The following is a 72,089-nucleotide window of genomic DNA, read 5'->3' as shown; positions in this document are numbered from 1 at the left end:
TTAATTTCCATATTTTATCGCAATAATGGAGTAATCCCTCGTAAGGTTACATTTTTTAATGTGTAGCTTGAGACCTACATTTTGGGGTGGAATGATTGTTATGGTGAAAAAACACAAAGAATAAACTACTTAAAATGTTTTAATTTCGAGACAACAACATAAAACAGAAATGTGTTATCAACATTACAATGAGTTATTTTATAAAATAATTAAAACACAGCCATCTCTTACAAAGTATTACAAAAATTCAGAATTAAACATTTTTGTCATATTACTTATTATGGAAATTGAGAAAGCAGTTATATCCCGAAGTCAAGCACAGATTTACTTTGCATTTTGGAGCGAACTGCCTTTAGGGCAAATTTTTGCATCTGCCTTTGGCGAGTCCTGATAACCATCATATCGGACATTGTTAACTGGATGGATCACAAATTTTCTTCGTTTCGGAGAGATCCCTTGACGTTCATTAGAACGACGCCTTTTGTTCTTTCCTTTCTCAGCTGAGATGTGTGCTTGGAACTTTGCAAGAGAATATTCACATTTCTGATTTCGCGGTTTCTGATGTCTACGATACATCCGGCCATTCACAACAGCAACATTAATGCTCCAATATATTATTCTAGTGTGCCATCTTGTCGGTGTTAAATCAGTTCTCTACAATTCCAAAGGCATATCCGCCAAATCTACTCCTTCCATAAAGTGGTTATGTTTTGAATCAACTTTGGGACATTTTAAGTCTACGGATTTCTTTTCGTTTACGCTCCATCTCTTACATTTTACTTCAGGATGAATAGCTGCGTAAGTTGACACGAAATTCACTATTTTTCTGTCACCACCACCTTACCAGTGCCACACGGTTCTCCCTTTCCACACGCCAGTCGTAACTAGCTTTTCCACACCGTTTGAGTAGAATCCTAATAGAACACATTTCCCAAGCACAAGAAACCAATAACGACGCTGTGAATACAAAACAAGACATGGTACTGTCGAAATATTTTGCTTACAGCACTGTGCTCAGTATAGAAAATACGAGAAAATGTGGCTTGTTTGAATCTAATCTTACAAAATCACAATTTTTACACAAACATTTTGTCAAGTAACTTCAGTGATGTTGAACGATAATTTTCAGCATTCAAAAATCTCCTTGTGGGCAACAAAGTATGACAACAGATAAGCTTCAAACGCTGTTAGGTGTGTTTTGTAACCAGATAAAGTAAGGTAAGCAAGGAAATGAAGTGCACATTTTGAATCTTGTGCGAAATGCCCGACATATTATTCTCATTATTTTAGAATAGTAGCAAACTCTAGTCAAAATCCGGTTGGGAAAGCCAGATATAACAGCTGGGGGGTCATCATGCTAACCACATGATGTCTCCATTCTGGTTGGATAATCGTCCGCCTCTGCTCCGGCACGGAACGTAAGGCCAGCAGCGGGCTGTGCGGTCTGGGCCCTTCAACAGCTGTGACGTCACGGATTATTATAATTATTATTAGTATATTATTATTATTATTATTATTACTATTATTATTATTATTATTATTATTATTATTATTATTATTATTATTAAAACATAAAATGAACAATTTTGGACTCATCACGTTTTCCCTTCTGCTGTCCATATCATATCATATATAATATATCATGTCGTAATATCATATCATCATTACATCATACCATTTCGTATCATATATCATGTCATGTCATATATCATATCATATGAACAGTACAGGGAAAAATTCTGATAAGTCACGTTTTACTGTTTTCACAGCACAGCAAGTTAAAAGTTTCAAGATACATTATATTGCATTATCTTGAGTTGTTGAAATTTAGTAAGGAAAATAAACTAGAGGTGGCTACTTTGCAGTTCTCAAAGCTTGTGAACTACACTAACAATTCCTACCACTACTTCCTCTCTATTCGCAAGAGGGTAAAGACCAGACATTTGTGAGAAACTCTATACGCCAAGAGCGAATGTCACAGTCAGCAGTTTTAAAATTGGAAAACCTTTTATTAAGAAACTGTCACAACAATTTCGATTTTATGATGTCGTCATAGGCGAGTTTCACAAACAATATGGGACAGTCATTCTCCAGTTTAAATTATAGATGAGTAGGTAATTGTAAATATTCACACTATTTAGTTACTGCTACCCTACTTTGAAATATTACTACGCGTCACTGATGTAAACAATAACTGTACCTTCAGAAGAAATAGACTCTAATTTCTCTGTCTGCATCCATGCGTCCTTCTTCTCGATGACTTCGGGTACCTGCGTTGCTGCGTCCGTCTTCTTCTTCCTCACTGTTGCTTCTATTAGAAAAAAGGTAATGAGCCGTTGAATATTCTAATTTCCAGATAAAAGAAACTGCGCATGCTCAGAGAATAGAACATAGATACACAAACTATCGTTAAGGGAGTTATGGAAATTCGTTCTGTTTCGAGTGCTGTCGTATACAGTTCTGAAACTCACTTTAGAAAATACAAAGAAAATGGATTTGTTATATAATTGATATCAACGACCCAGTTGAATAATTATTGCCCAAATCCTATCAGTTATTATTACGTTTGACCTGGTCAAAAAATATATAAAAAACGAACCATTACATGGGAGGTAGTTTGTCTTCTTCAAACAAAATAAAAAATCAAACAAAACGGTTATGAAAAAAATGTCCTCTAAAACATAATCTTAACGTTATTCAGCTCGTAAACTAATCTGACCAGCGTAAGTTAGTTTGCGTCTACTCATACTTGCTAATAACCAGGCTTCGAGACTTCGGACCCGATAGAGCAGTTCAGAGGGAAATCTGCATAACGGCGTACTGAGTATAGTGGTAAAGCGTACAGTGGGTGGGGGTACTGTAGAATGAATGCCAACAAATACGCAACGGAAAACGCTCTGGATTTGAAGGTTCTGACGAATAATATGATTTTCATACAAATCTATTTTCAAACTGTCTGAAACTATTACACGGTTAGAAAAGTCAGAGCAAAAGATGCCAGAAGCCCTGAAATTAGTTAAGGAAATGACACAGAAAATTAATGAGGCACCAAGTACACCGGTTACTGACCGTGTAAAATAGAAGTGGAAATCAATTTTATGTAAAAATAACCAATATGGATCATTGTGTAATATAAACAGCAAATTAGTGGACATAGAGTCACCCGAGAATAAAGGACTGTCTCTTAGAGTCTGCAATGATGTTAGGTTTTCTTCGTTTTGCACCTATCACGCCATGCGACGTAGAGTGCAGCTTTTCACAGTACAAACTGTGGTTGGCAGATAACCGAAAAAGATTTACGTTTGAGACACTGAGAATGTATCTTGTAGTACATTGCAATTCGGTACTGTAAATGCACTTACTAAAGACCTATAGGATAAATGAAGAAATTAAAATTGCTATATGTTTATTTCCACCATTAACACTGTGTATAATTAAACACAAATGCTTATAAAAGGTAGGAGAATAAATATTTCTCACATTCTCTTGACATTGTCATTGTGTAATGTATATTTACTTTCAGAATGTACTTACGTGTGTATTTCCCCATACTACCATACTCTAATCTAAATAGCAACGTTGTTACCTCAACACATCCCTACCTTTCACTACCTGCAGCGAGTCAACAACCTACAGTACATGCACAGTAAACTTATTGTATCGGGTCCCAAGTCTCGAAGCCTGCTAATAACATTTCCTAAAAAATGACCAGTAAACAATGAAAGACAAAAAAAATGCAAATAAATGAAAAATAAAAGTAAGCATAGAATATATTGGTTCGTGTTAAAATGAAACGAGTTTATATTGTATCATGCATTGTCTGTGACATCTCAGAAAAAATATGATATTTCATCAACTTCCAGCCCTATTCAACACTCATCAACTCCCCACTATTTTCCTACCTCCCTTCTGATATTCCAATCACATTCACTCCTCTATTTCTTCACATTGCTTCCTTCAACTTTTCCATCTTACCTTGCGACGAAAGGGTTCCAATAGGTGATCTTTCTTCTGCTGTGCTCATCTGCGTCATGGTGTGCCCTTCCCTGGTATCCCCCTCCCGGACATCCGAATGGGGGGATAGTTTACGTCCGGAATCTTTTACCAGGGCCGAGCTCATCATGTACTTTTCAGTTAGATTCCGGAGACAGATAAATGCGGAAGTTCCCCATTGCTTCCGCATACCACTCTCTCTTTCGCATCTTAAAAGATCCCAGGGGGCCCCAGCGTGGAGGTGAGGAGAGTGGATTTGACTAATTAGGCCCTCCGGACTTCACCGAAATTCAACGCAAGGTTAAATATCAGTTCCATCAGGGTTTTTGACCCGATCAAAGACCGGGAAATCCCAATTAGCCTTTGCCCCCCTCATTGAGTCTAAAACATTACAAAGATCATCACTGTAAATAGATCAACTAAGATCCTTATTGAACAGAACGAAGAAAGTTAGTCTTCAAGGATGATTTAACGGGAGAATGTAGGTATGTTTGGTGACAAATCTCAATATTTCTAACATTATAATCTGAAAAATCCAAGGATGATTAAAAACATTCTTGTCTACTAGTGTGCAAAATTGCATGATTCTACCTTAACTACATTCAGAGAAAAGGGTACATAAAGTGCACCAATTTAACATGGCGGAAATAGGGACCTACCGATGCCTACATTCTCCCCTTAAGATTAAAGTTATGTCATTGAAATACTAGATATGTAGAATTAACACTATTACCAAGAAATAAACATGAAGTTCTGTCTACATTAATGATAAGATTATTAGAACAACACCATTTTTAAATTCACAAATACCATTAATTAATTTTCAGTTTGCGCAATACCTAGATGTTGAACAAGAACAAAATGAAGTTAAACTTCTATCAAGTTTAAGTAAACAACACTTTCATATTATTAATTTATGCAGTGATAAGAGAAGTTGTCAAACAAATTCTAAGGAAAAATCGCGAACTGAATATAATTCATTAAGAGGTTAGGTATAACTTACAGCAGCAATACTTTTGGAAATATTCAACATTTTTTTCCTCCATTACTATATCTTGTACAACAATAAAAATTGGTATGTGTAAAACACTGTCCTTCTGCTATGTAAAAAAAAATATTTCTTACTATTTAAAAAAAAATTCAAAATCCAAAATGGTGGCAGTTCACTGTGCAGTGATGAAGTGTTTCCCTCATAACTCATAAAATTTCTCTCTTTTATAATAATGGTGAAACTCATATTTACAATATAATGCACTTTCAACTATATACATTAATATATATATATATATATATATATATATATATATATATATATATATATATATATCTTTTTTTTCATTTTGTGTTAGACGACAATAGTGATATCTCAGCATTTTTAAAGGAATTTATTTTTTACCACACAATCTATCAAAGGTATAGAAGTGATTTTATTTCATATTGTAGATATAACATGCATAAAGACACACAAAACAATTCATTACAAAAGGTTGATAGTTTTTTATTTACGAGAGGAACGCTTCAGAAACTGCACAGTGAACTCCCTCCATTTTGAATTTTAAAAAATTTACAAATAATTTTTTTAATCGTAAATTTTTTTTCATATAGCAGAAGGACAGTCTTTTACACAAAATAATTTTCATTATTGTACAAGATACAACAAAGGAGGAAAAAAATGTTGAATATTTCCAAAATTTTACTGCTGTAAGTTATACCTAACCCCTTAAAGTAATAATTGAGGCTATCAAGTGCAAAACTCGCCTTATCCAAAATTAAAAAAAAAAAAAATAATAATAAGTTACATATGGGATGTTGTACTTCTTGCAGCTCTCAATCTACTGATATAGTCGGTTTGTGCAAAACTTGTTTATTTTAAAGTGTACATTCGCTATAATCTGTAGACCTACTATCAACTTCCATAAGATCGTTAAAAGCATAAAAAATCGAAATTATCCTTAAGATATAAATGTTAATATATTTAATAGTATTAAATAATTAACACACGTAATTATATACAATCCAGTACTTAATTATTCTGTTCGGTGGGATGAGTATGTTTCTTTTTAAAGGCAAGAAATTCTTTGTATAGTTGCCTAGTTTTAGGGCGGAAAGCTGTAGTCTCGTTTCTATTTCTGCATTTAGCCTATTTTTGTAATTTGTTTTCAAGATAAAAACGCAAAAAATCCAGATATGAAACTGATCAATGTTATATTTCTTTTTAGATCTCTAATAGTATTAATAATATAATTAAATATAATAATTATTCATATTTATTTTGTAGCCTAATATTACTATTATATTATAATTATTATTAATATTGGTGATGTTCCATGTTTTTATTGATTCATATTTTCATGACTTTGTATACGGTACATTTAGCAGTAGGCCTAATCTCCAAGTTTAAAATACTATTTAAATACAATTTTCGATTCACAGAATTCCACAGGTTCAGAAGCACTGCATTATACGATTTATTTTGGTTGTGGTTATTGATAAGGAAGGATGGCCATAAAACAATGTAGTGTATTTGAAACCACAAAACCTCATTGTCCTCAGTAATATTTTAATTACGTCGCGCGTTCCGTAATGTTTTTTATATGTGCCTGTCCAATCGAGGCTTAATTATCAGCCCATAATATACACATTTATTCCTAGAATAGGCATTGAAGCTACAAAACGTAAATGTTTTTATTCCCTACATATTGTTGCAGTTTTCAAGAAGAAATCGTAATATAACTTAGAAAACTTACCTCAGTGGGAAGAGGTTCATCCTGGTTGTCCCATGAGAATCGAACCAAGCTCCTCAATTCACGTACTCTTCATAAAGCGCTATCTTTGCTTGCGTTAAATGAAATCAAAACTCATAATGGCGGTCCAATATGTCATTTACATTGTTGAAGGGCATTGTTACGCGTTGAGCGATGAATGCGAATTCCATAGAGAACGAAAAAATGGAACTAGCGTCAGTGAGTAAACGTTGTAGATAAAAAAATTGTTAATATTTGGGTTGAGAACTTTCGGCCTGATTATTATTATTATTATTATTATTATTATTATTATTATTATTATTATTATTATCAAACACTTTCCCTAAAGAGAAATTGACTAGAAAACAATATATATATATATATATATATATATATATATATAAATTTAGCTTCACTTATGAAAAGGTTGCCAAATTTGACAAAGCATATTACATATAATTTGGAAACACATCTAAAAGGTAAAATGGTATACATTTGAAACGGTTAGGGAATCGAATATACAAAATGTCAGAAAAAGTTATACCTAAGTAGCGTTTGTGTTCATTTACAGTTAAGAAAAGGGGTGGGGAAATCATCAGATAGGTTAGAATGATTTTAATGCCATATACCGCGAGAAAAATAATAATAATAAGGATGTATTGGCATTGATATCTAAACCAATCGACAGCCATCGGTTAAGATAACTTGAAATTTCTATTATCACTCCCATACAAGTGATTTCTCAATATCTGAACCGATCCTTCGAGGGAACTAATGGCTATTTCCTTCACAAAACAAAATTTTAAATAGTACATATTACATGGAACCGACCACAAGGGAATTTAAATATTGTCGTTTTTATACTTTATGCTTAAACCACTGCCGTTTGGATACCTTCGCCTAGCGTCTCGTTGTTAACTGCCTGCTCTATGCTATAGTTTAACATGGAACCCGCCGTACACATGTATTGACATAATTCTCCGCTATTGGCGCCACCCAACGCACACGTATCAGTACAATGGTGTGGTGTATAGCAGTGTGTATGTATACATGTCGGTGTTTGAGCAGAGATTTACATAGTCGCAAACGTAGTAATAATTGAAAATGATTAATTGTTGTGTGCCTTTTTGTAACTCCAAACAGGGAAAATCTAATAATAATATAGGGAAAATCTAGTTCGGTAGGAATAAGATTTCATGAAATTCCTTCGGCCGAAGAACTTCGAGAAAGATGGCTAGCTATTATAAGAAGATAAGGCGATACCAAAGGAAGTAAGTGGATTCCATCCGATAATGCACGTGTTTGTAGTCTTCATTTCCAAGAAGAAGACTATAGGGAAAATTGTAAAAGAAAGATTTTAAGGCCTGGTGTTGTACCAACTATATTTCTTGATTATCCAAGCTATGTTCAGAAAAGCAAGAAAACTCCTCGGAAAATACGAGAAAGGATACATCGAGAAGAACGACAAATAATCAACAATGAAGTGGGTCCATCAATAGGAAATAGTGGAAATGAAAGGCACATAGAGAGTGGCATCGGAATTCAAGTTGATTTTCCGACAAGAAATAATGTTTACCAGAAGATAATAAATAGCAGGCTTCGATCCAGAATACAGAGACTGCAAAAACAATTGGCAGACGTAAAATCTGAACTTGAAAGTGCGCAGAAGAAGCTCGACGAGTGTCCAGAAATAAAGAAAATCAATATGATAAAAGAGGCTACAAACGAAAAGAATCAGAAAGCTGTGTACCTATTGGACCAAATTAACAATTTCGAAAGGAAAAAACCGGAGTGGTCAGAACAATCTATTCGATACTGTGTTGCGTGGAGAATAGCATCCCCTAAAGTTATGAGCATGGTAGAACTTCAGGATTTATTTCAGCTCCTTCACGAAATACTCTACACAAGTGCATGGGTCATATTGACTGTGATGTGGGAATTTCACAGTTGGTAAAGGACAGGCTTAAAGCTGAGTGTGAGAACCTGCAACCAATAGAGAAGATTGTCTCAGTTATCGTTGATGAAATGGCAATAAAGGAACGCCTTATCTATGACAGAACAATTGATAAATTCATTGGAGCAGTCAATGCTGGCGGGATGTATGACGCAAGCATAGGGAAATATCCTGTGTTAGCAAACAAGCTACTCTGTTTTGTGGTAAACGGTTTGTCTACAAAGTACACTATTCCCGCGCCTTATTTCCTAGTTAGAGGTCTGCAGGGCTCCGACCTTCACCTTTTAGTTAAGCAAGTGATCAATGCTGTAGAAGACTATGGTTTCACTTAGGATAGTGACAGATAATCACAGGACTAATGTTTCTATGTTTAAGCAATATGGAGGCGGAGAACTCAAGACGTGTGTTCCTCATCCATGCGATCATAATCGTAAACTTTACTTCAGTTTTGATTATTGCCATGTACTTTAGAATATCAGGTCTCAGTTCCAGGATAGAGAACTCACAGACGGCAATGGTGTAATTAGTTCTAAATATCTAAAGGAAATTTATCGATTACAGAGAGATCTGACTGTGAAGCCAGTTCGCTATTTAACAAAAAAACATGTTGAACCCACCAACTTGGAAAAGATGAATGTCCTGTCCGCTGTTCAGATATTCTCTCCTGATGTAACGGCCACAATAGAATTCATAAAGAACAATCAGTCCCAGTTAAACTGTAAGATCGAGTTTTCAGAAGCAGATTCAACAATCCAATTTATGAAGTCAATTTACAGATTTTTTACGTTTCATGATATCAGCGACAGAACTCAGCATCTTAGACAAAATAATGAAGGCTGCATGCATTTCTATTCCATAGCTGTTGAAAGGCTACAATGGCTAAACGAAGATTTCAGTGAATATATTATGAAAATTCAAACTGAATCAAAGCGTGCGAAAATGAAGGGCTTAACCAATGAGACCGTAGAAGCGCTCTTGTTTACAGTGAAATCTACAGTAGAGTGTGTGACTTTCCTGCTGCAAAACGGGTTATTTTATGTCCTTATTAGGAGATTTTCCGGAGATCCCGTGGAGGCTGTATTTAGCGCAGTCAGAATGGGAGGTGGATCTAATGACATTACAGATGCACGTACAGCAGCATGTGCCACAAAAAGAACGCTAAAATCTGGCATCATGATTTCTTCTAAAAGTGCCAACGTTGCTAGCAGAAATCAAAATTACTGTGGCGAAAGCTTGCCAAGCACGAGCTCCAGTGCTGAATCTGTTGATGAAAATATTCTTCCAGATTACGTAACTGTCCTTCTCGATAGAATTCGAGAGCCTGAAATTACGGTTTTCATAAACCTGCAAACAGCCACTCAAGCATTGGTTTGTGGATATTTGATTCGTGTGGTGGATGAAAGATTAAGTTGTGACATATGTGTTAGCAACATTTCAATGTCAAATTCATCAACACCACTCATGGAAGTAATCCATAATCAAGATAGAGGAGGCCTTCGCTATCCTAAACAGTCCTTTGTAGCGCTAATAAAACATGTGCAAGAATTTGTTGAAGCTGCTGTGCCATACTGTAAGAAATCGAGCCACATACTGAAAACAATGCATAAATACTTGATTTCACCCCTTTCTCAGTGTGATTTACTGAAGTGTAGTGTCTCAGGTCATCAAAAGATGGTTAGCGAAATACTCATTGTGAAATTTGTTAGACCATTGTTATCAAATATCGGAAAAAAAGAAACAGAAAATGTGTTCCGATATATGTGCTACAGTAAACCGCTGTCTAGGAAGGTCCTGAAACTGTGAATTATGCCAACAGGATGTGTGTTAGTTAAAATGTAATTTTCTTGCATGCTCATAAAAATAATATTCAAAACAAAAAAGTTGAAATTTTTATGTGTTACCGGATAATTCATACAACTCTTGTACTGTACGTAATTGCGTGAAGGGTGCGTTAGCTGCTGCCATCTATGACACGCAAAATCATCAGCATAGAGCAGGCAGTTAACAACGAGACGCTAGGCGAAGGTATCCAGACGGCGGTGGCTTAAACAGAACCATCTATATGGCTTTGGTTTAAACCGTATTTTTAAGTTTTGTGAAGAAATTTATATAACGTACATTTTATGATGCAGTTATGTATTGCATTCATGTTACTTGAGTTTTATCACTATAAAAACTCATTCTCTGACTCGCGATTACGTTCTGTAATCACAACCTTCGAATGTAGAGCGTGCTGTTCCTCGTTCGAAGCTCGACGGATGGCTGCGGAAGGCAGTTCAAGTACTCAGTAACGTACGAATAGTGCGGGACAATGACAAACGATCATTCCGTACAGTTTGGGATCATGGTGGAAGAATACTGGTGTGGCGGATCGTTGACACAAATGCGTCGAGTCTGTGCATGTGACGTCACACTGGGAGGTCAGAGCTGGGAATCAAGCACAGCAGTCGCTTTAAACTAGTTATGGTGACAAAGATTGCGCGAATTTTTTTAATCTATGCGAAAAAAAATATGCAATAGAATGCCAGGCTGTATCATGTATGGCTACAACAGCCACTCGAAGAAAACGAAATGAACCAACATAAGATACTACGGATTTCCGAAGGATAAAGACGTAGCGACTAGCGAGCTCGTGAATCACTGTCGAAGGGCGGACAAGTTCAATTTAACTTATAAGACGCTAAATTACGATTTTTAAAACAAGAATATTTGTTCTGACATTACAATAACTTCATAAAAGTAAAATACTTGCTAAAGTCTTTCTCATGACAGTAGACAGTAGTAGAATGTACGCATTTACAAATATATTAAATATTATTGATGTGGAAATAATAATGATAATTATTATTACCATTACAATTGTTATTAATGTTATTATTACTACTACCATTGCCATTATTATTATTACTTTTGGGGAGGCCGAGACTTAGATGGGAGGATAATATCAAAATGGATTTGATAGTACACACTGGATTAATATTGCTCAGGATAGGGACCAATGGCGGACTTATGTGAAGGCGGCAATGAACCTCCGTGTTCCTTAAAAGCCATGGAGTGTGTCGCTAAATTTTGGAATTGAAAAATAAATTTTATGCCATCCAGAAAGTCTCTTTACAAAGCATTTTTTATTTATAACGAAGTCTCTGATATGGTACATTTTATTTGAGACAGACTTTACCAATGAAACGTGAACACCTGCAACATTGCTCAGTTTAATGGCGATAATTCGAATGGAAGTGAATGCCTTAGTAATTCGTTTACTCTTCCCACTAATAAAAATAAGAGTTTATAATCGTCAGAATATATTGGTCACTTTTAATATAGCTATACGGTACGTGTGAGCGGGTGATAGTGCGACTATTTTATCAAAAGCGTTTTATTTAGATTTTATCATGGGCAAATTTTTAATGCGAAAAAGACAATCTGAATCAAGTTCTGGGTTAGATGACAGCAGTGCTAATTCAAATAATGTGAGCGAAATTTCCCTCCAAGGTTTATAAAAACGTACTGCGTTTCGTAACTAGAGTGATTAATACTTGCAATATGGGTTTTACATACCGTGAAGATGAATATAAACAAAATCCCAAGTGCCTTATATGCGGAAATGTTTTGTCGACGGTGCTGAATAAACTAAAAATACACATAGAACTGCTGTTTTCAACGTCATAATTGTGTGAATCAACATTTTCTACCATGAAAATAGTGAAATATAAACAAAGGAACAGACTTACGTGATGATTATTTACGTGTTGTCCTGTCAACCGTAAGGCCACGTAACATAGAGAAACACTTTGCAACCTACCAAGCGCAGACTTCACATTAATTTAAATAGGTGAGTTTTCAAAAACGATCATAGAAATCTTTTATCGGACATCCAGCATAGATAGGTTGAAATTTTTGACACATATCTTTGTTTTTTTCTAATGCCACCCAAGTTGCTGCTTGTTTTTTTTATTATTTTTTATTGAGTATTAACATCGACCTATGTACAACATTGGATATCCGACACTACATAGGAGTTTTTTTTTCAGTGCTTTTCTCTGGAGGAACGCGCTGGAACGGCTTTCGGGCACATTTTTGTTACATTTTTCATCATGGAACCGAAATATGTGTGAATAACTATGTTTTCAATATAATTTTTCTTTGAATTTCGCTTAGACCTTGACAGTCTTAGTTGGGCGTAAAGGAAGTTAAAAACGACAAAATTCCTCTGCAGTGAACAGTAATCATTTCCCTGTCCGCTATAAAATATTCTACACAGAGTTCCATCACCTTTTTCTCCAGAAGAAAAGCACTGGTTGTTATTATTATATTGTTATTAATAAAAACAAATGTGTGTCGCGATATCGTAGGCGTTCAGTAAAGTGTGTCGTCAGTCAAAAAAGGTTGGGGACCACTGCTCTATATTAACACAAAACTGAAATCACTGTCGATTATTAATTGAACTTAATTCAGTATACCGATACGAAATCAGTTCAGATCACCGTCATCGCCATGGCCGACTCCCTAGAAATTAACTTATTAAACAATAATCAGACAACGTTTTATATTTCTTTAATCTGTGACGTTCTGTAATTATAGTTCTGCATTACGTGTATTAGAATCATGACAATCTAATATTTTATTATATATTCAGTTTCATTACGCTTAAAGAGCATAGGCTATATATATAAGTACACAACATTCTAATATTTTGTATTCCTTAAAAAAAAGGAGAAGATTGACAAGATTCAGTACTTTTAATAATAAAATCGTTCCAATAACTTGTTTCTAAGCAATAAAGGCTCTAGTAATATTAATAGCATTTCCCCATAAAAGATGAAATAAATATGAACATAGGCCTAACATTTTAAAGTGCTGTCGACAAAAATTCCAAGAAACGTGGTACTATTCACAGCTGTAATATAATAATTATCAAAATTAAAAGAGAGTTCAATACTTGTTCGTAATTCAATGCTTTGTTTTTGCGGTTGACCATTAATTCATTTTTCACCTTCAGTGCACAGAGTTATTGCTGTATCGTCAGCATATTATCATTGCTCATAATTATAATGTCCCGTAACAAATATTTATTTTCATTAACGATGCCTTCGAGTAACATAATTATGATCAGAATCGCCTCAATGTAATGCTTTACCGAAGGCAAGGCTGGATTTTGGTCCCAGCGTGACGTCATCTGTGCAAGTGAGAGGAGACGATACCTGCGCACCGCCTCACCAGTATTCTTCCACCATGTTTGGGAGGAAGACTATTTTTGTTGTGAAAACGTAAAGTGTTTATTATGTTGTAAGGCTCTGTCAGGAATACTACTGAGCAACATAAAACGACATTATACGCTCTGTCATCCAGAACATGCCGAAGTGACAGGGAAGCTGTTTTCTGTAATATGCATTCCTATAGCAAAGTTGTTATTATTAATATTATTGTTATTATTAGTCTATTATTATCATTATTATTATTATTATTATTATTATTATTATTATTATTATTATTATTACTTACTTACTTACAAATGGCTTTTAAGGAACACGAAGGTTCATTGCCGCCCTCACATAAGCCCGCCATCGGTCTCTATCCTGTGCAAGATTAATCCAGTCTCTATCATCATATCCCACCTCCCTCAAATCCATTTTTAATATTATCTTCCCATCTACGTCTCGGCCTCCCCAAAGGTCTTTTTCCCTCCGGTCTCCCAACTAACACTCTATATGCATTTCTGGATTCGCCCATACGTGCTACATGCCCTGCCCATCGCAAACGTCTGGATTTAATGTTCCTAATTATGTCAGGTGAAGAAAACAATGCGTGCAGTTGTGTTGTGTAACTTTCTCCATTCTCCTGTAACTTCATCCCTCTTAGCCCCAAATATTTTCCTAAGCACCTTATTCTCAAACACCCATAACCTATGTTCCTCTCTCAGAGTGAGAGTCCAAGTTTCACATTATTATTATTATTATTATTATTATTATTATTATTATTATTATTACTGTTATTGTTATTTTGGTGATTTTATTCCAACAGATATGATGAAATAATTTTTCAGGGGTGCAACGTGCACTACAGCTTCAAGAATTGAAAGCACTTCATGAAAGGCCAAGCATTGAAGAGAGTCGAACAATTCAGAGTCTATGTTTAGAAGCAAGTTACGTAGTATGTTGAGTGAACTTGTAAAGAGATCTATGGTGCCTGAACAAAATATAGTTAATTATATCTCTGTACTGGAACAGCTCAAATGTGAATTCACAGAACATAGATTTAGTGATTTTAGATGTATGGAGAGTGATATTAATCTTTTTGTTAATCCTTTCATAGTAAATTTAGTACAGTCCGTGAGTGAAGTTCCAGGACGAGTTAATTGATGTACGAAGTCACGTAGAATTCAGAATTAAATGCAGAGAATATGACTTGACAAGCATAGAAACTTATTAAAAAAATGAACCAAACGAAATATCTCAAGATGAGCTGATTCGCTGCCTCGACATATGTGTGCGAACAATTATTTTCGAGAATGAAGGTTGCTAAATCCAAAAATCCAAACATAGGTCCCGATTAACAGATGAACATCTTTTGCACATTGCAGTAAATTCGTTGGAAATAGATTTCCGATTACTTGCAGAAAAGAATCCACATGTTGCATAGGCCGCAATGTATGGTGGTATATGAAAATAACGTTACATATGATATAATAGTATCATAACTATATAAAATATAATATAATAAATAATGTAATAACTGAATATTACAATGTATACTCTTTCCTTTTTCAATTTCAGTTTATTATACGTATTTGTAAGAGGGTGTGAGCGATGGCATGGGCGGTGCTGCTATGTAGTTGCGGAGCCCAGTCCGTAGACTATGTGTGTTATGCAGTGCAGCATCATCCGTGTAATCGGTACTTTTACAATTTTGAGCATACCTGGTATATTTGGTTTAAAAAAAATTATATTTCTTTGCATCTGCCTCCATTTTCTCCAGAACAAGTGAAAGTAGACAGTTCAAATTTCGATGTCTTTTTTATCTTACTACATTATGTCAGTCAAGTGGTAATTAACGTTGGCCTATTGATAGAAAATATAGATTAGAAATCTCTGTAGGACTCAAAAATTTTTCAAACAATAATACAATGGAAATAAGTTAATTCGACATTCGATGATTGGAATAAATGTATATTTCCCTAGTAATTACTTTTAAAACTAATGTTGATAATTAACATTGCATTCCAAATTATTTTTTAAGCTTACATTTTTGGTAAATTCAGTAATTTCAACGAAAATAGTGACGATTCTGGAATCTTAGAGAGTGTTCATGAAATGACATTACTTTTTCTGTTTGCTATAAAACGTTGTCCTTTAGTACAGTAATTAATTTCATTTTATAACAAAACAAAATATTATAATTTTTATGTTTTTATGTTGTACTAGTTGAAAGCATCTTTTTGCTTCTGTCTTTTATTAAATTCATAACACTTTTCAGAAATCTCGGAAGCTCAACAGTAGACAAACAAAATTAATTGCCTTTACTAAGCTTTTCTCGTCAATAAAGATGAATCTTTACATAGCATCACTTACATGGAGCATGTCTTCTGGAATGTTCTCAATAACCTCTATGATGCGCTCCCTAAGATCACGAAGGTCTCTGACTAGTGTGGCGTACACTCTATCTTTGACGTAGCCCAGAGAAAGAAATCGAGCGGTGTTAAATCCGGACGATCTAGCATCGTATTGGCGAATTCCACTCGTTTTGGTTTGTCATCCGACTCCAGATGTTACATTAACTGCACTTTGTATGCGTACAGTTTGAGACGTTTGTGAACAATTCGCAACGAGTTAGAAAGAGAAGACTATAGAGTGGCCATGTTGTCCTGTACAGCGCTCTTTGCGGTGCCACCGCGAAACACGGCAGATCTGAGCTAAGCGCCCACCTTTGTAAAAATTCGTCTGCTTACAATGTTGTATAACGGAGGTAAGAAGTACAAGAAAAACGAAGAAAAAACATGCCTGTTGTGTGTGCTGCATATAACTGCAATGTCAAAAGGAAAAAGACAACTGATATATCATATTTCATGTAAATTTTATGAAGTTAAGTTCATAGTTTTGTTAATTAGCAGCATTTTTTTTTCATGCATAAATGTGTAACAACGCCCGGCATAAACAAAATAAATGGTTCACTGGTAATGTACTTAAACTAAATACGGATAAAACCAATACAATTCCGTTTCAGACCCAGTGAAAAACAAATAGCAATACAATATTAAAACTGTATTTCGACACCGGCATCCTTTATTTCTGCTCCTTCTGTCCTTACTGCTTATACAAGAAGACGATGAGCTGTAGGTTATAAGAAGTAGGCCTATTTCGAAGACAAACGATTAATCAAATAAATGGTTCACTAGTAATAAAGTTAAACTAAATACGGATAAAACCGCTACAATTTCGTTTCAAACCTAGTAATAGCAATCAAATATTAAAATTGTATTTCGACACTCGCATCCAAAATAACGCAAAACTCTGGGGTAGGTCGTATTGTTGTTAATATTTTGACTGGAAGGACATGAAATAACATAATTGAGCACCAACGTGCAATAATGGGGTAAGTATGAATATATTTCGTAACTACTTACCCCATTATTGTACGTGGGTGCTCAATTATACACTAATAATTATCTGTGGTGCCACAGCCCTTGAAAGGCTCAGACAGACCAGCCGGCTGTTGGCCTCACGTTCACATTTCGATAATAATTATACTTTACTGTAACAAAAAAACTGAAAGCGTGTTTTGTCATGTTTCACCCACGTTACAAGCTTGGAGGTACAGGTTGTTTACTACAGATAGGGCCTACTTTCATTCTATATCTTATGGTATAGTAAATAGTTTTGCAACGTGTAGAGACTGGGAAAACAATTTAATAAAATCATCCGAATCATACTCGTTCATTTTATAGGCAATCTTGCAGGTCGCATTTAAAAGAACCTAGGAATATTAACATTTTCTTCAGTATATGTATTTGTTAGGACTTCTTGTCATACTACATGACAATTTTGCTTAGGTTATTCTTTTAAGCATTCCTTCTAGGAATAGCTCAAGTGTTTTAAATTTAGCGTACATAAGTTTAGATTAAGTTCCTAGCACGTATTTGACGAAATACTAGGTTTTTCCACTTCAGTTTAACTGATTTATGCAAACGAAATTAAGACAGCTGACGATTCTAATGTCAGTTATCACCACGCATACTTTGTTTTGGGCGCATAAGTTCATTACCGACGGTCGTTCAATTTTCTTCAAACATGGCGGCGCAATGACCACTCTATATGTTTCTCTTTCTAACTCGTTGACAATTCGTTGCAATATTGATTTTGGTACTTGAAGTTCCCGCGAAGCTCTTCTTAATGACTTCCGCGGGCTTCGCTCATACGAGACTTGAACATTTACAACCATTTCGTCAGAGTTCTACGACCACCACCATGCTTCTTCAACACCAATCCTGTGCCACTTCTTAATGCTTCTAGCAGTTGGAGCATCATAGTTAAACACTCGCTGATACTCCCTTGAACTATAACAATTGATTTAAACTCCACATACCACAACACAGTTTGCGCCTTCATCTGCGGTGTCGCCATTTTGACAATCGATCAATCTACGAAAAGAAACCGTATCTGCGCAACATCTACCGACAGGATTCGAAACTTGTTGAGTTTTTCTTTCATATAAACGCTACCGTAAGGTTCTCTCTTCAATCGTTCACCAGTCACATACACTTGAAATTTGGTACATTCGAGCGGTCCACCCTGTATAACCAGCAAGAAATTTCCCCTACTATCATAATAGCTTTATAATAATAAATTAATATTATCCATACCCAAATCCACCGTTGTGGCTGAAGAGTTAGGGAGTCTAACTCCGAACCCAGCGATCCCGGGTTCGATACCCGGTCAGGACGAGTTGCCTGAATGAGGTTTTTTCGGGATTTTTCCCTCACTCCTATGAATATCAGGTAACTTTGTCAGGCGATTGGAACTCCACTCATCTTCGCCATTTCCTTTCCTCCCCCATCATCCTTTCCTCTTCTTCCCGTTTCTGGTTTTTCAGATCACTCTACAGGCTGACTCTCTCGACCGGCCGCCGTGGAATGTAGTTCAGCGATGTTGGATGGCTTCTGCAATGGCACCCGAGGCGTATCTACTTGGGGGAGGAGTTTCGTCTTGGACCAATAGGGGGAAGGGGCCCTTGGGGAAATTTGCCGAAGCAGAAATGGTATATGAATTCTGTCGGCTGCAGGGACCGGTCGTTAAGGGAGTCATGTGGTTAGGGCGGTGAGCGAAGAGGATCTGTGGCATGTAACTCATTCCATATCGAGGGTTAGCGCAATAGATCTCATTAGGTCGCAGTGCTGGACCATCCGTGCCCCCTCAGTTAAATTCCATTTCATTCCATCCTTACCCAAACGGACCAAACTGTATCTATGGTCTAATGTAAAATATTATATACAGGGCGGGGAGAAAGTAAATGGGAACCGTCCACACCTGTAGAGTAACGGTCAGCGCGTCTGGCCGCGAAACCAGGTGGCCCGGGTTCGAATCCCGGTCGGGGAAAGTTAACTGGTTGAGGTTTTTCCGGGGTTTTCCCTCAACCCACTACGAGCAAATGCTGGGTAACTTTCGGTGCTGGACCCCGGACTCATTTCACCGGCATTATCACCTTCATTTCATTCAGACGCTAAATAATCTAGATGTTGATACAGCGTCGTAAAATTACCTACTAAAAAAATGGAAACCATAGCAGTAATGATGTAAAATTGACTGAACAAGAACTGAAATAAAAGTGAAGTTCCAAAGAACCAGCAGAGAGAATTTCAGCTCGCTGTACAACTCGAAAATTGAGCTGCCAAAAGGCGGCGCGTCGCGTCTATTAGCCTTCCGTCAGGCAGAGACTCGTTAAATTTAAATACGAAATGAAGCACGACATTTAATGAATATTTTCGACATCATATTAACGTCATCACCACATGACAGATGTGGAATTCGATTGAATTCGTTCGCAGGCAGACTGCAGCAGCATTGCAGACGGGCAAAACACAGTCGAGACGCGCGTTGTCTCGGGTTTCCAGCGAATAGGGGTTACATAGAATGGACACCGGGCAAATTTCCCTGTTTTGTTTCTCTGTGCGCCGGCGTTTTGTTCCAATTTCAAGCGCTAGAGGTTAGTGTAATCGAGCACACGCTAAGATAATAATTGAGTATAAGAGTTGAGACACAGAATCCAAACATCGCCTACCTTATTGCATAATCCAGTAACGCTTTGCTTCAAATAAATTCAAGTTAACAGCTTTTCCTTATTTCTCAGTCACAAACTGTTGTAATAATATTTTTTTTATGTTTTATATATAATAAATTATATTATAAAATAATATAATACATCATAAAATAATGAATCAAATTGTTTAATATTTACGTGATACAGTCATTAACTTCTAATACTGAGCGCATAGTGGCGTTGTGGTGCACTATAGCGCATAGGTGGCGCCATGGTATGATACGTTGTCAGTTAGTCTCTCGACCCAACACGAGACAGTTGAGTGCATGCACTGTAAGCAGAACTACGGTCTTTGCTGTGACGGTGAATTGAATGAGCACGTCGGAACCCGAGATATCACAGTTTGAGCAACGGGCAAACATTAAGTTCTGCCAGAAATTAGGCAAAACTGCTGCCGAAACGTTTCAAATGATGCAGCAAGTTTACGGCGAGGACGCAGTGAGTCGCAGTGTTGTGTTTAGGTGGCACCGACGTTTTTTGCAAGGAAGAGACAGTTTGGAAGATGATGTGCGTACTGGTCGGCCACAAACAATTCGAACTGAACGCAAGATCCAAGAAGTTGCAACGTTGGTGCGTACTAACCGCTCACAATCGGTAGACGATATCGCAGCAACAGTAGGGGTCAGCCATGGTACTTGTTACAAAATTCTGTCTGATGACCTGAACATGTCTCGTGTTACCCAGCACAGTGTGCCACGAATCCTGTCGCAAGACCAACGTGATGATCGCATGACGATTTGTGGTGACCTCATCAGTAGTGCTGACGATGATCCGACGTCTCTCAACCGGATAATAACTGGAGACGAAACTTGGTGTTTCCTTTACGATCCGCAACTGAAACGACAATCCGCCACCTGGAAAACGCCGTTATCACCACGACAGAAAAATCCGCGACAAGACAGGTCAAAAGGCAAGGTGATGCTTGAACTGTTTTTTTTTTATTCAAATGGAATTGTTCACATGGAATTCAGAAGGTGCAACTGTGAACAAAATCCGCTACAAAGAGATCCTTGGCCATTTACGAGATTCAATTCGCCGTAAACGACCTGAGCTATGGCGTACAAAGAATTGGCTGTTGCTACATGACAACGCCCCTGCACATCGCTCTGTCCTTGTCCAAGAGGAATTTGCAAGACAACAGGTGACAGTTCTTCCACACCCTCCGTACTCACCTGATCTCGCACCATGCGATTTTTTTCTCTTTCCTCGCATGAAAGCAACCCTACGTGGGCGTAGATTTCATTCTTCCGAAGAGGTCATGACTGCCACAAGAGAAGCCATACGGGACCTTCCTGCTAACATCTTTCAACGGTGCTTCCAGCAGCTATACCAACGTTGGCAAACGTGTATAACGGCCAACGGAGACTATTTTGAGGGAGGATGTGGTTGTTTAAATGTACGCCGTGTTATGCTGCATCTTGTTATACATCCAGATTCTTGTGGGAGCCTACCCTCCAGGCGTCAAGTCTTAGAACTTAATGACTGTATCATGTATATAGAATATAAAGGATTTAGTTGCATGAATCTTGTAAAAACTGTAACTAGAAACAGTCTTTCAGTGAAAAGAGTTAACACTTTGCTAACAATAAATCTTGAAGGACCTACTAGTAAAGTATTCGATCTTTAGAGTGCCCATAAAATAACGTACTTTAATGTGATGTAAATCCAGCAGTAATTAATTCTAAACGTACCTAAGTCTAATAATTTACTTACATAAGTACAGGGTTGTTTCCGATATCTGATAACGAATTTAAATGACGTCATGTGCGTCAGGAATCATACCGACAGCTGAATTGCGGCGAGAGGTGACAGACCAGTAGTGAGTGATATCATAATCAGAGTGCACGGTGTATCACAGTAGCAATGCCCAAGAAAATCGAGTTTTTTTGGGATGGGTATATAACAACTCTCTCCGATGCCAAGTACAATTACGTGAAAACCATAGGAGCCTGCAAAAAACGTGGTTTCGTTATTTCCAAGAAAGGCATCTTGTGTGTACCTAATAAGACTTCCGTCACAAGTCGCCGCACCCCACGAGATGACATAAATTAATTCCATTCGAGCTTTACCAATCTTATTAAGTACACAGAAGATCAATCAATCTTCTTAATGTATCCAGCTGTTTGCTGACAACATAAAGTCCATTATAGTCCACTGTAGTCTATTCAGTTGCTGTTTTTCACGAGAAATGAGGTGTATTTTGAATCTACGTAAAGATTAATTTTTGGTCTTACAAAATATCAGTTATGGTAAAATGATTATTAGAGAAGAAAAATTCGCTCCGGCGCAGGGGATCGAGCCCGGGCCCTTGGTTCTACGTACCAATTGCTCTAATCATTGAGCTACGCCGAAGTTCAATCCACAGCACCGGATCGAAACCCTCTCCTCTAATGTGTTTTTCTTTGTGACTTGACTCCAAGTTCGACATAGCCTATATGTTGACATAATATTAAGTCAACTGTCATTATACAAGGAGCACTGGTGGCCGAGATTCCACAGGAATATGCACTGTTGGGCCAAGAATCTACGTAAAGATTAATTTTTGGTCCTACAGAATATATCTGTTATGGTAAAATTATTATTGGAGGAGAAAAATTCGCTCCGACGCAAGGGATCGAACCCGGGTCCTTAGTTTTACGTACCAAGTGCTCTAACCACTGAGCTACGCTGAAGTCAGGCCACGAAGGGAAAAACACTAGAGGATGGAGATTCGATCCGGTGCTGTGGATTGAACTTCGACGTAGTCCCGCGGCCAGAGCGAATTTTTTTCCTCTAATATCAAATTTTCAAGGCCAATTATTGCAACGAAGTGAGATGGGAATATTTTTCTTTTCAGACTCAGTAGCTAGCTTTTACAAAACCCTACAAAAGAGCTATCTCAGTTTATTTTCCATAATTTTTAAACATTATCCTTTTTCCACTCACCCGTTCATTTATGTTTTTCGTTTCTGTTTAACCTCCTGATGTTGCAGACCTTACAAAATTCCTGTAGGAAATGGGACCACATTCACTAGACACCGACACATACGTGGGCCTCTCCTAGCCTGAGGTCAGCAGAACGTAGGAGCCTCCACAGAGACACACACAGAACAGAATATTAATGAAGGACATCCATCCTGCTCGACACTGTATTCGAACCCATAAACCTTCACCGGGCTTTAGTCCGCGTAGCCACCCAGCCGGCCTTATCTTATTGTAATTCTAATTAATTACTTATTGTTTTTTGAGATGGCTATTCGGAGATCAAGTGACAGGAATTAAGATTTTAACTTACTTCATTTTAAAATTCAGAGACTATTTAAAGTTGGTCAGATGATAATTCTAACAGTCAGTCTTTTCTTAAGATTTTTTTTAAATTACAGACTATAGACTCTAGTCAGAGACCATAAGATAACAGTAATGGAGAACATTACGCATACGATTTCATTTTAAATAGAGTCTGATAATAATAATAATAATAATAATAATAATAATAATAATACAGTGAAACCTGTCTAAAGCGGCCATCTGAAGTTACCTTGTAAAATGGCCGTTTTATCAGATGGCCGCTTGATTAAGTTTGCGGTTTTTTATGAATCAGCATGAAAATATTGAATTTCAATGACTTTTTAGTACTGTGCGCGTACAACAATCATGCATATTAATGTCAGCCTCTTCCATTCTTGCAACTAGCCATTTCAAAACTCGTTTGCGGTACCTCAGTTTAAATGACTGGATAATACCTTGATCAAGGGGCTGGAGGTGTGATGTGGTATTTGGGGGAAGAAACACCAATTTCACGGATCACATTGCGATTTTGTCGTTTAATCTAGGAATTGAAATCGTATAGCTAATTCTCAAACAATGGTGATGTCATCCAAGCTTTATTGTTGGGAGTCCACTTCACCCCCAGTAAGCCCATGTCAACATTTTTCAAACATCTCGGTTTCAATGATTTCCCTATCATTAAGAGTATTTCTTTTTCTCCTGCAGAATTACAACAAAAGAGCAGGGTTATTATGTATTTTGCCAACTTCCCACTCCCTTTACACTCTTTTTCTTAAAACTTAAAGTTTTGTTAGGGAGGGCAATTGAAGGCAGTCTATTTTTTCCATTCTTCAATAACATTGGTTGCAATGTCACCTCCTTCACCAGACACAGAACGAAATGCAATGTTATGCCGTTTTCTAAAGCACTCTAACCACCCATTACTAGCAACAAAATTTCTTACATTGAGTTCTTTAGCAATTTCAAGAGCTTTCTCTTGAATCATAGGCCCACTTACTGCAATTTCTTCGCCCTCGCACACTTGAACCATTCGTAAACGAAATCATTCACATTACTAAACACAGATTCTCTCTTATTTTTTGGCCACCATGAATATTTTCCTCCCATTCTTTTAATATTTCATCTTAATTATACCGTTTATTTGTGTCCTTCCACATTTGAATATTTCTGCAGTTTTTCTCGCAGATGTTCCCTTCTCACTTTCTTCAAATCATTTTCCGTCTCACTGGCGTATACTGGTTAAAGGGTTTGGGCTACCGCTGACCCTATTATTACACAAAATATATCTAACAATTACTTTAATTTTAATTACTATGGTAAAACTAATAATACAAAATTATTACATTATGTTATATTATAAACTTTTTCTTTTGTAATTTCCTTGGGCTACCGCCGGTAGCTCGCAAAATACGCCCCTGCGAACCACCACTCTAGATTTATTGTTAGACATGATTTTTCTCTCAAACTAACTTCACAGTTCCTCTGAATCAACTGAATGAAAAGAAGAAAAATTCGTAAAAGCTGATCCAAATAGAAAAAAGATCGAAAGAGGAAAAAACAATAAAAAAAATTCGAATGGTTAACTAGTGACCTAAAACATACTGTGACATTTTCGATAGAAAACGTCCGTGTTTCAATCCTTTAAAAACGAGTAAGAATTTATAGCTGTGCAGGATCGGAGTGGAAAGTGACAAAAGAGTCATAAAACAGTAACCAACTAACCCCAAGATATGGAGGGTGTACCGTTGTACACTTAGCTATTGTAATCGTGATATTGTTCTCTATCCTCTAACCATCGAAAAAATAGGTCAGACAGTATCCGTGAAAAAAAATTTTGTTGGACAGTGATTGTTATAGTCAGGTTCCAATCCAAACAGACTCCGGCCGCTGGCCGAAGCATGAGGTGGCCACTAAATAAAGAGAGAATTTGTATTGATCTTATGGCAAATCCAATTGGTTCCAGAGAAAATTGGCCTTTTGGCCAGGTGGCCGTTTAAATGAAGTGACCGCAAAGGCAGGTTTCACTGTAATAATAATAATAATAATAATAATAATAATAATAATCATCATCATCATCATCATCATAATCCTAATAATAATAATTGAGGGGTTTAGCGAGAGAGGGAGCTATGCCACAAATCATGAAAAATTGAGTTTTGGCCATTTCCAGAATTCTCTTGCTATCTTGCATCTATCCTCTGAACTAGAACCACGTGGCATAGCTCCCGCTCTTTCTGCAGCAGTTGTTCTAATGCGCCCTCATCAGCATTTTAAGTGAGAGGAAGAGCAATGCCACTTACTGATGTCTGCTATGTGAGTTGCAGATGTACCAACATATAAATATTACAGATTAGATTATCAGTTATAAGAGAAAGTTGATTTTTTATTCACATTCTTGCACTGGACAAAAGAAAAAACAATACAGCGTTTAATGTGTTTCATTCTCTCATTGTCAAAGGACTCCATAAAACATTATTTCATTCTATCCTGGACATACCTAATTACCCAGTGACCAAGACTTTTGCACAATAGAAAAGAAAATCCGAAAAACGGATCATATTTACACACCTGAGCAGTGATATGAAGTTGTGAAAAATATCAAAGTCAAAACCCCGTTTAAGGTCATTCCAATGACGACAGAATATTGTAGAGATTTTCACCAGAACATTAAAATAGTAAAGAGTGGTGTTGCAGTGTTAGCTTTAATATTAGGAAAATAAGTGCTGTGAAATTTGATAAACAACCAGAGATACTCTTCTTCAAACACACCTATTCTGACATGGAAGAGTGGCATGGATTGGGACTCTTCAAGAAGGTGCCAGATCGTCACTTCAAAACTAGGAGAGACTCCATGGTTGATCGTCCTTATAAATAAAATATAACTATATAACTAAAATTTAATCTTTACGTAGATTCTTCGCCCAACAGTGCATATTACTGTGGAATCTCGGCCACCAAGTGCTCCTTGTAAAATGACAGTTGACTTAATATATATCAACATATAGGCTATGTCGAACTTGGATTCAAGTCACAAAGAAAAAACATTAGTAGAGGGAGATTCGATCCGGTGCTGTGGATTGAACTTCTGCGTAGTTCAATGATCAGAGCACTTGGTACGTAGAATCTCGGCACCAAGTCACTCAATTGAGTGCGCTCCTTGTATAATGACAGTTGACTTAATATATGTCAACATATATATCGAACTAAACTTCTTGAGAAAATACCATTACTCTATCCACACAGAAGACCCATATCAGTCCTGAAGTTAAAAGCTCTCATGCCAATAAAGCCATATGTTCCTCCAATTTTTCATGGTGTTTACCAAAAACTAAAATTCACAGAAACATTGGACAGTGAAGATATTCCAAAAGAGATATGAAGTTGTTTGTCTGTATTTATTATGTAAGCCTTTTAGCGTGATTTACACTCAGGCAACAGTATTTAAACCAGGATGAAACTATTTGATATGCGAGTATACAATTTGTGCTTTCCTTAATTTTTGTATTAATTACACCATACAAGGTCATGATCAATGCTATTCACATTGATATTTTTTTATATTTTTCCTTCTGCATAATTTGCCTATTAATAAGTTAAGAAGAAGAAAGTTACCCCTTTCTTGTACAAATAATGCCTCAATACAATGCTTTAGAAAACCCAATTTATTTCCATTCCTTGTCAAAGTGGCATAGCTCCCTCTCTCACTAGACCCCTCAATTTATTTATTTATACTGACAGAGTTAAGGCCATAGGGCCTTCTCTTACACTCTACCAGGTGACAAAGTATACAAGGAGTGAAAATTTAACAAAAAGTTAAAGAACAGAATACTAACATGATCATTAATAAGGACTGAAAGGCACTGTACGAGGCTTTAACAAAATATGTCTTTACATATGGTATTATAGGATGGAGTAGTGATTATAGTAACTCCCTCATACCAATAACAGTGCTACGGAAAAGGGTAATAAAAATATGTCCTAATAAACCTCTAGATCAGGGATGCAGAACTGGCGAGAGAGGGGTGGAAAGCATGGGGAAAGCGTTGGTTCCCCGTCCACAGTCCACCGGCGTTGAATGACGTACGAGTATCTGTGGCCCGTACGCAATCACATAAGACAGACACTGAATACAAATCCCCTCCCCTACAAAGTCAATGACGCGGGGATGAAAGGAAGAGGTGAGTGAAGTATCCGATGAGTGACGCAACGCCACAATTGTCGCCCAGTTTTCCAAGCTTGCTCTAGATTATCCCTCAGAACTGATGTATTCAGAATTTAAAATATTTCATATTCATCAAATTGAAAACAATGTCTTATTGAATTTTGTACATAAAAACCGAAGTATATTTAATTTGTATTCACATAAACATAAAACCAAAAGCTCAGACAACATATGCTTGACAGAACCTAAATATACCACAACTGTATCTTATAATCACAGTGGCAATTTCGGTCAAAAGCTAAATTCCCAAACATACTCGTACAATTTGCTAAGCTCCTTATTTTAAAAAATCAATTAAAAATTACTGTTTAGAGAGAAAATTTAAAGTTCAGCTTATTGTAATATCTGTATTTATTTTCTTTTTTATTTTTTATTCTGTTATTTAATAAAATGTCTTAAAATTATGTGGAATGCCCCTTGAGCAAGAATTTGTAACTTATTCTTTCTGGGGATGCTAGAGTGATTATTATATAAAAAAAGCAATATGTACGAATATCTTTGTTCTAGCAATAAAGCATTACTGCTGCTTGATAGAGATTGAAAATCACCATAAAATGTCTATACACAAAGTCCCACATTACTGACACTATTCATGACCTTCAAAAAGCTAACACAGCTGTATTAATAAGTCAAATGAAGATGAAGTACATTACGTGAACCACGGCACTCTGCACAACACTACGAAATGAACTGCAAGTAGTCCTACGGTGTATGTTTTTACTGCGATGGACGCACATATTTTTTAAATTTTTACATCGTAATACGTAATACTGTCTTCATACATAATTTCACTTCTTAAAACGTTGTTACAAACATCATTTTCTACATAGTCGTTTATGAGTTCTTAATGCACTACATTTCTAAACATTCTACCACATTTTCTTGGTTGACCAGCTATATTCATAGAAATGAACTAATAAAGAAGAACTGAATTCACAACGTAACAACACTATCACTTTTTAAGTAATGACAGATAAAAAACACACGTACCATATTGAAGCACGAAAAAATACGTGACAGTTGAAAGATGAACAAACCATTGTTACGGTATCGAGATCTCGAAAAGCATGATATTGTGACGTCAACACCTCGCATTTACAGAAGGCTTCGATAACTACATTTGTAAACGTTTTAAGGAAACACGATGTTTGAAATTTCATTATTTGAAACGTAGCCTTTTCTATACACAAAGTCCCACATTACTGACACTATTCATGACCTTCAAGAAACCTCAAAAAGCTGTATTAATAACTCAAATGAAGATAAAGTACATTACGTGAACCACGGCCCTCTGCACAACACTACGAAACGAACTGCAAGATGTCCTACGGTATACGCTTTACAGCGACGGTCGTACATATTTTTTAAATGTAAAGCTTTTTATGAACTTCGCTACAAACCATTTAGATTTTCCCGCAATATTAATATTATTAGCATTCGTTAGAGACATCACACAACCTCACAGGATGTATAGTTTTCATAAAATTTTCTGCCACAATTCAAATTAAATATATAGATTATTATTATTATTATTATTATTATTATTATTATTACTATTATTTAGTTCGATTAATTAAAATATATCTCGGTGAGACGTACAGCACAGTCCGTATAGATCAGTTTCTGTCAGATGCGTTTCCAATTCACTGTGGACTCAAGCAAGGAGATGCACTATCACCTTTACTTTTTAACTTTGCTCTAGAGCAGCGGTTCCCAAACTTTTTCAGCCACGGATCCCTTTTTGAAGCAAAAGTTTCTCGTGGAGCCCGAAGAAATGTTTACTTTTTAGTTTTATCTGTCTACGTTCTATGAAGCATATTTCACACTATATATATATTTTTTATTTTAGTAGGTTATTTTACGACGCTTTATCAACATCTTAGGTTATTTAGCGTCTGAATGAGATGAAGGTGATAATGCCGGTGAAATGAGTTCGGGGTCCAACACCGAAAGTTACCCAGCATTTGCTCATATTGGGTTGAGGGAAAACCCCGGAAAAAACCTCAACCAGGTAACTTGCCCCGACCGGGAATCGAACCCGGGCCACCTGGTTTCGCGGCTAGACGTACTAACCGTTACTCCACAGGTGTGGACTTTCACACTATACATAAACGGAAGTATGTATATAAAGGAAACAATAGTAAAAAAGTACTGGATATAATTTATTTAAATCTACAAAATGATATTAACAAGTAGTTAAGACATTTAAAAAATGTTACAATGTTACATGTACACCCGAAATTAATGTGAAGAATGTGCCATTTCTTGCGACAGAGTTTGTCAATGTCCGGTGTCATAGAAGTCAGTTGAAGACGTATATCGTCTTCTGTGTCCAAACAAGTTCGATATTTTGTTTTCGTAGCCGTGTACCTCGAAAAGGTCGTTTCACTGAGGTACACAGTATCAAAAGGCAGTGAGAGAAATTTAGCTTTTGAACTTAATATCAAAAGATCCTCCCCTAACTTAGCCCAAAATTCGGGAAATGGTTTGCTTTTAAATTATGCCTGACAGTGTCTGTTCGAAACCGTGTCTATAAGGACCTCATCTGAAGCAGTCAGGGCTGCTGGTTTTGACCACTGGAAATGGATCTACAATCCACTCATATTTCTTTAGAATCGATTCCTGAGTGTCCCTTGGAAAGTATGAATTCATATTTTGAAGCAAATTTTCAAAGTGTTCTTTCATTGTTGCTATGAATGAGACATTCATTGTTATGTTATTTTCTTCTATAAAGTTCGAATTTGATCCGAATAAATGTAATGGCTGGAGAGGGCATCCTGCCTGTGTAAGACCCTAAAACGGCCTCTGGCTCAAAGCCAGAAATGTCAATAAAGAACAACAACACATTGTAAAATCTAAGCAAAAATTCGAATTTGATCCGAATAAATGTAATGGCTGGAGAGGGCATCCTGCGCGTGTAAGACCCTAAAACGGCCTCTGGCTCAAAGCCAGAAATGTCAATAAAGAACAACAACAACACATTGTAAAATCTAAGCGAAAATTCGTTCATTAAAAGGACTGTCATTAAACATCTTCCACCCTGTATGTTTCCAGGCATAAAGTGTGTTGTTAATTATTTGTTGATAGATGTTGTTGAAATTAACGAAACTCTATAAAATTAACAGTTGGTAACCTGACATGTATTAAGAAAACCCCGACGAATGTTCGTGAAACTGGCCGATACATATATGTTATCTGCTTGCTTAAATGCTTCGAAGGCGTACTGGAGCTTAAATCCAGAATTCCTCCAGGGGAAAGCTCTACTGGAGTTTGGTCGAGCTGAACCGAGACAGATTAACGGTTTCCTCTATTTGACGCTTCTCTTGTTTAACATATAAGCCCATAGATTGAGAAAATGTAGGTCGACTTGAAAGTAATTGATCGAACAAATTGGAAGTTCATGAGACTAGGACAAGCCTTGTAGGCTCATATCATTTTAAGGAAAAAACCCATAGTCCAAAAAATGCAAATTTCAGATATTAAGTAGATAATAATAATAATAATAATAATAATAATAATAATAATAATAATAATAATAATAATAATAATGGTTTTATTTAACCTGGCAGACTTAAGGCCGTAAGGCCTTCGCTTACACTCAACAAGGATTAAAACTCGCTTACACAGTTGAACATAAAACTGGATCGGAATTAAGTAATTACATACTGATACAATTTAGGTACATAACGAGATCAAAAGAGATAGTTATATAAAATTTACCTCATAAAATAAAAATAAACATAGTGGAATACATATTAATGTTGTTAGAATCAAATACGAATCACATAAAAACAGAAGCCGATAGTTCAATAAAAAAATGTACACGGTAAAAATAAAAATAAACACATTAGTATACATATTAGTATTAGATTACAATTAAGTAGGACTCACATAATTAAACCAGAAACCGACAATAGAATAAAATGTACACAAAAAATAGAGTATTAATAAAAAACAACACAGTGGGATACATATTGGCATTAAGTGATAAATAAACACGACTTAGATAATAAAAATAAGAAACAAACGAAATAAAAATAAATACAGTGGAACACATTCCATTAAATATTTGCAACGCGTTAGGTCTGGCAACTCATCATCAGATATTTTTCTAATTCACATTTATGGTGAACGTATTGTAGCGGCCATATACTCAATTAGTTGTCAGGTTAAAAAAACTCGATAGGCCTACGTCATAGGAGTGGAAATTTTCAGTGGTTTTTATAAAACAACCGTAGTCCAAATACCTACATTTTTTAATGAAAAGTCATTGTCCAGCCAGGACGATGGTAGCATTTACAAATATCCCATTCACATCATCTTGAAACATGTTATCCATACAAAAAAAAACCACCCAGGTACGTGAATTGTTATATTAGTTACGGAGTCATCTTTAGGTGCAGAAGTAACCCCATGGAAGAAACGTAAGCAACGAAAGGAGAAGAAACAGGATATAATAAACAAAAAGAAGTTTAAAGGAGAGGCACACTTCAGCCATAACAGAGCATTTTTTTCTTAAAACAATCATTGTCCACGATTACCTACATTTACACATGTATTTCTATGAGGCAATTTAAGTCATAAATGTACTTCAGACTGAATATCAACAAAATCTGACCAGTACGAGTACTTAAATGTTAGGAGGAATCGCTGAAGGCGTGACACATCCAAAACCACTTTCTGGACACAATATCAGTAATATACAAGTGTATATTTCTGCGAGTACGTAGAAATCGAATGTTTGTGGTGTCACAATACTTCCTCTTTTACTTCGCAGTCTACAATGAGAAAGAAACAAGCGAAAATTTCTCGCAATCATGAAGAACAATCAAATAATTATCCATAATTTTTTAACAGAATGATATGTAATGAGTAGGTTCAGGATTCGTATGCAAATGCATATTTTTACTAGCCAGTTGAAAATCATACAATAACATTTTATACACGTTTTTAACTATGTGATGACGAATATCCAAACTTAATCCTGCATATTCCTGTTTATTTTTGCATATTTCACGCGTGCCTGCATATAATAGGCCTAGATTATTGTACCCCTACTTAATATTGGTAGCATTTTTTCAGGATTTTGTTGCATAAACCCCAAATTTGCTTAGTTCGTAAAAAGAAATAGATTCTAGATTATTCAATTGTCAACACATAATATTTTTATTTACTGTACTCGATGGATGAAAATTTTTTGCTTATAAAGGCTAGCTTTGGAAATATAAAAACACTCATCTCATCCTGCCTAAGGTTTTTCCGTGGTTTTCCTAAGGCGCTAAGACAAATGTCGGGATGAGCCCTAAAAGAAATGGGCCACGGACCTGCACTCATATCCCCATGAATCTCCCTAATTAACTCTAAATTAATTAACAATTACATCTCTCCCCCCTCTTCGCAATTGAGCCATCATATAGCCAAATGGCTGGTCTCGGAATTGAGACAAATCAACAAGGCTCATGACAACAATCACCTCCTACATAATAGCCAAATTGGCTAGTCTCTTATATGAGACAACTCATCCTGCCTAAGGTATTCCGTGGTTTTCCTCAGGCGTAAGACAAATGTCGGGATGAGCCCTATAAGAAATGGGCCACGGACCTATATGCCCTTCCCCATGTACATTCCCCCTATTTTTAACGACGTATGCCCTAGTTCAGAACTTATATAAATTGTCTATTAAATATAGGAGGTCACTCAATTAGTCGCAATTGAAAGGACAGGGACCTCTCAAATTGCAGATTTAGATTTCACGGCGCTTCTTCCGGCGCTTCTTCCGACGGCCTTCACATGCTTTGTCATCGAACAACAGATGACAGCGTCTTGCCATCCTAACGGCAAACACCAGCCAGCTCTTCCTCTTCCCGTTCCGTGATCACTTGATCAAATCTCAGTCCCCCTCGCGTATGTGGTACCTAAGAGGTTACGTCCAATTTCGGCTTCCCCTTCAAAATTTTCTAGAGTTCCTTCAGTGGAGCAGCGTAACCCGGAGTGAGACTAGTGACCAACAGGCTTGGAGCTCACATATTTAGTTTTGTACAGCCCCCAACCCCTTGCAAGGACGCGTTTCGCGTACATTTTAAAATTTTTCCTCCCAATTCTCTTTCGATTTTTCGATATAAAAACAACCATTCTCTGTTTCTGTTCCATTGAACTACTGCATAATAGAGAGCATTCCGAATCATCCTAACTAACACTCCTTACCCATCTTTTCTCAGTTGATGCGTCAGCAGTTCGAGTATCAAGTGCGTGATTTTGTTGTATTTTGCGTGCGGATTGCGTTAGATCGCAATGCCTCCTGTAAAATTATTGAATCCCTAACAGAACAAATTTTCCACGCACAAGAGGCCACTGATGAAGTTGTAAAGTTAAAATCAGACATAATGCTATAAAAAAAATTCTGGTTACAGCTCTGTACTCGAAGTGAATAAGGTTTTGTAATAAGAAAGCGTGACTTATTTGTATCTGGACCTTTAAAACTCCCAATCTGCACACTAAAATGTTCAAGCAATCTCATGTGATGGTGAACCATTATTTTCAGCACAAAAAGTATTCTTGTAGATAACAAATTATGAAAATAGAGATCCTTGAAACGTTGTTACTTGTGTTTTGCAACCAGAAAAAGTAAAGTAAACAAAGAAATGAAGAATCTTAATGCCAAAAAACATACGAGTATACAGGGTGTAAGGGGTATAAGTGCCGTCCTTTTCACAGTTGTCGGGGACGGTCTACAGGATCAAAAAATGTCCATACAACATAGGATCAAAACTTCATAGTTTTCCCAGAAAAAAAAATTATTTCCTTATTTTATTTGCGTTATACTGTTTATATCGTTAGTAAAATTACGAAAACAATTACAACAGTAGGTATATCTAGCAAAGAGTTAATATTAGTTTAAATAAATATTTGTGTTCTATTACGTTTTCGTTAAATTAAATATAAATGCGGGCTTAAATTTGTTAATATTCTGGCGTGAAAGGCGTGGCAACGTGATCAGCAGGCAGTACTCCGAACAGACGTAAGTATGTGTCAGCTGAGTTCAAGTTCCCTGTCCATAGGTATACTGGAGACCGGATGACAGTTCAGTAGAGGGTATTCGATGAACAACTTACAATGTCATTTACAGTTTAGGAATATTATATGTTATCAATTTATGGAGAAAGTCGTCATAATTCAAGTGAAGCAAGAAGGATGTACTGCCAACGTCTTACTCAAAGAAGGTTACCTACTATGGCGAACTTTTGTAGCAGTTTCTCAACGATTTTTAGATGCTGCTTTACGGAAGCGGGAGAGATTAAAATGTTGCATTAGAAAAAAAGTTCGTGTGATCTTGTGCACAAAACCATTACTGTTTATTTTTAGACGTACAATAAAAAAAATTGAGCAATATTGTTACATAATATGTAAATTCACCACAATGTTCTATTAATGAGACTGAAAGTTTGTATTTGCTGCTCGTTTTATGTAAATAACAATATTGTCATGGTCACTCCTGCATTAGAACAGAGCATCTGTTTTATACAGGTATATCTACTTCTAAACCCCCTCCTCCCCGCTTGAACTGCACTGTGTACTTCTAAACCCCCCTCCCCGCTTGAGCTGTACTGTGTACTTCTAAACCCCCTCCTCCCACCTTGAGCTGTACTGTGTACTTCTAAACCCCCTCCTCCCCGCTTGAACTGCACTGTGTACTTCTAAACGCCCTCCTCCCCCCTTGAGCTGTACTGTGTACTTCTAAACCCCCTCCTCCCCCCTTGAGCTGTACTGTGTACTTCTAAACCCCCTCCTCCCCCCTTGAGCTGTACTGTGTACTTCTAAACCCCCTCCTCCCCCCTTGAGCTGTACTGTGTACTTCTAAACCCCCTCCTCCCCCCTTTAGCTGTACTGTGTACTTCTAAACCCCCTCCTCCCCCCTTGAGCTGTACTGTGTACTTCTAAACCCCCTCCTCCCCCCTTGAGCTGTACTGTGTACTTCTAAACCCCCTCCTCCCCCCTTGAGCTGTACTGTGTACTTCTAAACCCCCTCCTCCCCCCTTGAGCTGTACTGTGTACTTCTAAACCCTCTCCTCCCCCCTTGAGCTGTACTGTGTACTTCTAAACCCCTCCTCCCCCCTTGAGCTGTACTGTGTACTTCTAAACCCCCTCCTCCCCCCTTGAGCTGTACTGTGTACTACTAAACCACCTCCTCCCCCATTGAGCTGTATTGTGTACTTCTAAACCCCCTCCTCCCCCCTTGAGCTGTACTGTGTACTTCTAAACCCCCTCCTCCCCCCTTGAGCTGTACTGTGTACTTCCTAAACTCCCTCCTCCCCATCCAGCAACGTTGCAAAACGTCTATTATTGTAAACTTTATAATTAGTTAAATATTGAAATTATAAAAAAAATTGTAAGGGCATTTTTTCTTCCTTATGAAATGAATAATCATCAGTTAAAATAATGACACTTATACCCCCTGCACCCTGTACACCCACCTGACAATCATCCACATTTTCTTTTTTAGAGAAATCACCATTGTACCATTATAAAAGCGCAAGTATCGATTATTCTCGGATATGCAATCGAAAGACAACTAGCAAAAAGTCACGGAGGCTGGAAATCCAATACTATCGCAGAAGGTTATGTTCTGTTACTATAATAATTAGCGTTAATTGTAAATAATATTCAAATAAATTCAATTTGTCATCTCGTTTTTCAATTCTAAATCAATTTCCAGGTTATATCAAGATTAATGTTCATGTTATTCTCTAGATTATATCAAGGTCAATGACATTCGTTCCTCAAAAAAAATCAATACTTTCGCGTCTGCGCACATCTCACAATTTAGGTCAGTTCCGCTCCTCACTTACATAACCATAACATGAATACTTATGAATAATTTCAATTTAGAAATATGGTCGAGCGTAAAAAGTCGTATGAAACTTGCCTATAATGGTAATTAAGACGCTCGTATGAAAATTATGAAATTCGCTTGCGCTCGTTTCATAAACAAACGTACTCGCATCTTAATTACTACCATTATAGGTCCGTTGCATAATGTACTATTATATTTTCTTTGTGCATATAAATCCTAGCTCCAGTGTAACGAGAGTCCAGTGACACATTATGATTCTAAAATGAAGTAGCAGTTTTCAGTGCAGAGAAAACGTATATCCTCTTCCAGCCAAAAATATTCACATGCATCCTTCTTTCCTCTGGCGCCAGAACGGATTATTCTGCAGCGCTGGATATCCCAGGGACAAGATGTCAATGGGAAATATTACTTTACTCTCCTCAGAAGGGATTTAAAGGACTCGCTGAGAAAGACAGGTTTCCTGCCTCAAGATAACACAAGACAGCATACGGCTAAAGTGCTAGCGCAAATACACTGAAATATGTGTAACGACTTTGCATTCTTCATCGTGTCGCCAACATTTCGCACGGTGTAATTTTTATGAATTTGTAATCATGGAAAGAGTTTCGAGGTAAAGTGATAAAGAGGTGAGCACAATCTGTACTCTATATTTTTGAAAGTGTATTAAAACGGCATACAGCACGATTTTTTCGGAAGCGAATAGTGTGCTGTGGCCACGTGTAAAATGGCTTTTAAGGAACCCGGAGGTTCTTATTCATATTATTACGTAAATTATGAACAGTTTAGCAAAATCTGATGAATGTGACATTTTTGTACGCCAACACAGAGTGGAACAGAGGTTAAGGGTGTTCGAGAATAAGGTGCTTAGGAAAATATTTGGAGCTGAGAGGGATGAAGTTACAGGAGAATGGAGAAAGTTACATCATATCATCCGTATATTAATCCCATTGTTGTTCAGCGACTCCAAAGCCGCCTTAAATAAATGCGGAATCATTTATTTTATCATTATTACTCGTATATTAATCTGGCGTGGCCATGATATAAAAAAAAAAACCACTATACCGACATCAAATGCATTTGCACCTTTAGCTGACTTGAACGAAAGAGACCAACAAGAGTCTTCGTATCACATTCAGATGGAAACATCTACACCAAAGAAACCACCACCAATTTATATTCACAATATTCTGAATATTAATTCTATGCTTAATGAGCTCAAAACGCTGGACTGTGGCGGTTTTCGACACATAACTATCGAAAATAACAAAGTGAAGCTAAATATGGATCTCATAGATGGATACAGAAAGGCAATTGATTATTTAAAATCACATCATGCTGAATTCCATACATATCAGATGAAATCTGAGAAAGCTTTTCGTGTAGTCATCAGGGGACTACATCACAGTTGTAATATAGAATTCATGATGTCAGAACTTAAAGAATTGGGTTATGAACCTATACAGATGCTACCAGTTAGACATCCAATCACCAAATTACCGTTACCTTTATTTTTCCTAGATTTAAAACACAATCCTAAGAATCCTGAAATATACAGCTTAACCCGACTTTATAACGGAATAATAAAAGTGGAGCCGCCTAAACCAAGAAAAACTATTGTACAATGTATGCGATGCCAACAATTTGGACACACAAGAAACTTCTGTAATCAGACTGCAAGATGTGTGAAATGTGAAGGTCTTCACCCTACAGAGAAATGTAATAAACCAAAAGACACTCCTCCCATTTGTACAAACTGTAAAGGGAATCATCCAGCCAACTACAGAGGTTGTCCTGAACATACAAGACTACAAAGAGGAGCAACTAGGCATCAGACAATTCCATATAGATCTCAACCAGCACCAGGAACATCTTCTTTAGATAAAACTTCAGCTTCCCCTCCAGAGCTGAAAAAGGTTCCTGCACAGGACTCTCCATTTTCAGATGTACACAGGGAATTTTCCAATCGGCCCTTATATTCAAGTATTGCAGCATCTTCGGTTAACAAGCAAGGTACTGTAGATAATACCCTAATCGCAAATAATGCATTATTCTCTGATATGATTAAGAAACTAGATGTGCTCATATCATTAATACAACCTCTGGTTAATTCATTGAACTTGTTACTCCCAAGAGTACTGCAAAATGAATAACATTCCACAGAAAAGTTTCATTATCAGCACATGGAATTGCCAGAGTTTAAATAATAAATACTATGAATTAGTCTGCTTCCTGAATACTTATCATATTGACATTATGTTGATTACTGAGACTAAACTTGCTCCAAATCTAAACTTTTTCATATCTGGATATAAGATATATAGAGCTGATCATCCCTCTGGAAGCAGAAAAGGTGGATCTGCAGTAATTATCAGAGCAGATTTGTGTCACAACGAACTTCCCCCAATTTTAGAGGATGAAGTACAAATTTCAAGAGTACAGATAAAAATTGATAATACAGACTATCAAATAGGTTCATTCTACTCTGCTCCGGACCAGCGTGTCACGCCCACTTTGATTTGGGGAATAGTTCATGAAATGAAATTCAGATTCATACTAGGAGGTGATTTTAATAGCAAACATCCTAGATGGGGATCCAACGTAACCAATCCACGAGGCATTATGCTATATGATCAAATTTTTAAACTTAATTTGGAAATAGCATACCCTTTTGAACCTACACATTATCCAGATTCAGGACATATGCCTGATCTGCTTGATTTCTTTATTGGTAAACAATTCCAACATTTCTGTAATGTTCCAAGAGTTATACATGAATTGAGTAATTCATTCTTCCTACACACGCTTATTTGCAACATTGTCAACACATTCTAACAACTTAATCAACCAGATTCCTCGGAACCTGCCCCCTGCACGGCCTGATCGTCGCCTCAAGAGGAAAAGGCACACTGATTTGTTGATGCTTTGAGGAACGTTAATGGACGTCACCCTCTCCACAAGTCTCATATTATTGTAACGTTAATTATTTAAGCACAATTGATAGTACTAATGTACAAAAATTGTCAAATAAATTAAAAAAAAAAAAAAAAATAAAAAAAAAAAAAAAATGATATAAAAAAGCATTGTTATTTTAAAACATATATCTCGCCATATATGCAGAATTCCTGCACGGAAGTATCATTATGTACCTCGGTACGTACATTATAGTAATATCAGTCCTATCAAAATGTTGCATAGAATAAAACTTATCGTAAATCGTTTTTAAAGAAACTTTTGTTATGTAATATTTTTCATAAAAATCAATAATAAGCAAGATATTTCGATTTATTTAATTAAGGTCCTCTTATAATTTCCATTTTTAAGTAAAGTATTTTCAATGACATATAGCCTAAAATCTAAGTTACAACGAACTTAATTTATATTCCAATTATCATATAAATCGGTTCAGCCATTATCGTGTGAAAAGGTAACGAACATCCAGACAGAGAGACAGACATACAAACAAAAATTTCAAAAAAGCGATTTTCGGTCTCAGGATGGTTAATTATACATGTTAACACCAATTATCTTTGGAAAATCGAAAATCATCAGAAAAATTACCAAAAAATATTAGTAAAGATTAATTTTGTCATCATTCAGATGAAATGCAGTAAATCTATTTTAAATGCTTGTACACATATGTATTTAATAAGGAAATAAAAAATCGTAGTTAATAATACAACACAAATTACTCGTATATTAAATTTAACTTTCAATCATATTCACATACTGTATAACAACTAATACCTTCAAAATCATAACACTCGACCGAGAACATAAACTTTTCACGAAAGCACAGAATCCCCTATCACTTTTTAAAGAGTGTAAGTTATCTAAAATGAATGTGGTCAAATACATAGGCCTAACACTCTGAAGTCCATAAGGATTTACTTGTATAGAAAGAGAAAGAATACTCACCATCTCTCTCTACCCTCTTTTATGGTGACGTCAGTAAGGTCGACATTCCTTCCAACGACCACGAGTTATCAGTGGCGGCATTCTCTTCCTCTTCAAATTCTTACTCCCTCCGCCAGAAAGTTCATCGTCCATGTCCGTGTCGTCCAAATTGATTACGAATCAATCATAAATTTCCATCCTTCTTCCAATAATTTTTTTTAACTTTCTCTACGTGTTCACAGGCCTTCCTCCAATTTTCTCCCGTCACTTGCAAGAGCGCTCTCAAACAACAATTTCACATCTAATTTAGAATAATACAGGGACATCACTTTATTTTTACTAACATTTTTAACATTAACCTGGCTATACTCGGAAACACTGTTCCCCCCCCCCCTTCGATTACAGGAATTTGGAGTTGCTAGTGCAATATGTAAACAAATCATTTTACTAGCTATAGGAAGAGAGAAAAGTAGTGTATGTTACAGGGAAATATAGTATTATGATTTTCAGTTTGGTCATTACTTTACAGTATTTTATCAAAAAACAGTAGAATAGTAACAATTTTTTTTCACAAACTCAAGTCTTCAGGCGCTTATATACATTATGTAATGTCTACTTTATTCAGCATATTACTAACCTAATTTATTCCTGAGAATTGTGTGAGCACTTCCGTAAGAAACTCCAATTTCTACAGCTAACTTCTTGACAGACTTATTAGGATCTCGCTGCATCCTTTCTCTAACATCTTCTACAGCATCTTCTGTCACCTTTGTTGGCCATCTTACACTTTTCTTCCTTTCTGTACACTTTGTTGCTCTAAATTTATCTACCAGATTAATGGCATTTCTACGAAAATATTCCGTAATGATATAATCAGGAAATTGTGAAAAAAAAAAAAAACTGTTGTTCACTTTCGGTTATATTGTAATTCCAGTTACCATCATCGTCTTTCATACCTACAAACAGTAAAATAAAACCCCTGTTTAAATAATGCTGTTAAGTACCGTACCATATTGTAGGGTACCGTACTTTCGGTAACTCTAATCTTCACTTGTGCTCAGTCCACACAAATAAATTCAGTTATGCTACACACAATACTTGTGTGAAAATAAACTTCAATAATATAAGTTTTTCCTTCTATAGAAAACGCAACATATTTCTGAAACACACTGTACTCTGTACTGTTTATTTCACTACTAGCAACAGGGCCGTAAGTTTGTGTGGCTGACGTTAGCAAGGACATTAGTGAAAGGGGTGGAAGTCAAGTACATTTAGAAACGCAGGTACAATAAAAATTGAAGTAAAAATAAAATGATGTCCCTGTACATTATGCTTCGCAACGTCATTTTTAACCTGGTCACATATTAATTCGATCGCGCTTAAGTCGCAATAGTATGGTAGCTGTCGCACTATAGTAGGGGGGGGGGGTGCATTGTCGCAATTTGATCGATTTCATATGTTTTGAAATTGTCTTTTTTCGTGTTTATAAGTTCATAGAATACAGGTTTCGTGGATCGTAAATAAATCCAACGTTATTGTTACGGAGCCAGGACTGCATTTGAGATTTCGTTGTTGATGAAATCGATGCCTTATTGAATTCTGTTGAATGATATGGGACATTGTCCATAATAATACTACTGGGAGGAATATTTGGTAATAATTGATTAATGAATCAGTTCTTAAATACAGTACTGTTCATCTCTTCGTGGTAATCCTTAGTTGACATAGATTTGAAAGTTAGAAGCGTGTTGGGAACGAAATCTGTTGAACATCCGGCTTGTAAAATAATAAACCGCTGACCTTTTCCTATTGGGGCTTGAAGTGGGGAAGTCAATTTCGTGATCATCGCTTTTCCAAACTTTGCTTTTCGTATGGTTCACTTTAACCCAAGTTTCGTCTACACAAATAACGGTGCGTCCAGTGGTGCGCAATTCTTTTTTTTTTTTTTTTTTTCATTTTTCTTAAGAATTTAACTTTTTTAATAACACCTGACCTTTCCAATTAAAATTATCTCCCTTCAGTATTTTCGACATACCTAAATTAAATTTTCTTTTAGAATATCTTTTAAACTCCATATGCTCCCAGTGAATAAGTTTTCCTTAATTAATGAGTCATTTATATTTTTTGAAACTAAGCAAAAAAATGAGTTCGATATAAAGAATAAATTACTCGTCTTACAGCGGCGGCAGAAAATGAGTCAATTGTACAATTGCAGTTTTTAGGGGTCCTGTTCGGGTGTTTCTTTCCTAGAATTCGCAGTACACTTCCATTTCCACTTTCTAGTGCTTCCTTTTATTTTTTTAATCCTGTTAACACTACGAGATGATGTACCTTTCGCTGCACCAGTTCTTTCGATAACACTCGGCACACAGATATTGTTTGCCTTCTGCATTTCAATGCCTCATATTCTTCAGTAAAGAATTTGTGTGCATTAATGACGATGTTCACACAGTCCGGCTTCAAGGCTTTCCTGCATTTTCCCATATTGCCTACCATTATTATTAAAAACAAGAGCACTACACTCATTACAATATTTAAGTTAACAGTGAAACCACACATCTCCGAAAACATTTTGTTTAAATTGTGAATTACATTATATTAAATTGGTACAAGACACAAATTCACTTCACTATTTACAAAATACTACTAACTACAGACAGTATTTGAGGAACAAGTTGAGACAAAATTTTGAACAGAAACAGCATATGTACTTACCCTCTCTCTCGCACAGCTACAATTATGGGGTTGTTGGCATTGTTCCATCATGTCAGTGGCGGCTTGCCCCTCTGTAGAGTGTTCACATGCTTCGTCCTCGTTATCTGTCTCTTCTTTGTTGATTACAAACCGATCGATGACTTCGTCAATTAAACTTTCTTTCTCCCAATAAAACTTTTTCTGCTTTTCTACACTTTCACACGCTTTTCTCCAGTTTTCTGGTGTCACTTTTGATAATGCTGTTTGAAAGAGAAATATTATTATTATTATTATTATTATTATTATTATTATTAAATATCCGCGGAAAAGAACCCTAATTCACCAAGCGGTATGCTAGGGTTTTAGTTTTTGTTATGCGGTATACTACATATCTATACTACTTATTTTTACACAAATACTGGTGAAATATGTATCTACAGTCTTTCAAAGATAAAGTTTAGCAAGTCTATAAATTGTCTGTAGCAACAAGGTTTTTTGATTACTTCACATAGTGGAGTCCTGTATTCAGTGTCGCAGTCCAGAAGATGTGTCTTTATTTGAAATCTCTTTCCTTCAATAATAGGACAGTCAAATAGAAGGTGTTTCACACTGTGAAGGTCTTCGCGGCAGGAGCATGTAGAGTCGATGTCTGCTGGAATGTTGAATCTGTCGAAGTAAGTACCAAATTTCCTATGTCCAGAAAGAAACTGCGTTGTTACGAAAGTAGGTTTGAAGTGATGGCTTTTGAGTTGGTCGTGGATTGTTGGGAAGTAGGTGTCTCTTGTTAGTGATCCGGTTGTGCATGTCGTCCATCTAGTATTCCAGTTTTGATGAGTCTGTTGTCGTATTTGTTTCTTGATATATGATATCGGTTGAAAGAGAAATGTTACATCATTGAGTCTGAAAGTTACATTATGTTTGGCTACATTGTTCTTTACTTGGGCCCAAATAAATTCAATTGCACTGAAGTTGCAATGATAGGGAGGAAGACGTACTACGGTATGCCCAGCTAACTCTGCAATAGTGTCAATTTCGTATTTTCTAAATCTGTCTTGCTTAGTCTTGATAATGTCATATAATACTACTTTGGTGGATCTCGGATCGTATTCAATGTTCTTTTCGCGTAACCAGGTTTCCATTTCCCTTTTTAAACTTGATGATATTGGGGCCTTATTTAGTTCCACCGAATGATAAGGTGCATTGTCCATTACAATTACACTATTTTGAGGAATATTTGGAAGGAGTTAGTTTACAAACCAATTCCTGAAAACAATATCATCCATCTCCTCGTGAGAGTCCTTTGTGGATTTAGAACGAAAATACAGAAGGCCGTTCGGAACGAACCCTTCAGAAGACCCGGGGTATACTATAATAAATCTCTGCCCTTTACCCAGGGGGTCAATCATAGGCATAGACAAATAAATAGAAAGACCCCCAAACTCAATGCATTACCTTCGACACGCTATTGACGCGACGTCGAGACACTTGGCGGCAAAACATCGGAACTACATCTCGTTACACATAGCGGCAGAATGCGGAACTACATCCCTTGTTACATGGTCCGATCGGTATTACAGGTATCCGTTATGCCAGCATTAGAGCACGATCGGTACTGCAGATACCTATTATACCAACACATACTGGTATTTTTCATATCACCAAAGGAGTGTGTAATGGTTTATCAGTTTAAATAACATGTTTAACCACAATATTTATATCACATTTTTGCTTTAACATGTGAATATAAATATAATGGTTGAACATGAAACTGAAAACCATTAACACATTAACACCGTCATTTAACCCTTTTATTAAATTAATTTATCAAATTTGACTAATAAAAGTTTTTGCATCTTCTAGATCAAATATGTAATTGAGATACAGGATGCGAATAGGATAGGATACTTCTCTCCAAAACACCTTAAGCACTATTTTTAAATAATGTTATGTATCATGTATTGGAAGATAAAAACAAAGATTGACTTTGGAATATTGACTTCGAAGTTATTATTGGTCAGTTATATAATTATAATTCGCTCTTAATTTTTTTATGTCAAACATTAGCTTGAAAATAGTCATAAGATGTTTTGCTGTGACATAGTACAACGCACGTTCATAAACATTTATAAAACACCACTTTATTTGTTTTACACCGTCAGAGCTGAATATCTAATTTTAAAAGTAACTGCCATTAGTTTAATATATGGATATTAAAAATCTAAGTAATCAATAGTCACCACTGATAAAGAATACAAAGAAAACTATTTGTCTACAACAGACATAAAATTAACTTAGACTTTTAATAAAAACACCATAAAGAAATACAAGTAAAAAAAATATTTTTCATTCTCTGATGTATAGTTGATTCAAAACACTGAACATATTAGAAAAAGTGCAATACAATTTATTAGAGATAAGTCTATACTTCGCAACATTTCCTAATTTTGAGCTTTGATACTGAGTGTTTGATTTGATTGTGGCCCCATTGCTCAAAATATGTTGTTGTTGTATTCTAATGCCAGGGGTTTGACAGTCATTTGACCTCTTGCACTCCAATATTTTTCGAAGATATTATCATGGCTAGCCACTGAAGCAGAGATTTTGAGGTGTTCCAATCCATTTCTTGGTTTGAGTTGCACAGTGGGCAGTTAGGGGACTGATATATTCCAATTCTATGCAGGTGTTCGTTTGGCCAGACAGTCATGGCCCGTTGCCAATCTAAATGCAGCTACAGACGATTTTCGTGGTAAATCGGGAATTAACTGCGGATTATGATGCAGAGAGTTCCATTTTTTCCCTTGAGATTTGTGTTATCAAATTTTGTTTGTTGAAGTCTAAGTATGTAGATTTAATAAATCTTTTCACAGAGTAATACGTAGATTTAATAACAGGTCTGTAAGTAGCAGTGCTGCCCTTCTTTGCTAAAGCATCAGCATTCTCGTTTCCCAGGATTCCACAATGGGATGGTATCCACTGGAATACAATTCTTTTATGGAGTGATATTAATTGAGAGAGCATTTTAGTTATTTCTGCTGTTTGAAATGAAAGTATGTATTTAGAGACTATTGATAGAATAGCTGCTTTGGAGTCTGACAATATAACTGCATTCTTAAATTTATTGATGTGGCATAGAAGATTCCTGAGACTTTCACTTATTGCAATGATTTCTCCGTCAAAACTTGTTGTTCCATATCCAAGAGATCTATAAAGTGAGAAGAGACAAAATATTGTACCATATTTACTCTCTTCTTAGCTGATGTTATACAAGCATTCCATTATAAAAAATTTAGTTGCTTCTGTACCATTAAAGTAGTCCCGCCCAGAAATCCGATTGGGGGACTATTTTGCTACATAGAATTGGAATATATCAGTCTCCTAACTGTCCAATGTGCTACTCAAACCAAGAAATGGATTCGGAACACCTCAAAATCTGTGCTTCAGTGGCTGACCATGACAATAATTTTGAAAAATACTGGAGTGCAAGAGGTCAAATGACTTTATTGTCAAATGCCTGGCATTAGAAAATATCAACATATTTATTCTGGTCATGATAATATCTTTGAAAAATATTGGAGTGCAAGAGGTCAAATGCCTGACATTAGAAAACAACAACATATTTACTCTCTAAACATTCTAAATAATGCACCCAAATCTCACCAGTTGCAGAAGCTGCAGATTCGTATCGCTGCCACTGGACTCCCTCCTATGCCCTATAGATGACACAACTGAAATGCTCATTGTACTAGTAATTATTATTTGTATTTATATTACTATGTAATGTTAACTTAGGGTCTTAAAGATCGTTAGATTTATCATTGCCCTATATATTACAAAAATTATATTGCTCATAATGTAGAAGTAAAGTACTCTACTTTTTTTTTCAGATGAATGAATGAATTCCCCTTATTTTCCTTCAATTAACTGAAGAAATCAACACATTAAACGAAATGAGATAACAATGATAATAATAATAATAATAATAATAATAATAATAATAATAATAATAATAATAATAATAATAATAATTCATTCTAGTACCGAGGTCATGGAAAGCATGGGGCTCTACCTCCATGCCCCCCAAATGCCTTCTTGACATGTTACGGGGATACCTTTACCTTTTACCTTTAATAATAATAATGAATGAAGTCCATTACCATACACTTGTCAACAAAATTAAACACAATTTTGTTAAAAGATAAAGACAATGAATGAATCACTCAATGAAAGAGAATACAGGTTCAAATTGATGCCACAGTGAAGTGCAATGAATGAAGCATTATGTTAGGTGGTGAAAAAGGTTAATGTAAGTAGGCTGGTGATGAAGTGGGTCGTAGTTCTTAAGTGGGATACCAAGCATCCCTTGATGGAATGGCCCCTCTTAGTAAGTTATATCTGAAGTCACCGTTATACTGATTACTGCGAAAATGGCTTGCACATATATAGGCCCTTCTGTAAGGATGAGGATTTTCTGCCACAGCTGCCCACATGTGGTACCTGTTACAATCAAAATTCTATTATTATCTTAAAAAAAATACACAAACCAGGGTTGGTATTAATTTAAATTAATGATTTAATCATGATGTAAATAAAATAATTTTCATTTTATTTACATCAAATAATTGTTACTACTTAAATCACAGATTAAAATTATATGCACCTAACATGATTAAGATGAGAAATAAACTTCCTGAAGAAAAAAAAAATATATCAACGTTTTTACATATGACTGTTCTGCTGCTTCTTAAAACTATTAGCAATATATACGAGTAGCAAACTTGCATCTCTGCAATGAACAAAATATTTTCTATGATGAAATATATTTTTCTTCCTATGAATTCATATAAAATTTCACTACAGAAAAATCTTTGTTTATTACAGACATATAATTCTAGCATTTTCTGAAGAAATGGACAGGTTTTGAAAGTTTGCTTCTCATATGTCTTTTACCAACTCCTAATTAAGGAGCAACAGAACACATGGTACAGGTAGTCAAGTAGAGCCTACTTTCGGAATCACCACCTAATTAAAGCACAGTATGATGCTGAGGATTGAAATGAATAGTTGTAGCTCATAACAATATTCAAAGTAAAAGTTGCACAATGCCAAATGGACTATGTATTTATTCTGAAAACACACAATGCTGAGCTCTTCTGATAAATTTATTTGTAAATATTAATCTCCCTAAATAGTTGAATTCTTTTCTAATGAATAACAAACTGAGCATAATATCTTGCCTAAGTCTAAGCTAATTATTATTATCATTAAGTGCAGGTTATTAGTGCTGTAACTCTTCTTGTATTAATAATGAGGCCTAAGTGTAAACATAGTAAATTATTTTTGAAGCGATGTTGTTAATTACTTAAAATAACACATTAACAAAATACACAATTATGTAGGAACTAATGTACAAATTAAGTTTAAATGAATTACAAAAGAAGGCAAAAACTCATTTTAATAAACAAATATGAATTTGACAAATAATTCTCACTTAAATTAAAAAATCACTACAGTTTACCAACCCTGACTATTTACTGATGATATATAAGGATATCTTTGCATTGAGCTTATGCTAATGCCATTACTTACCTTTGAAGCTGTGCTGCATTACTTGGCGCAGGAAACAGGAATAACCAGGTCTTCTCATTACTACCCGATTTCTGACAGTACACTGCAGCACATTCACAATGTAAAACTCCGCCATTTGTCTTTCTATTAACTGAAACAAACCAGCAGTAGCCTAGTATCATATAATGCATTAATAACACTACATTTCATAGAACAATTGAAGGATTGCAGTATAATCAACGTTTGTGAAATATTCCTGGAAGAATTCTATCCACGAGTCTATAAAAATAATAAATATCTCCGGCAATTTAACTCCTTTCATTTTATCAAAATTATTCCAGTAAAGGTACTACTGTTAACTGTAAAGTCAAATTTCTAAAATATCTTTTTTCGGGAACAACACTTCTTTACTATTGCGTTACCAAGCTAAGGTACCCCGCCATCCTTTGGTAACGCAACTGTAAAGAATTACACCGGGAACAACATATTTAGTCATATCAGATTCTGTCCCACGAATTTTAAGATGTCTGACCAACTTAACTTAGCTATATACAAAAATAAGATGTTCGTTCATACCCAAAGTGTATAAAGTGTTAGCTTACCTTTAAAGCTCTTGGCGTAATTGCAGTTAGGCCTAATACACTGTTGTAATTCAACACAGAACATCATGTGGTAGTGGTAGAAGGCAGGTAATCGCATTCTGAAGTTTATCCCTGAAAACAATTACAGATCTCAGTTTAATAAACGTGTAAGATATGACGGAAGAATTCAGTTTAAATTAGAAAACATGACGGCGCAGTTAAGCTGCATCTACACGGTTCAGTTTTTCATGCTCGTACACACGCAGTCTGGGAAGAATATTGAAAGAATCAAGTTTAAAGCGCATGTTGAATTAAGTAAGATACATTAAGATTTTCTATCTACAAGGTACGCCATATTAATATTAAAATACCAAAATACCATGTGATGGAGTGTAAAAACCGATTATAGTTTCACTGACCAAGTTCTGCAGCAACGAAAGCTAAAATAATATATTATCCTGCACATTGTGTGCACTTCCGTTATTATTAAATACCAATCTTGCAGGCATTGCTTGAATGTGTGAAGTTGAAAGAAAAGTTGAACCGTGTAGATGTAATCTCAAACATATTTCTTTCTTACCTTTAACGTTGCGAATTATTTCTTGTTGCAGGAAAGCACCAGTAACTTCTCAATTAACTCGATCTGTTCAAATTTCTTCCTTAAGCAGCCATGTTCGTCCATTCCATAATTTATACAAGATTTAAACAGAATAGGAATGCCAACATCAAACAATTGATCAACTGAACAAATGAGGTTAATAGGTCATACACAGTACACTAATATGGCTACTTTGTCCTCGAATGAAAATGCAAATTAGCTATATAGTAATAGTAATAATAATCCGAATATTATAAAACTGACACATTCTGTAAATAATGGATATTAATAATATCTGTTTAAAACTGTCATATTGGCAAAACTTATAACCAAAGAATTTTCGAAACCAAAGAGTTCTGTACTGCTAATTTTACAAACTCTGTGATCGAAATACAGCCAGCGCTGTCCTGACCATATGCGGCAAACTATGTAACATCTATGAGCATCCAACATCTATCATTTGAGTTAAACCCCCCTGCCCTCAACTAACTTAGCCTCCCTCATAGCATTGTGTATATCAAGCAAACTGGGAACGAAACTTGTTTAATATAGGGAGTGGTCCTCTTAACGCCAGATGCAGTGAATGACTCTATATTCGTCTTCCGTATACTGTTGGGCCTTTTCCTACCCGGGGTTCGAATTTTGGTTCCTGTACTGTCAGCATTTATCTTTTCATTTAACATTCATTCCCGGCCACTTAGTCACTAGTAATAAGTGCACCTCTGCACATAGTGCGTTGGACATTGTGCCACTATCACATACAGTACATGAGGGTAGGCCACCAAAGGGAAAACTGAGTAGTAGAACTTAAACTAAGGAGATTCGATCCGGTATCGGAACTGGAATCCGGTGTGGCTTAGTGGATAAATCGTCAGCACGTAGAGCTGAAAACCTGGGTTCGAGTCCCGATACCGGAGAGAATTTTTCTCCGCTCTATCAATCTTTCATCATTGTTTAGTTAGGCACGGGGGAATATGAATTCATGTTCTTTAACATCTGGAGAATGTTGTGAAGACTAGCTTCCACTGTTTTATCAGTGGCGAGCTATGATCAATGAGTTCTCTCTGAAACTTCTCCCTCGTGTTCAGTCGTAGACAGAGAGGCTTACTATGTGGGTGGAAAATACAAATGTAACTTTCTGTTCTGAAAAGAAATTTAAAAATACTGCATTTGTTCGGATCAAATTTCTGCACGGTTAAAGATAAAACTAAAATTCTTTCACTCACTTATTGTCATAATCAGGCTTAGGATCCGGGACACTTTAACAACCAATGTGCGTACAACTTGACTACAGAGTTCCTTGAACATAGCAGACAGACATACTGTGAATATAAACAACGACGTCACTGTGCTGCGTTATATTCTAATGTTAATAGTACAATCTAGTGACGGTGGAAAATGAAGTAGGATACATACCTCACAAGTTTTCATGTCCTTCAGCGACGTTGAAGGCGTTAGAATTACAATTACATGTACATACATGCAACTAGTTCGAAAGAACTGCTCACTGTGAATTGAAAATGCACTGTCATGGCCTGAGTTCGTTTCGTAGGGAGAGATGGAAGAATACTGTGCCTCTGATCACGAACCAGATTGTACACTAGTGTACAGGTAAACAAAACTCAAGGGGCCGCTCCACTCCATCTGTACTCCGTTGCACTCTAACTTCACTTCATTCTTAAGTTGTCTCGGATCCTAAGTTTGATCATAATACACTGTTCTCTTAAACTGAATGTCCATATTGAGTGAGACTAGAATCAAGTGTTTTCCCAAAACACGCTATGAAAATATGTTTCATATAAAACAATTTTATCTCGAAAAGGAACCAAGCAAGCAAAACTGTATTAAACTTTTTAGTTTGAAATATCTCAAAGAATAACAATGACATTAATTACGATTCATCTTGCATAATAGTTAAACAATAGTTAGAGTACCTTAAGGCTTAAATGCTTCAGAACGTCAATAGCAAGTATATGCTTTGACAACAATATGTAAGAATGTATGTATAGTTCTGGTGACGCTTGCAGTGGCTGAGTAGTCAGAATTCCAGCCTATCACTCAGTGGCCCGGGTTCGAGTCCAGGTGAGGCATGGAATTTTTTATTCACACTTGTGGCAGATTTAATATAAATTGTAATTTTATTCTCATATTATAGTTGTAATCCCCTGTTAAAGGGGCAGAGAAGGGCTGACGGCCTTATCTCTACCGGGTTAAATAAATACTACTACGAATACTACATGGTCACAGTTGGGGTTTTATCGAGAGTCTCCCGTTGTTCCCTATTTTAGGCATCTACATCATTCCGTCATCATTTCCCCATATCATCATCTTTCCATAGCATTCCCCGATCTCCGGCTGGCGACCCACGGAGGGGGCTGGCCTAGGGACGAGGAGAGTTGCATGCGCAGATGTGGGTTTGGGAATGCGCCTAGCTTAAGAGTTAGTAACAGGTCGCAGTGCTGGACCCCTCATTCTATTCCACAGTTGTGGTGAGTACACATATACAGCAATGTGAAGGTACACCATTACTCGTATACTTTTTGATGACATTAAATTAAATTTAAAATAAATATGCTAAAGATAAAGTCTATCTACCGCTGTGGTCTCGTGGTAGCGTCTTCACTCCCAAACCCAGAGGACTGGGGTTCGATTCTCCGCTTAGGATAAGTTGCTGGACGAAGTTTTTTCGGGGCTTTTCCCTCACTCCTATGGATGAATATCCGGTAGCTTTATCAGGCGTATGGAACCCCATTCATTCTAGCCACTTCCTTTCCTCCCCTATCATCCTTTCCTCTTCATTCTGGTTGTCTTACTTGGTTTTCAGATCGCTCCTGCGGCGGCCCTCCAAAGCCGCTGACACTCTCGGCCAGCCTCCGTGGATATGTCAAGCTGTGATAGTTGGTGGCCAGCAGTGGAACACACTCCCCTCCCGACGGGAGAGGGAGCTTATATCTCAGATAGTTGAGTAGACAAGAGAGGGGGCTTACAACTCAGACCGTTTGAGGGGGGACTGATGGCGTGGAATGGTATACTGGTTTAGAAGGACGGCGGGACTGGTCCTCAGGGTGTTAGCGATTAGGTTAGTTTGGTGTAGGTGACGTTGGTGGGCATGCAACTCATCCCAGGGGCGCACAATAGACCTCAGGTCGCGGTGCATGGAATGTTCTCCTCCCGCCCTCATAGAGAGAGAGAGAAAAACAAAAAAGGTAAAGTCTAGTTTTATTAGAGAGTAAGATGTGAATCAAATTTGGTCAACCAGGAATAAACTTTCACTAAAACAGAGATCTACACTTGGCACCAACTGGACAGCCCTGTTTAGTTTCAATGGGGAGATCAAAGGTGCGGTAAGAAGATGAGAGGGTCGTGCGGTCCCTAGGGACACGCGCTTAATGCCGGAGCCAAGCCGCAACCCTTATGCGGGCTTTATATTCAAACACGAGAACGGCATAACCAACTGTAAAACGAGAGCAGATTCCTACTTCAGCATTGTTACGTACAGAAACAATGTAGCTGGTATTCTGTTTCATCTTTCCTTACATGTAAAAAAAAGTTAAATGTATCCTCTTTAGAAACAAACCCATGAAAGCGCATAGTGCGTAGGAAGGTAAGGCTCTTTATTTTCTTGACCACGACACTAGAATGAGCAGGTACGGTCGACACCATGCTTCAACCAAACTTTCATCCTGCGAAGTCCCGGTACTCAGTTTCATAAAAGACTGAGTGGACATCGTCACCATTCTAGAAGCTCTGGAAACGACAGCAATCCCGTCACAATCCGGAAATAAACTCGGAATCTTCCAGTAGGTATCCAACTCCCTACCAATTGAGCTACACTTGCTTACATGTTATTTTCTTCTCTTGAGAAAAAATTGAATGTCATCAGTAGGGTTGGTGTTCTTAGGTCTATAAATATTTTATTTGCACTGTAATAGGTACATTTGAACAACTTAAGAAATGTTTTACATTGTTGTAGAAAAAAATTGGTCAAGAAACAGAAACTTCTGTTTCATTCCATTCATAAATATTGTTACTCCATTAAAAGATAATAGTATTTAACGTAAATTGTATAGATGTACGTATTTATTTTTTATAAAAAAAATCCCTTAACACATTACTCTTCGGAAATGACTAGGTTTTGTTTGCCGACACCGAGAATTATCTTCAACAATCTGTTCTCACTTAGAACAGTCATAATATAAATATCTCCATAAAGACCGAGGACCTCATTTCTAAGGAAGCTGGTAATATCTTAGCTAAGGCTGTAATAAATAATAACGTCATGGAACGAGTATGGTGATATAAATATGTTGTTGTTGTTGTTTTCTAATGCCAGGCATTTGACAATAAAGTCATTTGACCTCTTGCACTCCAATATTTTTCAAAGATATTATCATCGCCAGCCACTGAAGCACAGATTTTGACTTAAGCTGCCTCATTTCTCTCTTTGGGTCTGTGGATATGGTAGTTATACTTAGAACCTATACCACTTGCCTTTTGAACTGAAGTCATCAACTAAAATTATTTCCTTGAGGAGATGTTCTGGTGACCTGTTGATGACGCTGACCACAGTTCTCAGAAGTGTGCTCCAGTGTTCGTTGTGAAATGGTACTATCACACTCACTGTCGGTAGTTTCGCCAGATATTTCTTGTCTCTACAACTATAAAGGAAAATATAAATTTCAAATACTTAAAAATCACTGTTCTTTTCCTCACCTCAAGACAAATGCTTTTACAACACAAGGCGAGGAGGAAGAACAGAAAGATGAGGAAGAACAGAAATACTAGAAAGATCAATATAAAGACGACGAAAAGCAGAAAGGAAAGGAGAGAGAATATAATGATAAAGAAGAACAGAAACTCGAGGAAAAAGAAAGAAAAACGAGGAGAAACAGAAAGGCTACGAGGAAGAATATAAAGAGCAGATGGAATAAAAAACTAAGAGGAAGCACAGAATAATGAGAATGAATACTAGAAAGACGAGCAGGAAGAACAGAAATACGAAGAGAAAGAAAAGAAAGACGAAGAGGAAGGGCAGAAAGACGAGAAAAAATGAAAAGGTTAAGAGGAAGAACAATAAGTCCAGAAGTACAGTAATAGAAAAATGGACAGAACGATGAGAAAAAATAATAAAAAGAAGAAGAGGAATAGAAATACGAGGAGGAAGAGCAGAAAATCTAAGAGAAAAGGCAGAAAAACAAGAAGAAAGGGAAGGCGAGGAGTAATATTAAGAGGAGGAAGCACAGAAGAATGAGGCGTCCAGAAAAACAAAGAGGAAGAACAGAAAGGCGAGGAGGAAGAAGAACAGAAAGACGATTGTGCTAAAATAAGAGGGTGTATTGAAATTAGCCAGGTTTTCCTTAATTTACAATTTAGTACTAAATATTAAAAGGAAGGGAGAGCCAATATCCTGTAGGCCCTATTTCTTAGGTCCTGATGATATTTATAGGTTGGAAATCAGTCTGTACTGTATTGTGAGATTTCTTGCCTGTTTTCATGAACGCAACAGGCCTATTTATTTACCGTTAAAATGCAGAATGTTAGACTCCATTTCAAACCAGATTTTTGATATTTAAGTCTGTATTGTTCATCTCTTGCTTGTAATTCATTTGCGTTTTTACAGCACTTGACCATTATCTTAACAAACGTGGTTCACGTACAAGAATGTGAGAAATTTTACGGTGTGATTAAACCAATTTTCAGTTTCAAATATTCGAACTTCACTACTGGTACAAATAAATTTCCAGTTCCAGAATAGTCGACCAAAGACTAACATAAGCCTATTTGTATTGATTTTCCAATCTCTATTATTATTATTATTATTATTATTATTATTATTATTATTATTATTATTATTATTATTATTGTTATTGTTATTATTATTTTTTTTTTCCTTTATTGTGCTAAAACAGCATGTTCCATTGCATACAATATATGCAATACTACATGCTATGTTTATGTTACATATATTATTATTATTATTATTATTATTATTATTATTATTATTATTATTATTATTATTATTATTGTGTGTTTGTAGAGACTTTTTAGTAAGAAGATGTCCATCCAACAGGTTACTAGCCTGGAGGAAGTAAGTCCAGTGGTGGGGTTGCCACATATAGCCTCTGGATAGGCATGGGAGTACAGCATTTCCTCTGTACTAGATGTAATGGTTATACCGCCATGACTCGGTTCCCAGATTGCGTTTATGACAACTTCAGGAGATAATTTACAATGTTTGGTTTACAACTTTTAAGTTTCAATATGGAAATTTCAACTGTCAAATCTAAAGTGATGGCTTTTTTAGGAAAGGAACCAGTCCGTAGCAAAATTTGCATCAATAATAAGATCATCGAACAAGTTAAAAATTTTAGTTATCTCGACTACCAAATTTCATAATGAAGAAGAAAAAGATTTGAATGAGAAAATTATTAAATTCAACAGAACAATGGGGATAATTAATCAGATATTCAAACTAACCTTAGTACTAAAACACACGTGCACAACAATTTATAAAACATTGGCCAGACCTATACTCTGTTTTGGTAGTAAAGCTTGGACGATTCGTAATATTGATTCACAAAGATTAATGGCGGCAGAAATGAGATTTATGCTTCGTACTGCAGAATACACGAGACTGGATCACATTAGAAATTTTGACATTATGACAGAATTGCAGATTGAACCGATTACGGAATACCTACAGAAATACAGAAAAAATAGGAGATCACATGTCATCAGAATGCCTTGTCCTAGAATTCCACGTCAAATTTTAAATTACCATCCTGTGGGCAAGAGATCCTTGCGCACACCGTTCAAGCGTTGGCAAGAGACCGTAACGGGGCACTAGGCCCAATACATGCAAGGATGATGATGATGATGATTATTATTATTATTATTATTATTATTATTATTATTATTATTGTTATTGAGATAGGTTTGGAAGTAAATCCCGAAAAGACAAAGTATATGATTCTGTCTCGTGACGAGAATATCGTACGAAATGGAAATATAAAAATTGAAAATTTATCTTTTGAAGAGGTGGAAAAATTCAAATACCTGGGAGCAACAGTAACAAATATAAATGATACTCGGGAGGAAATTAAACACAGAATAAATATGGGAAATGCCTGTTATCATTCGGTAGAGAAGTGTTTATCATCCAGTCTGCTGTCAAAAAATCTGAAAGTTAGAATTTATAAAACAGTTATATTACCGGTTGTTCCTTATGGTTGTGAAACTTGGACTCTCACTTTGAGAGATGAACATAGGTTAAGGGTGTTTGAGAATAAGATGCTTAGGAAAATATTTGGGGCTAAGTGGGATGAAGTTACAGGAGAATGGAGAAAGTTACACAACACAACTGCACGCATTGTATTCTTCACCTGACATAATTAGGAACATTAAATCCAGACGTTTGAGATGGACAGGGTATGTAGCACGTATGGGCGAATCCAGAAATGCATATAGAGTGTTAGTTGGGAGGCCGGAGGGAAAAAGACCTTTGGAAAGGCCGAGACGTAGATGGGAAGATAATATTAAAATGGATTTGAGGGAGGTGGGATATGATGATAGAAACTGGATTGGTCTTGCTCAGGATAGGGACCAATGGCGGGCTTATGTGAGGGGGGCAATGAACCTCCGGGTTCCTTAAATGCCAGTAAGAAAGTAAGTAAGTAAGTATTATTGTTATGTTATTATTATTATTATTATTATTATTATTATTATTTTTTTTTTTTTTTTTTTTTTTCTTGGTCATCAATCGTCAATCTCATATCCTACATACAAAAAATATCATGAATCGCTACTGCTCTTGAATTAGTTTTCTTTATATCATATAACATTAATTCTCTTCCTCTGATACCGAACATCATTTGAGAGTTAATGAGCTTGATAGGTGAAATAAGGATAGTTGACATCATGTAGATAGGCCGACCACTGGAAAAATTCCCACGCTACTGCCGCTGTTTGTTTCCGTGAATGCTCGGCGTAATTCCGTCACGGATACGTGAACTTAATCATTTAATTTTTGTCCCTAGAATGGGTTCTGCATGGTTCACATTACGTACTTTATGAAATAGTTGATGGAGGTGAAACCTACAAAGTAGGACATGTTTTGTGATGTACGTACGGTCAAAAGACCCGTGCATTAGATTTAAGAGAAAGTTCTGATAGTGTAGTACTTCTGTATGCATAATATGCTCAATAAATATCCATCTATATATCTAGCTATCTGTCTGCCTGCCTGCCTGCCTGCCTGCCTGCCTGCCCGCCTGCCTGTCTGGCTGTCTGTCTGTCTGTCTGTCTGTCTGTCTGTCTGTCTGTTTGTCTACCTTTATGAAGGTATGATTATCAAGATATTATTGCAATATTGCAGTTGTAAAAAAATTGGTTTCCGAACGTCAATTGCATTCTTAATGTTTTACAAGAATTCAATTTTAACGGCTGAAATAGTTAAAGATAACGTTGTAATTTCAGACAAGTAAATCTTTAAATATACCGAAATTATAAAGAGACTTAGTAAGTTGATTAATATAATCAGTAAAGTTCCCATTTGTATTCAAATTTACTGGTTGAAAGAGTTTACAAATCTAGCCTATAGTGTATATTTTAAATCGCATAGTTACTGTCATAATCAAAAATATCAAATTTCATTTGATTCCAGTTAACTTGAAATTAAGAAATTGGAACTGTGGGCCAATGTTCCAATCTTCAACCTACATTCATAATCTCTGAGTTTCGTTTTGTTTTTAGTCTTCAATCAGTGATGTGAAATGTTAAAAGTAGGTACACAATGATTTTACTGTTTATTGTGAGAACTCAACAGCTTTAACCTACCTTGTCTTGCACGTATACAGCACAACAGCATTACATTGAAATAAGCTAGTAGCCACTCACCTGAAGGGTCAGCATTCAATCCGCAGCAAATTCTATTTTCCCCGTTCCTCCGCTCCTTAATTCAGGACTACCATAATAGATTTAACACTTGTGTGGCTTATTAAATTAGTCCCATTCACTAGTATTAACTGGAGCCAAAAAACAAATATGACAATTATAATGCATTTGATAATATTCTAGGTGTCCTCGGCTTGGATTTCGGCAGTACGCAGACACTTAACATCTCGGACGATTCAGAATTAGGGCCTACTTTCTGGTACTATCAAAAGGGCTATGTCCCCAAAAACTGATGACTGCTTAATCTCCCAGGTCACCTGGCTATCCAAACAATTACAGACTAACTAGTGAGATGCGAAAGACTTAGCACAGTAGACAACCATTCAAGTTATGAGAGCGTGATGTTAAGAATGGAAAATTTACAGCAATTAGTTCTTAAATGATTGACAAATTAAGTCTCATTACATGATTGGAAACCCGATTTTTCTTTGAATATGCTGACTTCTTATCCTGAGCAGCCAAGGAGCAATTTTGAAGAAAATGTAATATTTTTATTCTCTTGTTTTAATTGAGTCTGCTAATTAGTGTGTGTTTCTGCTTCTTTTATCCTAGTTACATTTTGTGAAGTTTAAGCACTAAATTGAAAACTATTCCTGATATTCTACCTGAATGTAAGAATGAATATAAGCGATGGAACGATTTCGGTAATAGTCCTTTGGGAGACGGATCCTAAGCATAGTGTAACTGGAAAAGTTCTCCAACATATAATTTCTTTGAGCTTACATTTCTCAGAAATAATTTTATTATTTCTCAGACAGTTATTTCATAAAGACGACTTTTCGATTCCCATTTTAGTATCGTAAAGTCACTGATTTCCACATCCACAAATTAGCGTATCTAAAAGTAAATTTCCGTGCCTAAATAATTTTTAAGCACCCTAATTAGAAATACTGAAAACATAAATTCCCTTCAGGGTCTGTGGAGAATCTTCACCTCTCATGCTTAAACGCTATCATTTCACAAATTTTTGCATACATAGCTATATTATTTTTGATACCATTACCTTTTAAACAAATTTACGAACACACATTTTGTGAACATGTCTACAATACACTTTCCAGTTGCAACATAAATATTTTGCATTGTTTCTGCTACATTTACGGTTTAAGAGTAACTATTTAAATACTTTTTTAGTAGTAAATCAGTTTATGAATAGGTATATCTAATATCTAATATCATTTGAAATATATTAACATTCTATGTATTTTAGTTTAATTCTGCTACACAGTTTATTTCAGTGTTTAATTAATAGTTCATAGTATTTTGTTGTTTAATTCGTAAATAACTCTTGTATACATGTAACTCTCATCTAAATCAAATTGTTGAATTCTTTGTAAGTTCATGCATATGTATATACACTTTTTGTTGGTTGAGTGGAAGAGAAGGCCTTACGGCCTTAACTCTGCCAGTTAAAATAAATCATTATTATTATTATTATTATTTTGCAAGGCTGCTACAAGACGCGTACTTCACCTTAAACTTGAGCACCGCGGAGATGAGGTGTAAGGGCAGTTTCCTCGTGACTGCCATCAGCGCTGCAGGAAAGAGCATTTCGGCCTGTTGGCAAGTGCTACTGAATTCACAGTGACCATTCCTAGAAACAAAACCGATTTCTTATTAAATGAAAACAAACGTGGCGAAGGAAGATCTGTTCCTTTTATCTTAAGGATTTAGTATGTGAAATTACTGTTATTGAACTCCTTTAATACTGTACATTTTCTTACCATCATTCACAGTTGAGAGTCGGCATCGGTAGCGTAGTTGGCATATGCTGGCCTTCTGTCCTCGACGTTGCGGGTTCGATTCCGGCCCAGGACGATGATATTTAAGTGTGTTTAAATGCGACAGGCTCATATCAGTAGGTTTACTGGCATTTAAAAAAATACTCAGGGGCAAAATTCCGGCACACCTCTCCTGTTGCGAGCGTCGTTAAATAAACCATATCATCATCATTATTCACAGTTGAGATGCAGCTCTTTGCTTGTTTAATTCTCTATGAAATGAAACAACCCAGAACTCACCACGTGGAGGTGGCTGCATGTCGAGTTCCGCCCTGCCCATCCCAACCTCCCTACCATGTGGGCCAGAGCATTCCCCGATCCGATCCGATCCGATCCGATCCGATCCGATCCGATCCGATCCGATCCGATCCGATCCGATCCGATCCGATCCGATCCGATCCGATCCGATCCGATCCGATCCGATCCGATCCGATCCGATCCGATCCGATCCGATCCGATCCGATCCGATCCGATCCGATCCGATCCGATCCGATCCGATCCGATCCGATCCGATCCGATCCGATCCGATCCGATCCGATCCGATCCGATCCGATCCGATCCGATCCGATCCGATCCGATCCGATCCGATCCGATCCGATCCGATCCGATCCGATCCGATCCGATCCGATCCGATCCGATCCGATCCGATCCGATCCGATCCGATCCGATCCGATCCGATCCGATCCGATCCGATCCGATCCGATCCGATCCGATCCGATCCGATCCGATCCGATCCGATCCGATCCGATCCGATCCGATCCGATCCGATCCGATCCGATCCGATCCGATCCGATCCGATCCGATCCGATCCGATCCGATCCGATCCGATCCGATCCGATCCGATCCGATCCGATCCGATCCGATCCGATCCGATCCGATCCGATCCGATCCGATCCGATCCGATCCGATCCGATCCGATCCGATCCGATCCGATCCGATCCGATCCGATCCGATCCGATCCGATCCGATCCGATCCGATCCGATCCGATCCGATCCGATCCGATCCGATCCGATCCGATCCGATCCGATCCGATCCGATCCGATCCGATCCGATCCGATCCGATCCGATCCGATCCGATCCGATCCGATCCGATCCGATCCGATCCGATCCGATCCGATCCGATCCGATCCGATCCGATCCGATCCGATCCGATCCGATCCGATCCGATCCGATCCGATCCGATCCGATCCGATCCGATCCGATCCGATCCGATCCGATCCGATCCGATCCGATCCGATCCGATCCGATCCGATCCGATCCGATCCGATCCGATCCGATCCGATCCGATCCGATCCGATCCGATCCGATCCGATCCGATCCGATCCGATCCGATCCGATCCGATCCGATCCGATCCGATCCGATCCGATCCGATCCGATCCGATCCGATCCGATCCGATCCGATCCGATCCGATCCGATCCGATCCGATCCGATCCGATCCGATCCGATCCGATCCGATCCGATCCGATCCGATCCGATCCGATCCGATCCGATCCGATCCGATCCGATCCGATCCGATCCGATCCGATCCGATCCGATCCGATCCGATCCGATCCGATCCGATCCGATCCGATCCGATCCGATCCGATCCGATCCGATCCGATCCGATCCGATCCGATCCGATCCGATCCGATCCGATCCGATCCGATCCGATCCGATCCGATCCGATCCGATCCGATCCGATCCGATCCGATCCGATCCGATCCGATCCGATCCGATCCGATCCGATCCGATCCGATCCGATCCGATCCGATCCGATCCGATCCGATCCGATCCGATCCGATCCGATCCGATCCGATCCGATCCGATCCGATCCGATCCGATCCGATCCGATCCGATCCGATCCGATCCGATCCGATCCGATCCGATCCGATCCGATCCGATCCGATCCGATCCGATCCGATCCGATCCGATCCGATCCGATCCGATCCGATCCGATCCGATCCGATCCGATCCGATCCGATCCGATCCGATCCGATCCGATCCGATCCGATCCGATCCGATCCGATCCGATCCGATCCGATCCGATCCGATCCGATCCGATCCGATCCGATCCGATCCGATCCGATCCGATCCGATCCGATCCGATCCGATCCGATCCGATCCGATCCGATCCGATCCGATCCGATCCGATCCGATCCGATCCGATCCGATCCGATCCGATCCGATCCGATCCGATCCGATCCGATCCGATCCGATCCGATCCGATCCGATCCGATCCGATCCGATCCGATCCGATCCGATCCGATCCGATCCGATCCGATCCGATCCGATCCGATCCGATCCGATCCGATCCGATCCGATCCGATCCGATCCGATCCGATCCGATCCGATCCGATCCGATCCGATCCGATCCGATCCGATCCGATCCGATCCGATCCGATCCGATCCGATCCGATCCGATCCGATCCGATCCGATCCGATCCGATCCGATCCGATCCGATCCGATCCGATCCGATCCGATCCGATCCGATCCGATCCGATCCGATCCGATCCGATCCGATCCGATCCGATCCGATCCGATCCGATCCGATCCGATCCGATCCGATCCGATCCGATCCGATCCGATCCGATCCGATCCGATCCGATCCGATCCGATCCGATCCGATCCGATCCGATCCGATCCGATCCGATCCGATCCGATCCGATCCGATCCGATCCGATCCGATCCGATCCGATCCGATCCGATCCGATCCGATCCGATCCGATCCGATCCGACCCGATCCGATGCGATCCGATCCGATCCGACCCGACCCGACCCGACCCGACCCGATCCGATGCCGGATCCGATCCGATCCGATCCCGATCCGATCCGATCCCCGATCCGATCCGATGCCGGATCCGATCCGATCCGATCCCGGATCCGATCCGATCCCGGATCCGATCCGATCCCGGATCCGATCCGATCCCGGATCCGATCCGATCCCGGATCCGATCCGATCCCGGATCCGATCCGATCCCGGATCCGATCCGATCCGATCCGATAAGATACGATCCGATCCGAGCCGATCCGATCCGATAATAATAAAATTGAGATAATTTAAATAATTAAAGTTAGAAAGCTTTAAAGAAAAGTGTATGTTTTGAAAACATAAGAAAGAAGTTAAAATCTTCTATTAACTTTACTTAAATAAATAAATCTTAATACCCAAGAAAAACAGTCAATAATTTAATGATAAGGGTAAAAATCTCCTCCAAGCCAAATATATCAACCTATCATAAAGAATACGCGGTAATGTACCACGAACCCAAATAAATATAAAACAAAGAAAACAAAGCCTAAAATAAGAAAATATAGAATTAATATCACTACCCAAAAAAATGACACAAAATAATATTCTCATAAACAAAATACAAGCATATTCAGCCAAACAAATTAATGCAAAACCACCACTTCTATATTCAACATTAAAACCTGAAACCAATTCTGATTCACCCTCAGCAAAATCAAAACGAGTGCGATTGGTTTCAGCCAAACATGAAGTAACCCAAATTATTGATAAAGGAAATGTAAAAAAAATTATTCAAATGTCAATCTGAAAATCATAAAATATTATTAAATTATAGCTACCTACTAAAAATACAAAAGACAACAAAATTAAAGCCAATCTAACTTCATAAGAAATTGTCTGTGCAACAGCGCGTAATCACCCTAATAATGCATAATTAGAATTAGATGACCAACCAGCAATTATAACAGTATATACACCCAAACCCAGTACAACAAAGAAAAAATAATAAACCCAACTCGAAAGAATTAAAACCAATAAAGTAAGGAATTACAAATCATACTAACAAGGACAAAAATAATCTAAAAACAGGAGCAAAATAATAACATAAATAATTAGACAACAAAGGAAATGTCTGCTCCCTAGTAAAAAGTTTAATTGCAACTCTAAAAGGATGCAAAATACCAATAAAACCAACCTTATTAGGACCTTTACGAATGTGAATATACCCCAAAAACTTTACGCTCCAACAAGGTTAAAAAGGCAATACCAACTATAACAAAAATAACTAGTAAAATAAAAATAATAAATAAACCAAAAATCTCCCTAAACATAAATATTATTTATAGAATAAATCTATATTCAAAGATTCTAAATCCATTGCACTTTATCTGCCACAACAGTAGCAATTAATAATAATCTTAAACAAAAAATTATTCCAAATATCTGGTCCTCTCGTACTAAGATATAAAATTTATTATAGATAGAAACCGACCTGGCTCTCGCCGGTCTGAACTCAGATCATGTAATATTTTAAAGGTCGAACAAACCTAAACAATTTGAAATTCTACACCCAAATTAAATCAACATCGAGGTCACAAACCCATTTATCAATGAGAACCCTCAGAAAAGAGTATGCTGTTATCCCTAAGGTTATTTAATCTTATAATCAACAAAACTGGATCAAGTATTCATAAATAAATGTATATTAAACAAAAAGAGTTAATTAGTTCTTCCCATCACCACAACAAAATATATCAAATATTAAATAAAATAAACAAACAAAATAAATAAAATAATATATATAAACTCTATATGGTCTTCTAGTCTTAGAAATAAATTTAAGCTTTTTAATTTAAAATTTGAATTCAACAAAAATAATAAGAAACAGTATATTCCTCGTCCAACCATTCATTCCAGTCCACAATTAAAAGACTAATGATTATGCTACCTTTGCACGGTCAAAATACCGCGGCCTTCGACACTAATCAGTGGGCAGGTCATATTTCGTATTAAAATACAAGAAAAGATGTTTTTGATAAACATGCGAGAATAAATTTACTTGCCTAGTTCCTTTTAAAATCTTAAAAAAAATTTTATAATACAATTACAAAATTACTAATTCCATCATAATTACAAATAAATAATAATTTAATAGCAAATTCCAATAAAACAATTAAATAAAAAACAAAAAAAAAAAAATAAAATAAAATTTTAATAAACTTAAAATGATAGTTATTATAAAACCAACATCAACAAAAATTATAAAAATATGTTAGAGAGCTTATCCCCCATAACATTAATATTAATAAAATAAAAACTAAAAAGATAGAAATATAATTATATGAATTAAATTCATTTCTTGAAAAACCAGAATACCATTGAAGCCGAATAACATTTCACTACTAAATAATAATTATTAATAATTATAAAACAGTAACTAAAATAATTAATTAGATCCTTCAAAATCGGGAAACAAAAAGTTTATAATATAATTTAATAAACCCTGATACACAAGGTACAACAAAAATCTACTTTTATAAATTAATCATATAACCTTTACAGTAAAAATAAACTATAATTGAAAAAATTTAATCAACAACAATATACAAAAACAATTAATTAATTTTAACATAAAAAAAATGAAAAAAAAAATATATAATATTTCAGATTATATCGAAATACACGATAAAATTAATCAGTGTAAATTAAATTGTTAACTTAAAGATTTAATCCGTATTAAATTATCATCCCAGCCACACCTTCCGGTACAACCACTATGTTACGACTTATCTCAACTAATAAATAATGAGAGCGACGGGCAATGTGTACATATTATTTTAGAGCCAAAATCACTATTACAATCTGCAAAAAATTACAATTAAATCCAATTTCATAGTAAAATTTCGAATAATAATCCAATAATAAATATAAATGTAATCCATCTCCACCAAAACATAAACTGCACCTTGACCTGATATAATTTATAAAATTAAATTAAGAAAATTTCATTAACCCTAAGAAGATTTTCATTATAACGGCGGTATAATTATATTAATCTTGGTAAAGTTCAATGCGGACTATCGATTATGGGACAGATTCCTCTAAAAGACTAAAATACCGCCAAATTCTTTAAGTTTCAAGACCCTAACTAATACTACTCAAATTAAAAATAATTTATATCTAAAATAATAGGGTATCTAATCCTACTTTAAAACAAAAGATTTCATAGCCTCAAATAAAATAAAGTCATAATAAATATTAAGATTTCACCCAAAAATAATAAAATAAGCTCTAACAAAACTCTTAACTACTTTAACTAAAAAGATTTACTTATATTCATTGTATAACCGCGGATGCTGGCATCAAATTTTACCAATAATAAATCAAAATTACCAAATCAAATTCCCATAAATTTACAAAACTTATTACTACGAAAGAACAACAAATTAAGTAATCATTAAGATAAAAATTACTAAATAACGCAAAAACTTACATATAAAATAACTAAAAGCAAATAAATAAGCAAGAATAAAACTCATTAAATAAACACTAAAACAAAAATTGGACTTAAATACAAAAATAAAGATTATATAAAATGAAAAAAAGAAGTAAAACCCGAATTTCTCCATACATTTTAACCAAGTCACAAAGTATCCTCAACACAACTCCTACATCAACTTTTAAACTCTTAAATAAACATCTAAAACTACGGGACAAATAAAAAAAAATTGAGGCATTGACCACTAGTGTATAATAAAATTATCTCTTCTCTTTAATAGTAACAGTATAACTACAGATCTCATATTTTTTTTTCCGATCCGATCCGATCCGACCCCCGTCCCAATCCGATCCGATCCTCGATCCGATACGATTCGATCTGATCCGATCCGATCCGATGCCCGATCTGATCCCATCTGATTATCTGATCTGATCTCATCTGATCTGATTCTGGGATCTAATCTGATGCGATCTGATCTGATTCTGGGATCTGATCAGATCTGATCTCATTTGATTCTGGGATCTGATCAGATCTGATCTCATTTGATTCTGGGATCTGATCTGATCTGATCTCATCTCATTCTGGGATCTGATCTGATCTGATCTCATTTGATTCTGGGATCTGATCAGATCTGATCTCATCTGATTCTGGGATCTGATCTGATCTGATCTCATCTCATTCTGGGATCTGATCCGATCTGATCTCATCTGATTCTGGGACCTGATCCGATCTGATCTCATCTGATTCTGGGATCTGATCAGATCTGATCTCATCTGATACTTGGATCTGATCTGATCTGATCCGATTCTGGGATCTAATCTGATCTGATCTGATTCTAGGATCTGATCTGATCTGATCTGTTTCTCGGATCTGATCTGATCTGATTCTGGGATCTGATCCTGGGATCTGATCTGATCTGATCGCGTATGGGTTCTGATTTTAACCGATCTGAACTTCCGCCTTAAAAGACGGCAAGCCCTACAAAATATACTTCTCAGACAAGACCAGCGGGCATTCTTCGTTTTTCTGTCATCATCCTCTTCTTTTTCATCTTCTTCTTTTTCTTCTCCTTTTGATGGTAATTGGTCCTCAATGGATAGTGTTGCCATCGAATCTGGCATGAGGGATGGCATGTCAACTGGTATGGTAGGTGGCAACTCTTCTGACATATCACCTAACATGGGTGCTGCCCTGGACTCTGAGATGGAATATGGCATGGCAAATTCCCATACCGATGCGCACTTGGGTCGATCTTCGGACTCTCGCGTTGGATCTCGCATGCGATATTCGATTGTCGCGAAATGTGGCATGGCTTCCGATTCTGGGACGTAATCTGGCATGCCAAATTTCCAGATTGATAAGCACTTTGGTATTTCTTTTGATTGTCGCGTGGAATCTGGCATGCCAAATTCCCGTATTAGTGCGCTCTTCGGTCTTTCTTCTGATTTTGGCGTGGTATCAGGAATTCGATATTCCGATACTGAAGCGCACTTTGGTTGGTCTTGTGATTCTGGTGTGGAATCTGGCATGATAAATTCCCGCATTAGTGCGCTCTTCGGTCTTTCTTCTGATTTTGGCATGGTATCAGGAATTCGATATTCTGATACTGAAGCGCACTTTGGTTGGTCTTGTGATTCTGGTGTGGAATATGGCATGCGAAATTCCCATAGCGATGCGTAATGCGGTCTGTCTTCTGGGTCAGTCGTGGCACCTTGCATGTTTGGGATCACTGGCATGTACTCTGCAAAAAATGAAATAAACTTGATCGTTAAGCATGTGTCCTTGCATTCACAGGCTTTCAGCGAGTGGCATATTAGTAGGGCGAGCTGCATATTTCTACTGTCCATTTGCAAGTCAAGCAAATTCATGTCATACAACCTCCTCAAAAACGTAAGAACAAATTACAAAAAACACAACACAACTTTCTTGAACCGGTAACCCCTAAACCTGGGGAAAAAAAATTGACTTCCGCACTAATAATAAATTAAATAATGTCATGCCTAATAAGCTTCCTAATAGAGATCGATTTCAAAATAGTGGCATATATATACCACAAAGCAAGAATTGCCCCAGCAAATACATTGGTCAAACTCGCAGAAATTACAGAACCCGGTTTAATGAACATATTTCCGATTTCAAATACAATAGACGAAAAACAAAGTTTACAACACATTTGATAGATCAAGGTCATGAATTAACCAATATAAATTATATACTACACGTCGTTCACCCTATCAATAAAGTCCACGTATAAATATCGCTGAAGAATTATATATTTCACAAGCATTAAATAATGGTTTATCCCTTTTGAATGAGCAACTCCCGAACATATATAGTCTGCTTTATAATTTAAATTCTCCTTACACACGTGATTTTCGGTACACCAATACGCTTCCATCCCCCCCCCCCCCCTCTACCTTTCAATTTTATGTTACTTCGATTTTAAGCGTAACGTTCGTCAACATTTGTGACTGAACTTTCTACAACAAGGATATATTTTCTTCTGCTCCGTCTCTGTAAGTAATTTCTTTATTTAATTGGGTGCCCCCCCTCTTTTTGTGTTTCGTGAATTAACATAATTTGGTAACAAATCACAATAATTTCCTTTATTAATATTTTCAACATAGTATGCCTAAATAAGAATTTCTACATACTTTCAGATTACAAGACCACACGTCTCGAGCGTTATGTCCATTTTTACTACGCCTGAAGCTGCTTATTCACCTCTCTTACTACTCTGCCAGTTTGCATCAGCACATCGATACGACATTTGTAAATGCAGACTTCATCTTAATCTTGTTATATAGTCACATTGAATAACGCTTATGCTATTTATATAGCTTAATCTTATACTCATAAACCTGGAGTGATCGTTTACTTTTTAACAATTTCATTTTTGTATATATAGTTTTCACTGTTTTATGGTATTATTATAAATTTTATCCATTTACTTGTGACTCCATATGTGTTATCATAATTCATTATGCATCCCAATCTATTTCATAAGACCCATGATTTCACTGATTGTTTATAATACTTTGTTCATAAGATTTTGTAGGTTAATTGGAGATCTAATGATGGCTCCTTCAACCTAAAACGTTCATCAACACGTTAAATAGAAATATTCATGTTATTGTAATATTGAATGAGTTACACGGCCTTATTAATAAAACTTTATTAATCTACTCAAGGCAGAGCTACGTTATAAATGCATCCCCTAAAAACGATGTGCGAAGTGGGCAGCTTCAAATATTTTGTGTGTATCTTCTGCTGCCAGGAAGTTAAAAGGATAGCTAGCTTTTAATAGAAAAAGCAGCAGCTTCTGCGGACATCCGGAAAAAACACTAAGGAAGAGACTAGTGAAGTACTTTGTGTAGGATGTGCCAATGTAAGGGGCATAGATATGAATATTACGACGAAGTGAAGAGAAACGACTAGAACCATTTGAAATGTGGATATGGAGAAGAATGGAGCGTGTGAAATGGACTGACAGAATAAGAAATGAAGCTGTGTTGGAAAGAGTGGGTGAAGGAAGATTACTGCTGAAAATGATCAGGAAGGGAAAAAGAAATTGGCTGGGTCACTGGCTGAGAAGAAACTGCTTACTGGAAGGAATGGTAAACGGTAGAAACTTTTATGCAGAGAAATATATTAGTTAGAGTTTTAGATTTTAGATTTTATTTAATAATAACATATACATAAAAAAGTTACATTAAAATACCCCGAAAGAGCAAAGCTCGTGTTCGGGGATAGTTCCGTTACATAGATATACATACTTTGTAGACAAAATAGTTAAGAAAAAAGCTCACATAAAGATGATAATAAAATTAGTAAATAATAATACTAGTAATAACTGAGTGAAAAAAGAGACGATGTTGAGATTGATGGATTAATATTAAATTATTATTAGTAGTATAATTCGACGGCTTAATGTCAAAGAACACTAACTCCAAAATCATAACTTTACAGGAGAGGCAAAAAACAGTTTGTGTACATTTTCTTATGTTACTGCTTTAATTTATGAGATACGTTGATAAAATTTAAACCATAAATATAGAATATAACCCTAAAGATATTACAATACATATTTTCTAGAAATATTTAACATTGTCTTAAAAAATAACACATTTTGGAGATAGTGTTCTTTGTTACTAACACGAAGCGTTCAATTTAGTAGATAGTGTTAAAAATAAATGCCAAAATATTGAATTGAAACACACTAATAAAAAATTATAGATCTATTTCACAATGCAAATTAATAAATTTAATTTATTGTAGAGAGCTGCAATTATCATATTTCTTCTTCTTTATAAAGGAACATTATCTATACTCAAAACATATCAGCATTATGGCTGTCAATATTATTTAAAAAGCATAATATTATCATTATTAGATTAATTTACACTATTATCTGAAATAATAATAATTTTAACAGTGCATTTATAATATAATAAAAGAATAAAGTTATCTTCATTTTACATTGAATTTTAGAACAACAGTGTTTTAAAATATTTGCTAATGTTACTTTAATTTACCACACCTGATGAAGGGTTTGGACGAAAAAGTTATTTAACTAATGATCAATTTATTTAAAAAAAATAGCAAAGCCTACAAATTCAGTTGATTTAAAAGTCTGTCCTCACGTAAAGAAAAAAAAAATACACACTTAATTCAGAATTTATGCCCTAAATTACATTGAATAAAATTATAATCTGAATATATTATATTTTATTTGATTCGATATTTTATGTTTTGAATAGTATCAATATCCACACCTCTCATATAAAAATTTAAAATTTCCTTGCTCTTCATTTTGAGTATCTTCTACTACAATTTCCTGTTCTCAATTTTTGAACTGTTGTAAAGAAAAGGTAATTTCCTGGTTTAATGTTCTGTTTACACAGTTTCAATAGATTTTTCATTTTCTAATCCTGTATATTTTCAGTGCCCCATGATGCTTTGGTTTAAGCTGAAGATTATCCAGCCTAAATCCACGTGTAATCTTCCTCTGTACCTTGAATTTATGGAATTCTTCATCATAATTGTATTTAAAAAATGCGTGTTCCCTGTCACTTTTCCGATACTGGAACCACACTATATCCAGCCTCTACAATGTTTCTATTAGTGTCAACTTTCTTGTTTCTTGTTTCTCTTACAGCATACATCACTCTGTTCCACTTCCATTTTTGATACAGCACAAACTATAGTATATCACTCTGATCGATCAAATATTTCTGTATATTTTGCTGGTTTTTTCTTCAATGTGCGCGTGGACTGTGCCCATTTGTGAATCTCCTGGTTAAAAAAAAATATGTTCAATTTGACGTACGTCCAAAACATTCAAAGCATAGAGGTGCATGGTTGATATGAGCACATTTCGGTTTTGTCCTCCACAGGTATCGGACATGAAAGAGAACCTTTTACCATTCTGCAGTTTTTTTTTCATTTGAGC

General features: G+C 36.5%; 1 long non-coding RNA gene across 1 annotated transcript; it reads right to left on the bottom strand.

Annotated features, from left to right (window-relative positions):
- Nucleotides 1-44,727: 44,727 nt before the first annotated feature.
- On the bottom strand, nucleotides 44,728-50,021 carry LOC138698265 (uncharacterized). Its single transcript, XR_011331807.1, has 4 exons — nucleotides 49,656-50,021; nucleotides 49,097-49,207; nucleotides 48,516-48,645; nucleotides 44,728-47,423 (listed from the first exon to the last, which is right to left on the bottom strand). It is a non-coding gene; the product is annotated as an uncharacterized lncRNA (long non-coding RNA).
- Nucleotides 50,022-72,089: the final 22,068 nt, after the last annotated feature.

The sequence above is a fragment of the Periplaneta americana genome, chromosome 4 (assembly GCF_040183065.1).
Source record: "Periplaneta americana isolate PAMFEO1 chromosome 4, P.americana_PAMFEO1_priV1, whole genome shotgun sequence".
Taxonomy (NCBI): Eukaryota; Metazoa; Arthropoda; class Insecta; order Blattodea; family Blattidae; genus Periplaneta; species Periplaneta americana.
The sequence above is the reverse complement of the archived record's forward strand: the minus strand, read 5'-3'. Positions and strand labels throughout refer to the sequence as shown.